The sequence below is a fragment of the Alexandromys fortis genome, unplaced genomic scaffold (assembly GCF_014885135.2).
Source record: "Alexandromys fortis isolate MF-2015 unplaced genomic scaffold, M_Fortis_MF-2015_v1.1 scaffold_206, whole genome shotgun sequence".
Classification (NCBI taxonomy): domain Eukaryota; kingdom Metazoa; phylum Chordata; class Mammalia; order Rodentia; family Cricetidae; genus Alexandromys; species Alexandromys fortis.
The window spans coordinates 105,793-177,261 of NW_026068097.1; the positions used below are offsets into that span (position 1 = coordinate 105,793).

The 71,469-nt window shown below is 42.7% G+C and overlaps 3 protein-coding genes across 6 annotated transcripts; 1 reads left to right on the plus strand and 2 right to left on the minus strand.

Moving 5' to 3' along the window:
* Window positions 1–5,206: 5,206 nt before the first annotated feature.
* Window positions 5,207–31,258, minus strand: Nsdhl (NAD(P) dependent steroid dehydrogenase-like). 3 transcript variants are annotated; one of them, XM_050123625.1, is made up of 9 exons: window positions 31,106–31,193; window positions 28,519–28,562; window positions 26,735–26,835; window positions 22,234–22,392; window positions 17,518–17,664; window positions 13,265–13,393; window positions 11,615–11,757; window positions 7,504–7,606; window positions 5,207–6,660 (listed from the first exon to the last, which is right to left on the minus strand). In XM_050123625.1, exons 3-9 carry the CDS (start codon window positions 26,789–26,791, stop codon window positions 6,328–6,330), a joined length of 1,071 nt encoding a protein of 356 aa, XP_049979582.1. In that variant the 5' UTR covers window positions 26,792–26,835; window positions 28,519–28,562; window positions 31,106–31,193; the 3' UTR covers window positions 5,207–6,327. The 3 variants fall into 3 exon arrangements, with proteins under 3 accessions (XP_049979582.1, XP_049979581.1, XP_049979584.1); XM_050123624.1 differs by lacking the exon at window positions 28,519–28,562 and having other exon boundaries at window positions 31,106–31,258; XM_050123627.1 differs by lacking the exons at window positions 13,265–13,393; window positions 28,519–28,562 and having other exon boundaries at window positions 31,106–31,258.
* Window positions 31,259–31,355: 97 nt separating this feature from the next.
* On the plus strand, window positions 31,356–36,534 carry Cetn2 (centrin 2). 2 transcript variants are annotated; one of them, XM_050123630.1, is made up of 5 exons: window positions 31,356–31,488; window positions 33,039–33,197; window positions 33,470–33,598; window positions 35,462–35,599; window positions 35,955–36,534. In XM_050123630.1, the coding sequence occupies exons 1-5, from the start codon at window positions 31,486–31,488 to the stop codon at window positions 36,042–36,044; spliced, it is 519 nt and encodes a 172-aa protein (XP_049979587.1). In that variant the 5' UTR covers window positions 31,356–31,485; the 3' UTR covers window positions 36,045–36,534. The 2 variants fall into 2 exon arrangements, with proteins under 2 accessions (XP_049979587.1, XP_049979586.1); XM_050123629.1 differs by lacking the exon at window positions 31,356–31,488 and adding an exon at window positions 31,508–31,849.
* A 29,820-nt stretch (window positions 36,535–66,354) lies between these two features.
* On the minus strand, window positions 66,355–66,999 carry LOC126489393 (melanoma-associated antigen 10-like). Its single transcript, XM_050123628.1, has one exon. The coding sequence runs from the start codon at window positions 66,997–66,999 to the stop codon at window positions 66,355–66,357; it is 645 nt and encodes a 214-aa protein (XP_049979585.1).
* Between the last annotated feature and the right edge of the window lie 4,470 nt (window positions 67,000–71,469).

Consider the following 71,469-nt stretch of genomic DNA (forward strand, 5'->3'; position numbering starts at 1 on the left):
TGGTTAAATTCTTTTCATATAATATATTTTCATCATGTTTTCACCTTCCCCCCATTCCTCCCAGATCCTTCCAAAGTTCCCTCCCCCACTGACTATATTTTTGAGTGTCTTTTGTCCTATCAGTCTTAATTAAGCAGCAGTTCATACATCTTTATTGTGAAAGGCAGACCATAAATATTTTAGGATTTGGGGGCCATAATTAATTCTCTCATTGTAGCAAAAGATGCATATATAAGTGAATAACTATGGCTGTGTACCAATAAAATGCTATAAAAGCAGTGCCAAGCAATATTTGAGCCCAGGTTCATAGTTGGCCTATCCTTGCCCTTAAGAGGAGGAATACTTAGGCTAACTTTGGCATTTCGTCTATTTGATGGGAATGTAAATTCCTTGAGGGTAAGGGCTGTATTGTTACTTCCAGTTTCCTTTGACTATACCTAATGATTTCTCTCCTTCTCTAATGAAGAACAAAGCCGGTGGTGTGTTTCTTAGTACCTGCTACAGAAAACATCTCAACAGAGTCACTGACATACAGATTGCCTTCACCTTTTTCTTTCCTTTCTATCCCTACAGAAATTTTCAGAACCCAGTGAGCTGATGTGAACCATCTTTCTGAGCATGAGCACGTGAGAGGCAAACCTGGCAAAGAGAAATCTCTACTTTGGTCGTTATCATGAGAAACCTTCCATAGTCAATGGCTAAAAAATGTTGAAGAGAGAAGCATACAGGAATGGGAGAGTCTAGTCTCCCATAGTGTTTTTCTTTCTCACAGTTTCGATCTGTGCTTATGTGTGTTACAGACATGTGCATGCAGGTGCACACTCCTGTGAGTACATGTGGAGGCCATGAGGATATCAGGTATCTTCCTTTATTGTGTATCTTCCTCAATAGATTTCTACCTTATTCTCTTGAGAGAACCTGAAGCTCATTGTTTTTTGCTAGGCTAGCAGCCAGCAAGCACCAGCAATCCTTCTACCTGTTCTCCACCCCAGGCACTAGAATAACAGGTATGTACAGCCCTGCCCAGCTTTGTATGTGGGTGCTGGAGATTTGAATACAGGTCCTGATGCTTGTACAAGCAATTACTTTTATTCACTGAGCCGTGTCCCCAGGCCCTATTTGTTCTTTTTGAACCCTTCAGGTTAGAACATTTCCAACTGAAGCCTGCTATCCTGTGGGCTTAGGAACTCTTAGCTAGATTAGACCGCCTAAATACGAATGTGAAAGGTGGGGTTTACTGGCCTTGAGAGATCCAAAGCAAGTGGTTCCCTCCTGGTTCTGAGAAGGATCTTTGGGGGCTCCCTCAGGTGGTTAATGCGGGAACTGCTGGCTTTCTTTTTGAAGGTCCTCAAGTCTTAGCACACTTTGTGGCTACCTTTCCTGGAATAAGTAAGGAATAGAAAGCCCCTGGGCTCTGAGGAGTAAGGAAGTCTATATGGGATGGGGGGCAGTTGGGCCAATGGCTATTATACGATTGAGGACATAATTAGATGGACATGCAGGAAGAAATTATGTTGGAGATGGAGTCTGAAAGAATCGGCTGCTGCTTCTCCCACCCCACCGAGAGCAGTACGATGGGCGCAGGAGAATGCTGCTGAAGAACTAACTGCACGCAAGTTGGCATAAGCTGCGCTCCTGGGGATGGAAGAGGGGAGTTGGGAGGGAAAGAGGGTCAGTATACGCCATCACACAGCAAACCTGGAACCTCTGAAGGGCAGGAGGTCGCGGCTGTTCCATGGCTTCTGTTTTGGAGTCATGGATCCCATAGTGGAATAGTTCAGAGACTTGCAGACATGGGTGCCCACTGCTCCTTAGTTTCTGTCTACTGGATCCTTCTCCAAAGCAGGTTTCCCACAGCTGCTGAGCCCCAGTTCCCTGGCCTGTAATTTATTTGGTCCCTGTCTTGTCTGACATGCTGCTGAAAGACACAGTTAAAGGGCTAAATATGGTGCTCCGAGGCTGTAGACCCCACACACATATGTTGGGACTGTGGCTCTGCACTGCCATAGCCTGGCTGGCCATTCCCTTTTGTGGTTGCTGTTGTTCCTCTAGGACGCCAAGTCAGGAAAGATGACCACCTGTGCTTACTAGACACCCACTCTGTGCTGGCAGGGAAAACTGGTTGGCTCTGCCCCTCAAAGAACTTCTGGCCTGGGGAAAGTAGGAAAAAGTAAAGGTAGGAAATACATGAAATGAGGTAAAGGTCAAGAGCCATGGGCTAGGGAAACAGAGAGGAGACAGAGAAAGCTATTCTGGGAAGGAAAGAACTGGTCACTCTAGACCTGCACACAGGGCCTGCAAATACACCGAGAGCAAGGACAAGCTGAGGAAGTGTGTGGATGGCAGGCCGTGAGTCAGTCAAGGCGCAGCTCTGCTGGAATACAGCACATGCTAGCCTGGTGGGGGACGTGGGAAGAGAGGCTGTGAGAACACAGAAGCCCGCTAAAGTACGGCTGGTAGTGAAGCGGAAACTAGAACTGTTTTAGGTCTGACACAGCAGGTATAGAGACTGGGCTGGGAGAGGGAGAGATCACTCTGCTGTCACAGCACACCTGACTTGGGTGTAGATGGTCCAGGAAGAACTAGGTCAGCAACCACAGAGGAGGAAAGAAGTTCTGAAATGGGAGCTCACCCCAACAGACATACTGGGAGCAAACTGCCTTCCTCTGGCCCCGTTTCTCCAGAGAGAAAGTATCACACAGACAGGCAGAGGCTAAGCTCCATGCTCTAGGCAGCCACTGGAGGCCATCAGTCATCAAGAGTGGAACAGGTGGGGTAGCCCCTAGGCCTTGGGCCTGTGATGAGAGCAAGTTGTGTCTTGTAGTGGCTGCGGAGAGGCTCTAGCTGCACTCAATGATCTGGGGCAGGCTACTTTAGTGGTTGAAACCATCAGCAGGGCTTGTGGGGACAGTGCCAGGCCCACCCCCAGGCTCAGTTCAGCATGGTCGGGGTGTGGCCTCGGAATGAAATTTCTTGGCAGTCGTACTTCCTCCAAATGGAAACAGGGGGTGAACGTGTCTGAGTGAGGAATGTAGGGAGAGTGGTCAGCTGGGAAGTTAGGGTCTGTCTGGAGGACATGCATGCAGATATGTTTGTGCATCAGATGCATACTTGGTGCCTATGGAAGTCAGAGCAGGCACTGGACCCCAGGAACTAGAGCTACAGACAGCTTGCGAGTCTCCCTATGGGTACTGGAAACTCAACTGGGTCCTGTATAAGAGCAACACGTGCTCTTTACCACTGGGTGATGTGGGAGTGTCATATATCAAGCTGTTGATTTCATTGGCTGAGCAATAAAAGAAACTGCTTGGCTGGCCCTCAGCTTAGAACATAGATGGGAGGAGTAAACAGAATAGAATTCTGGGCGGAAGAGGAAGTGAGGTCAGACTCTGCTCTGCTTCTGGAGAGACCGGACAGCTCTGCTGGAGCAGAGACGCCATGCTCAGCTCTCCCGGGTAGACGCGATAGCTCTGCTCTCTGAGGCACATGCAATGAAGATGGACATAGGCTAGAATCTTCCTGGTAAGCGCACCTGGGGTGCTTACAAACATTACTAGAAATGGGCTAGTCCAGGTGCGAGAATTAGCCTGTAAGGGCTAGAGTTCATGGGCCAAGCAGTTCTTAAATGAATACAGTTTGTGTGTTGTTATTTCGGGCGTGAGCTAGCCAAGCGGCCGGGGTGTTGGGGACGCAGCCCCGCCGCTTCCTATTTCAACAACTGGGCTATATTCTTACCCCAATTTTTCCTTTTTGGAATTTGCAAGTTTTCTGTTATATACTAGTTGGGTGGCCCTGCTACAATATCCATGCCAGACAGGCAGATGTATGCCTGCTGTACTTACTGCAGGAACTCAGAGCAGCACCCAGCCAGAGTGTGTGGACGGCACAAGTGAACAAAAGCCACAGCTTGAGTCTTGACTATCTCCTATAGGATGATGTGTTGAAGGCTTGGACTCCATCTTCTGCTGCAACTGGGAAGTGGTGGATCCATTAACAGGTGTGGCCTACTGGGAGGAAGTTAAGCTTTGAGGCATGAGCTTGAATGGGATAGGGCACCGCAGTTCCAAAAGCAACAGAGCCAACCAACCATAGAGTAAGTTCTTTAAAACAGTTCCTGTTTTCAAGTAGTTTTTGTCAGGTATTTGGTCACAGGGACAGAAGGAAGAATGCACTGGACAACTGAGTTTGACAAGGGACATCTTTGGTCCAACAGCTGTTAACATTTTGAGGGAGTTTGAAGGCATTTGGTTTTGTCTGTTAGCTAGGTCTATTAGCTTCTCATCTAGCAGTTCTGATCAATTACTAAGCTTTGTTCCCATCTAAGGTGCATCTTTCCTTTCTGTGCTGAATTCTGATTTCCTTCAAAGTACATCCATTAAATGTTCAGTTCTAACTCATGTGGAGCAGTCAGGAGGATTTTCTTGATCCTTGCCCTCTACTGAGTAAATTGTATGAATCACTACAGGCTGTCCAGACCTACAGAATAAAGGTTATTCCCTGCCTTCCTCTTTAGCCTGACCAATGTCCTACTGCTTCCCAAAGTAGCCTTCCACTTGTGTCCTCTACTGAACTGAAGTTACACCAGTAAGTGCAACATACACCCTTATTTCATAGATGGTTAAGAAACACAGCACTCTGCTCAAAGTGGCTGGCTAGGAGACTCATCTCTTTAGTTTGAAATGCCAATTGGTGGCTCTGCATCAGTGATTATTTCTCCCTCCTTCATGTCCAAACTCAGTGCATCACCTACTCTGCAGAAACCATGTCACTTCACGTTGTCTTACATAAGTACATAAAATGCATCAAATTTTATCATACTTCAGGGTATTATGAATGGAACTCCATTACTGCTCTAAGCCTCATGAGCAAACCTGGCATCTTATTCACATTTATATCTGAATGCCTTGGCAGCTCAGCATGGTCTCTTCCCAGGCAGAGCTAATAAGCCAGCAACACAAACTGTATGGCTTTTATACCTTTATTATAGTTTCCCCCAATTGCCTTCCTACCCTTAAACAGTGATGAAGAAGAACTTAGAATTCTTCAAGAGCCAGGTGGTGGTGGCGCATGCCTTTAATTCCAGCACTCAGGAGGCAGAGGCAGGTGAGTTCGAGGCCAACCTTGTTTACAGAGTTGAGTTCTAGGACAGGCTCCAAAGCTACACAGAGAACCTGTCTTGAAAAAACAAAAACCAAACAAACAAAAGTTCTTCAGGAATACATTTTAATGAGTTCAGAGAACAAAAACACACTGTATTAGATGGGCTGTACTCTTTGGAAGATGAATGGCCTGATATGTTCTGTGAGGTGAGCTACAACGATGTCTGTAGGCCATTCTGCAACATCTCATGAAGGAGTTTCTTGTAGTGATATTTCATTTGTATTTTAATAAATAAAGCTTGTCAGAAGGCCAGAAAAACAAAGCAGCCAGCCACTGGCTCTTACCTCTCCCTCAGTCTGAAATGGCGATTCTGCCTTCAGGACTCTCAGAATGAGACTGTGACTGAGAGCTGTCTGCTCCTGTCTTATATTCCTCTCTAAGGCTGGGATTAAAGGTGTGCACCACTAGTGCCCAGTTCCTATGGTAAACTAGTGTGACTACTGGGATTAAAGGTGTGTGTCACCACTGCCTGGTCTATAAAGCTGACCAGTGCAGCTGTTTTACTCTCTGATCTTCAGGCAGGTTTTATTTATTAAAATTCAAATGAACTATCAGTACAGTTTCTACTCAAACATCCTGGAGATGAAGAAGGCCACTCTCTCCAGCTTATTACCAACCATGGTTTTAGGAGCTGACCAACTAACATAGCACACAATGTACACATCGCACTGACAACTAAAGACTGCCAACAGTTTCTGTGGATAGAGAGATGTTTTATGGTAAAACAAGGCAGGCAGACACTGCACTCATTTTTGAAAGAAACCCTGACATCATGCAAGACAGCAGGGAACCAGAAATGGATTTATTCTTAGGGATTGGTGGCTGGGGTTACAGTCATCAACACTTCTAACTATTCTACTAGGAACATATGAAATGTATGTCTAAGTCTTACTCTGTGTCAACAATTCTGGTTTTGCTTCAGTTTTTAAGACCTCGATCAAAGTCTTGTGGTTTTCATTTTATGTTGGTATACTCAGGGGGAGGGAGAGAGAAAGACCAAAACAGTAGATTATGCATCTGCCTGCTTTAGGAAGTCCAATGCTACCCTGGAAGAGACATCTGCTCTTGTCACCAGCAAGGGGCACATAGCTCAGAAGAAACTCAATTAAGGATATTGGCTCATCAGAACAGAGAGGAAAAAATTATTGGGGAGGGCTCTGGAGCACATCACTTGTTCTTCCGCAGGTGGTGGAAACTCTGCACAGTCCTTTCCACGGCGTCATCCATGGTGACCAATGGCCGGTATCCAATGAGCTTTTTGGCTTTCTCACAACTGTAGTAGTGGAATGTGCCAGCCAATGCCACTCGCATTGGTGTAAAAGTTGGCTTGATTTGGACGAGAGGACTGACCACCAGCACCAGCAGAGATAGCAGGAAAGCAAGGTAGTAGGCCACCCAGTAAGGGATGTGGTACTTGGGGGCCTCATAATTGAGGCCTGTCAGAATGCGAGACAGGAACGTCCAGAAAGGAATTGGTTCATCGTTGGTAATGTGAAATGCCTGGTAAAGGAACACGAAATTAGAGCCCTGCACAGCTGCTGGGGTGAGCAGGCCACACATGGGTTCTAAGCTCAACTAGCTGCTGGCTCCACTTGCAATTGTTACTGTGGGAAAGCAGAGGCACACTGTCCTGCCTGTCCTGCCTCTCTGGCAAGGCACCATGTGCATTAGCAGGTCTTACATGCCTAGCTGCTGCAATGTATCACAGTCTGTCTCAGACGCTCAGAATGGGCCGTGTAAAGGGCAGAGAGTGAAGGTGATAACAAAATCTACAAAGAAGCCAGGACTAAAAGTGAAGTTTAGCTTGCACTCAGGAAGTTACAATTGGTAATTATTGCCATGGTAAAACTCAGTTTTACATCTGCATGTAACAAATGGCCAATATTCAATCTTTCAGACATATTGTTTGTTCTAAACCATGTTATAAGTGGGAAAATAGAAAATGTTCACAGGGGAGAAAAGAGCACTCAAGAGATAAGAGTGAAAAACAAGGAAGACAGTGAGCCTGAGAAATAACAGGCAAGGTGGGGTAACAGAGTAGGTCCTCTCAACTCTGATGACTTCTGAATGGCTATATGCAGATCACTTGCGAGGAGTGCAGGAGTGTCAGGTCTGAACAATATTAGTCATGTGTGGGTGGTGAGGAAGGATGGAAATCTGAAATCTGAGAAGAAAAGTGACAAGTATCTGCCTAACACAGATGTGACCAGGCTTCGAGTGAACATGGGACTCTAGAGAACAAAGCCTTTAAGTCCTGGATTTTGGCTGTCCAAAGTAATGATGCTTCATTGATGTAGAACTTCCCAGTGGGTCCTAAGGTGCTGAGAGAAGCAAGTGCCTTACCTTCCCACCCAGAGCTACATCTTGGGAGAGGTGCTCGGCTGCCAAGATATGTCCATGAACCACATTCTCCACGAAGGTGAAGTCCACCAGGTTCTCCCCATTTCTGGAGGTAGATAAGAAATATTTCAGCTGTGCCCCACAAAGACATTTGAGAGACTAACCCACTTCTTTCTTATCAGTGCCTGTCTCTGGCACACTTGTGTGATTGCAACAGGTAATGAAATATGACTATGTAGAACGACCAGGACCTTTGGAGCAGTGAGATATTGAAGGATCAACCAATGAATGGGAGACTGTGGTGTCTTGCATGCCCCGGCATGACCAGTACTAGTGTGTCTTCTTGACCTTTGATTTGAGGTACAGACCTTGAACACTTTCCAAGGATACACCAGGCCAATGGTCTTCCAGTTTTCTCTCACTGCCTCTGAAATCCCTCAAAGCCTTAGATCAGAACATCAGTGAGATTTAATAAGTACAGGAAAACAACACATGGGGATAAAGAAGAAAAAAGAAATGTAAAAGGCACCAGGTGCAGTAAGGGGTTCATGTCTTGAATCCCAGTACTTTGGAGAAATCGTCCTTCACAATAGCCACAAATAACAAAACATCTTGGGGTAACACTAACCAAAGAAGTCAAAGACCCATTCAACAAGAACTTTAAGTCTTTGAAGAAAGAAATTGAAGAAGATACCAGAAAATGGAAAGATTTCCCATGTTCTTGGATAGGTAGGATCAATATAATAAAAATGGCAATCCTACCGAAAGCAATCTATAGATTCAATGCAATCCCCATCAAAATCCCAACACAATTCTTCACAGACCTTGAGAGGACAATAATCAACTTCATATGGAAAAACAAAAAAACCCAGACTATCTAAAACAATCCTGTAAATAAAGGAACTTCCAGAGTCATCACCATCCCTGACTTCAAACTCTACTACAGAGCTACAGTAATGAAAACAGCTTGGTCTTGGAATAAAAACAGAGTGGTTGACCAATGGAATCTAATCGAAGACCCAGATATTAATCCACACACCTATGAACACCTGATTTTTGACAAAGGAGCTAAAATAATGGAAAAAAGAAAGCATCTTCAACAAATGGTGCTGGCATAACTGGATGTCAACACGTGAATGAAATTAGATCCATATCTATCACCATGCATAAAACTACAGTCCAAATGGATTAAAGACCTCAATATGAATCCGACCACACTGAACCTGATAGAAGAGAAAGTGGGAAGTAGCCTTCAGTGCATGGGCACAGGAGACCACTTCCTAAATATAACCCCAGTAGCAGACACTGAGAGCAAAAATAAATAAATGGAACCTCCTGAAACCGAGAAGCTTCAGTAAAGCAAAGGACACAGTCAATAAGACAAAAAGGCAGCCTACTGAATGGGAAAAGATCTTCACCAACCCCACATCAGACAAAGGACTGATCTCCAAAATATATAAAGAACTTAAGAAATTAGATATCAAGCTACCAAATAATCCAATTAAAAAATAGGGTATAGAACTAAACAGAGAATTATCAACAGAAGAATCTTAAATGGCTAAAAGACACTTCAGGAAATGTTCACCAGACTTAGGCATCAGGGAAATGCATATCAAAACAACGCTGAGATTCCTTTTTGCACCTGTCAGAATGGCTAAGATCAAAACCACCAATGATAGCCTATGCTGGAGAGGATGTGGAGCAAGGGGAACACTCCTTCACTGCTGGTGGGAATGCAAACTTGTATAACCACTTTGGAAATCAGTGTGGCGGTTTCTCAGGAAATTGGGAATCAACCTACCACTCTTGAGCATATACCCAGAAGATGTCCAATTATTCTACAAAGACATTTGTTCAACTATGTTCATAGCAGCATTATTTGTAATAGCCAGAACCTGGAAACAACCTAGATGCCCCTCAACCAAAGAATGGATAAAGAAAATGTAGCACATTTACACATTAGAGTACTACTCAGCGGTAAAACAAAACAAAACAATGACATCTTGAATTTTGCATGCAAATGTATTGAACTAGAAAACACTATCCTGAGTGAGGTAATCCAGACCCAAAAAGATGAATATGGTATGTACTCACTCCTAAGTGGATACTAGCTATAAATAAAGGATATAGAGCCTATAGTTCATGATCCTAGAGAAGCTATGTAACAAGGTGAACCCTAAGAAAAACATATAGATCCACCTGCAAAGTCGAAATAGACAAAATTGCCTAACAAAATTGGGAGTATGGAAACAAGGGGAGAAGAGAGGAAGGACAGGGAAGAGGAGGAGAGAAGGGAATGGAGGAGGAGAACTTGAGGGAACAGGATGGTTGAGATGGAGGAAGGACAGAGAAGAGAGCAAGGAAAGAGATAGCTTGATTTAGGCATCCAGTATGTGGTTAGCAAGACACTTGGCTCTAGAGAAATTCCCAGGAATCCACAAGGATGACCCCAGCTAAGACCCTAAGTAATAGAGGAAAGGGTGCCTGATCTTGACTTGTCCTGTAGTCAAACTGATGAATATCTTAAATATCACCATAGAATCTTCATCCAGCAACTGATGGAGACAGAGGCAGAGACCCACAGTGGAGCATTGGACTGAGCTCCCAAAGTCCAGTTGAAGAGTGGAAGGAGTGAGAATATGAGCAAGGAGGTCAAGACCATGATGGGTTCACCCACTGAAACAGTCTAGCTGAGCTAATGGGAGCTTACCAACTCCAGCTGGACAGGGAAGGGACAAGCGTAGGACCAAACTTGTCCCTCTGAATGCGGTTGACAGTTGCATGGCTGCGGCAGACTGAGGGGCCACTGGCAGTGGCACCAGGATTTATCCTTAGTGCTTGTACTGGCCTTTTGGGAACCCATTCTCTTTGGATGGATACCTTGCTCAGTCTAGATATAGTAGGGAGGGCCTGGGACCTTTCCCAAAGCAATGTGCCTTACTGTCTCTGAGGAGTGGATGGGGTGGCTTAGGAAGGAGGTAAGTGGAGGGAATGGGAGGAGGGGAGGGAGTGGGAACTTGGATTGGTATATAATGAAAAAAGTTTATTTTCTTTTTATAAATAAATAAATAAATATTTCAATCTAGGAAAAAAAAGAACTGCTTCTGAATGTTTGTGTTCCTCAATATTCTTGTTAAAGCCCTGCTCTCATGAATGGGATCAATGCCCTTATAAAAGAGGCTTGAGAGCCTATTTGTCCCTTGGGTCACATAAAGATACACAGCAAGTAAGAGGATTAGATGCTTAGCAGACACCAATTTTGCTGATAGCTGATCTTGGACTCCTCTGCTGTGGAACATTTGTCTATGCTATGGAACATTTGTTTAATGATGCAAAGATGTGTTGCATTCGTTTATGCTGCATTTGTTTAACTCTGTGAAGCTGTGATTATTTGCCTGTCTAAAACACAGGAACTGAATGGCCAAGAATAAGACAGCATGAAGGACAGGTGGGGCTGGTAGATAGAGAGAATAAACAGGAGAAAAGGGAGATCTAGGAGCCAGAGAAGGAGAGGAGGATCCAGCTACACAGTCAGCCATGGAGTAAGAGTGAAAGTAGGATATTGAGAAGAAAAAGAAAAAGCCCACTGGGTGGTGGTGGCGCAGCCTTTAATCCCAGCACTTGGGAGGCAGAGGCAGGCGGATCTCTGTGAGTTCGAGACCAGCCTGGTCTACAAGAGCTAGTTCTAGGACAGGCTCCAAAGATACAGAGAAACCCTGTCTCGGAAAAAAAAAAAAAAAAAAAAAAAGAAAGAAAGAAAAAGAAAAAGCCCAGAGGCAAAGGTAGATGGGATACTTAGTTAAGAAAAGCTAGCTAGAAACAAGTTAAGCTAAGGCCGGGCATTCATAGTCTCTGGCGTGATTATTTGGGAGATAGGTGACGGGCCCATCAAAGAGCAAAGAACAAAGAGTAAAAAATCAACCAACAATACTTTCCAGTCTCCAGATCTGTGAGCTGTGAGTTACTCGTTTGTGAAGTTATCTAAACTATAGCTTTTTGTTACTGAAGCCGGAACAGACTCAGATGCTTCTTGGCACTCTCAATTATTATCTGGTGTGCTGCATGTGTGCTCACAGTCTGAAGGGAACAGAATGACCAATAGAAGCTGCCTTACCCAATCATGAACTTCATTTTGCCCTTTCTAGCCGCATCAATTAGGATGGGGACTAACTGGGGGTCCCTTGGGCCAAAAATGCCGTGAGGACGAATGGCTGTGGTTAAGAAATTCTTCTCAGGGTCGTTGGCATCCAGTACTGCCTGAAAGAAATCAAGAGAGAAAGGGGCACTGTAAGACTTTTCCTGGCTAAGATGGTACCTTACTGTATGTGGAGACAGATGAACGACATACTCGGTGTATGTGCAGGCCACTGGGTAGCTGTCTGTCTTGGCACAACATCTCACATTATAATTCTTATCCCATCTATCTCTGAAAAATCAACAGTGAAGGAGAAAACTGGCTAATACCTGCTAGGATGAAATCAGAAAGCTCAGGTCGGGTTCAATGGCCATACACACATGCAGCCAGAAGATGTATCTTGGCTTCAATTTATGGAAAAGGCCTGAGAGTTTTAGTTAATGAGGTAGACTTGAGCCTCCAGCAAGGCTACTACCAAACCAAAAGAGCTCCTGAATTCAGTGGTGTGTACGAGGCTTCAAACATACTCTTCACCATGTGACGAACAGTCTGCTCAACGACAGACAGATAGCTCGGGAGTTAGCTTGGCCAACAGAGCACAAGGACACATACATATAAAGATTAGAGTCCTAGCCACTTTAAGCTAGTTTTCAATCGAGTATATGACAATCACAGCTTCCTGACCCCACTCCCCTCAAATGCTGCTAAGTGTCTGTGGTGCTGAGGGGAATGGCCAAGCCTTCAGACGGCCTCTGACATGGTTATCTCTATGTTTGAAAAGTTGCTATACAAATCCTAAAGAAGACTTATTATGAAGAGGGTTTCGGGTAATGTTGATCTTGAAAACAAGGTAAGTTACTGCTGGAGTCTCCTTCAGTTTTTCTGACTTCTAGTTGAGTTCACGCCAGTGACATATTGATGGCTTGAGCTCAGGCTTCCATCTCGAGATCATAAGCCAACTGAGCTGTGGGCTGGAAGCCTAGCACCTTAGGTGACAGTGTACAGGGCCTCTGAGCTAACTAGTATTATCTGGAAGCCCATGGTAGGCTTTGGTTTCCCGTAAGCCTAGCTCCATAGAACAGGAGGGCATAGCCTGGGCATAGGACTTCTTAACTAGGGGAGAACAGGCTCTGTTGTGGCCTCCATGTGACTGTGTTCTGTTCTGAGATGGAGGTGAGCTTCAGTTTCCAAGTACTGGCCTGGAGAGCAAGCCTCAGTGTGTAATGTGCTGGAAAGGCCTAGGAAACGAGTCCATAGCTGCCCAAGTAACTGTAAGGGCCCAGGGCTGTCCCAGCCTGTAGTACAGGGTTTCCAGTGTCTAGGCGACCTCAGTGCTCAGCCCACAATTACACCCTCTTTAATCAGTGTATTTTCCTGTCATCTGGTAAAAGTGCCTGTCGTATTAGATATTTTTGGAGGTAAGGAAGTAGTCCCCAGAAAATATTGAGAATAGTATTTGGCCACAGTATATCATTCTGTCCTTTTGAATTTAATTCTGCAAATGAATTTACATTTCATGTTGGGTACTTGGGTCTCAAAATACTAACTTTTCCATATTCACAGACATTTTTTCTTATGAATGGAGACACTTGAGGTATCTGTTCATTTAATTGGCTTTGAAGTACATACTTTCTCCTGCAAGATCTTGGTCTCTGTGTAGTAGTCAATGGGCTTCATGGCATAAGGGAGGTCCTCAGTTCCATTTTTTATGTCCGTACCCTCAAAGACGACACTAGCACTGCTGGTTAAAACCAGTTTCTGGCAGAGAAACATTTAAAGGAAAACAAAAGTCAGGAAGTTTTGCTATTCCAATTGCCTAAGTGTCATATATGAGCGAGCCCCATCCACAAGGCACTTCCAAGTTACTTGCTGGAGTACATTTTCTTTTTAAGTCTTCTAAGAAAACCTTTGTAGCCATAGGGACTTTAGACACATTATGGTATTACAATTTAAAAGTAACGGATCTCATTTTTCCCATCCTATCATATCTAAGGGAGAAAACAAAACTAACACTATTCATGATAGATCTCTATGGGAGAGTGCCTTCATGGAGGGAAGGATGGACTACCAACCAGTAGGGAAATTTCTGCCTGCAAAATTCCACTGGATACTCTGATACCAATCTTGCCATGTAAACACAAGCATATGCATATGCACATAACTTAAGGCATGCTTTGCTAGTAGAGACAAGCACCTAGCACGTGTAAGGTTCAATTCACAGCAGCAGGATAAAAGGCAGGCAGGCAGGCAGGCAGGCTATATATGTTCTCTTTTGCAGATCCCCAGATTGCATCGTTCTGGTTAAGAGCGGTTCATCTGATACTGACATCATTGGTTCTGTTAGTTATATTTTTTACTGCTTTTATTCTATATCATTCTATAAATCCTAGCTACAGTGGTAAACAAACACCAATTTATAATGTTTTAAAAAAACAAGACACCAAACTAATCGCATTGGTCCAGTGTTTCTCAACCTTCCTAATGCTGTGACCCTTTAATATACAGTTCCTCATGTGGTGACCACAACCATAAAATTATCTCATTGCTACTTCATAACTTTAATTTTGCTACTATTACTAATTGTAACATAAACATGATATACAGGATATCTAATATGTCATATATGTCCTATATTAGATATCCTGTATATCGCATTTCTACATCTTTCGGTTATTTGATTCCCAAAGGGGTTGTGGCCCACGTGTTGAGAAGTACTGCCATAGTAGATGATAGAAATAAAAAGATACAATACATATCAAGTTGAGACAGGAACAAACCTCTCCCCGCTGTATTGAGGCTGAGCAAAGTATCCCTCCATAATTGACTCCCCATGGGAAGCCTTACCCTTTCTGAGGAGTGGATGGGTGATTGGGTGGAGGGGGTGGTGGTGAGGGAGGGAGAACTGTTGTTGGTATGTAAAACGAAGAAAAAACTTTTAAATAAAGAATATACAATGCCTACATGGAGTGGGTAAGCCTACAGAAAATATTAAGAGTTCAGCAAACTAGCTGAATTCAAAATCAATATAAGGAAATTAGAAGCTGGAGAGATGGCTTAGTGGTTAAGAGTGTTTAGTGCTCTTGAAGAAAACCCGAGTTGGGTTCTCAGCACCTATATTATATGACTCACAACCACCTGTAACTCCAGTTCCAAGGGGATTTGATGCCTTTGGTTTGGCCTCTGAAAGTTCTGTACACACACACACACACACACACACACACACACTCACATTCTCTCTCTCTCTCTCTCTCACACACACACACACACACACTCACACAAATAAATATCAAACAAAACTCCCTAAAACCACTATAAATCTATCTATCTATTTCTATACCTATCTATGAAAATTTGCTGTATTCCTAAACATTACCAGTAACTGAAAATGTAGTATAAGTTGGTGATTAACAAATGATGGGGTTCACAGGAATAAGTATAATAAAAGATGCATAAAACCTCTGTGAAGTACAGTACAATTATCACTGAGTGGCATTACAGATTGGGGGATGTTTCATCATAAATAGGAACAGTCAATGTTAGAAAGACATCAGATCTTTTTAAAATTATCCAGAACATAAATGCAACTGCAGTAACAATCCCAGGCAGCTTCATCAAGGAACTTGACAAGCTGATTCTACAGTGGAGGGGAAAACTTGAACAAAAGGCTCAGAGTAGCTAAGGGATCTTCGAAGAAGTTGGTCAGATACTGATATGTATGCTAAGGTAGAGCTTATACCCATGAGATCAGACAGAGGTCAGTGTAGTAGACAGAAAACCTGGGAACAAATTCAGGCAGAACAGGATGCTCAAAGGATGATGCAGGCAGGATATATGTGCACAAAGTTTGGATTAAGCCATCAGCATGCTGAACTAATTATTTGAAAAAAAATTGATCATGATCCTGTTGCATATATCATAGATTCCTGGTTAATTAAATTTAAATATACAAAGTAACACTTTAAATATTTGAGATAAAACACATTAAAGACTTTTGGTTTTTGTGCTGGAAATCAGTTTCTCTTTGGCCTTACACACTAAGCTATCTACCCCCTTAGAGGACAAACAAGATATATATATTTCTCAAAATGCATAAAGTTTCAGAAAGACATGTTCAGCATGACATGATATTAGTGTTCCAAAGTTCTACAACATGCTGTTAGTGCATGGAACTAATAGGAATAACAAGTGCAGGTTTAGAACCACTGTCCCACATGGGCAAAGAAGGGGCAGTGGCAATGAGGAAGGGGCATAGGTGGCTTCAGTCATGCTAGTAGTAAGCACTATGCCCTCTGTTTTGTTCCATTTCACAGCAGCGGGGCCTTCACAGAACTCCAGCTACATACACATCCTGGAGTGGAGAGTCTGGAACGTGGCAGCAGAGGGCCTGCTTTGAATCCCACCTCTTTTATTTACTACCGGAGACTCTGCTTAGCCCCTGGCTACCTAAGGAAAAGAAAAGTAGGTGACAAATACAGTAGGGCAAAGCTCTTGTCAAGTACAAAGCATAACTGAGTATGACAGTTGGTTCTGATGGGTTTGGAATCACCTAGAAAGTACACAGCTGGGCATGCCTGAAGGGGTTTAGCTTATGGAAGGAAATCCGCCCTGAATGGGATCATGGGCTGAGGTCCTGAACAGGAAGTTAATTGAATACTGTCATTCATTTCTCTCTACTTCCTGCTTACAGATGTAATACGATTAGCCAATGGGAATTTTAACTGATGGGAATACAAAAGAGCTCCCTTCTCACCTACTCATATTGGACCCATTGATTACTGGGAACTGGCCAAAGGTCTCCAGGAAGATAACTGGAAGAAGAGCCCCTACTCTCTGTACCCTTTTCTCAGTTTCACAGATCTCTAACAGTGTTGCAAGCTGATACAAGGCCAAAATTTGTATGCTTTTTGGCCTAAGTCAGCATAGGTTTCTATCACGTAAAAGCAGTAGTGCCCCCCCCTTTTAAATAAAAGCAGTTTGATAAACGATGTGAGGAATTGTTTAAAGGGTTCAGCACAAAATTAACTTATGATCCAGGAATCCCACCTCTGGGTAGCTACCCAAAAGAATCAAAAGTGAGGACTAAGACAGGCATTTGTAGTCTCTGTTCATGGAAGTATAATTCATAGTAGCCCCAAAGCAAAAGCAACACAAACGTCTACTGATGGCTATTTATTCTCTTTCATGTGCATGGAAGTGTGTGTACGTATGGAGGTCAGAGGTCTATGGTGGAGGTCTTCCTCAGTCTCTCCATCCATAAATGGGGAGTATTAGTCTTGAAAAATGAAGGAAATTCTGATGCACTACAATGTAGATAAACCTTACAAACATTGTGGTAAGTACAATAAGCATACCACAAAAGGATAAAACCTGTTTGAATGCACTTATAGTAAGAGACAGAAGTGGAGAATAGTGGCTGCCAGGAGCCAGGGAGGGGCAGAAGACTGCAGAACTTCTGTCTACTGCACGGATAGAGAAGACAGTGATAACAGATAATGAAGTGAATATAGCTAACATCACTGAATGCATACTTGTAAAAGGGTTACAGTGGTTACAAAGTATATTGAAAACATTATGTACACGTTGTTTCAACAGAGAAAACAAGCAACATCAAAATTTCATACCTCTTGAAGCAAAAATGAATAAGCCTTAGTGTATCTGAACACTCAGATGGTCTATCTGTATTGGAAGAGTATAACCTCAACTGGCTGGCCCTCTGTGACATCAACTGGCGCCCAGGGCTTAATTTTTAGTATCTTCTTAACATGAAAGAGGCAACCCTGGATGAGCCCAGGAACAGGGTTCAAGGGAACGACTCCACCTCCCCTCCCTCTAAGAAAGCAAGCCCATGCTCCAGATACTAGTCACCACAGCATTTCCCTTACCTGAACCCCAGCCTCTTTGCAGGTTTCAATGACATTCTTGGTGCCAATGAAATTCACTCTATAAAAGAGTTCCTTGTTGTTACCGGATGGTGGGGGTGACGCACAGTGGAAAACTGTGCTTACACCTTTCAGAGCTGGGTACAGGTCCTGGAAAAGCACACAAGACAAAAGAATCATTCCAGCTTAGGGCAGGTCAACAACCTTCTCACGTTCTCGCATCTGTGGCCTGTAGGCCTTTTGGATTTTTATAATCCTGTAAGCAACACAGAAACATATGCTTTGTAAAAGACTCAAACTACACAGGAGTATGTGGGATAAAACCATGTTTTCTTTGAACTGCCCCTTTAATTACCTTGTCCAGAATAAAAAGGGAGTATGAGAAGTCAGACACCGCAGTGACTGGAAGAGGCATACAGTGACTCAGTTTCACTTACTAGAAGGAACCTTGTAAGACAATCAGGCAGCTGCAGATCTGGGCGTAAACACACTAAACGAACCAGGAAGGCCTTTTCATATTGTGAAGTAAAGAGGCTCTCCAAGCCTGCTGGAGGCTTCAAAGACTTAAGAACCAACACACAGAGACTCCTACTGGCCAATGAGGAGGCTATTTGCTCAGCAGTTAGAATAAGAGTGGTTAGTGAAAGTGGAGAATAGAGATTAATTGATTAATTCGAGCAAAAAAGATCTGAGGGGCTAAATGAACAGAATGACAAAATGCCACCAGTGTGCCAAATCTCCAAATTCATGGTTATCACCAGAAGAAAGAAAAATCACTAGATGCCATAAAATCCTTTGTCACTATACACAAACATAATAGTTCTGGGAAACCATTTGAGAGTAAGGAGTCACCTTCTAGGCCCAAATAACTATCAAATGATGAACAGTAGGCACACTCCAACACACAGGATATTCTTTTCAAAATTAAATTTTATATTGTTGTGTGTGTGTGCGTGTGTGGATACCAGAAGACAACGTAGGATATCTCCCCCCTCCCTTTTTGAGACAGGGTCTCACTATGTAATCAGTCTGGCTGGCCTGGAACTTACTATGTAGATCAGGCTGTCCTCAAATTCACGAGATCCGTCTGTCTCCACTTCTCACATTTTAAAAGACACCTTGTAGTTTCAGTAGGCTGACTAGCCAACAAGCTCCTGAAATTTACCCATCTCCACTTCTCTAATACTTGGCTCATTGGCTTGCATGACCATGCATAGCTTGGGATTGTTTGTGTGCTCGGAATATTTGAACTCTTGCTTTAATACCAAGTGCTTTTACTCACTAAGCTATCTCCTTATCTCCTAGCTACTCTTAAGTTTGTTACTCCATATTTAAGCCTTCCTAACCATTCTGACAATATCCTTTATATGTGTTTTTATTTGGGGGTTTAGGGTCCAAATGTGGACCACTCATATGTGAACCTTGAGTCCTTTTCATTTCTGTTAATCTGGAGCAATCCCCTGAGTTTTGCTTTCCCGTAATATTTCACAGGACCAGGGAGGTTAATTTATTGACTTTTGCTCGATTTGCATTTGTTTGTTCATTCACGATTATATTCACTTAATAGTTTTGGCAATTTCCAGATTCCCTTTATGGTTTTGTCTAACTTGTGCAAGTGGCTACCAGAATTCAGGTAAGTACATTTACTGACTGCACAGGATGAGGGTGTAAATGAGTGGTATGGAGCTTCCCCACCCACCCTGTGCACTAGCCTCCAGTCTCACGACATAAGCAAAACTGAAGCATAGAAATAAGGAAAGTGAAACGGAAGCCCGGCAAGGTCTGGCAGGTCAGATTCTTCTTGGCTGCTCTGTGTAGCATTCCTTCCTCCTAGATATGGAGATGGATCCCTTCTGACACTGGGTGGGGAAAAGCACATAAGACCCATCTTTAGGAAGATGAATTGTAGTTCCTATAGCCTGCATTACAGAAGGAACTGTGAACTAGGAAATGTGGATGAATATTTATATCTCTGCTGTATCTATTCTTTCTCTCTTCTCTCTCATGTGTGTGTATACATGCACAGGGGTTTGTAGCCATGAAGCACCAGGATGGGGGGACCTGAACCACACCAAGTCTTTAGTTTTATAGAAATAAATGAAATTGGATGTGGTGCCTCATATGTGCAATCCCAGCATTTGGGAGCTGGAAGCAGAAGGATTGGTGTGAATAGGAAGCCAGTATGCTCAACATAGTAATAAGTTCCAAGCCAGCCTAGACTACAAAGCAAGACCCTGTCTCAAAACATACATCCTATCAAAGTCTAAATTTTATAGTAATAGACATAATCAAAGTAAAACTATTAAGGTATTTATTGGTTTTGTACTCAGTCTTCGAAATTCAACTTGTATTTTAAAGTGTCTTTCAGTGCAGACTTGTCTTAACTGAATGCTAGATGGGCATATGTGCCCAGTGCCTGCCTCACTGGACAGTGTACCAGTTCACAGGAAACAGCAGGTGGCAGAGACATGCTGATGTCCCGAAGATGCAATTAGCAACATCCAGACTCTAGGAAATGCTGTTCGATGATGAACAAGCTAAGCACCACTAAGTCAACACACATACTACAGCATCTTGGCAATTTAGAAATCAAATAGTCTCAACTGTGTTTAACTCTTTATTTGAAAAAACAAATATAGATGTCTTATGAAGTAGTTAATGAATGACTGACATTAAGGAGCATTATTATTATTAATGGTGTCTCTGAGATTGACAATTATGTAATGCTTTCCATAAAAATGAGTTTTATGTTTTAGAGATAAAAACTGAAATGTTTACACATGGACTGATAGATATGTTGAAGATTGGCTTCAAAGTAACTGGGACACACCGAGAAGATGGCAGCAAACTGCTTGATGTGCAAGTATAAGGGTCTGAGTCGGAGCCCTAGGATCCATGTTAAAAAAAAAAAAACAATAACACAACAACAAACCAAATCAACTAAAACCAAAACCAAACATCTGGTTGCTTGGAAGGCAGAACCAGGACCTAAATAGAGTGCACTGAAAGGGGGTCCTGCTGCTGGCAGCACTGGGAGGCTGAGGCAAAAGGATTATTTTTAAATGTTCCCCTGCCATGTTCTTACCTGCATCATGTCCACCTTTCTTTCCTTAGCTCAGAATTCAGAACCCACTGTTGGAGCTTTGCCTTACTCCTCTGACCCTTTATCCCATTTGTCTGACAAATGCCTGCTCTGGTCCAGTGCACCTTGTCCCCAGTCCCTGCCTGCACTGGAGATGCTGAGTGTGACTAGAGAATCAGATACAGGTGTGGGCAGGCTTTTAGAGTGCTGGGGCTACAACCTGAAGGAGAATTTGCTCAGACAAAAGGACAATATCCTTCAAACTCTTGGTGAAGAAACCCTAAGAACAAAGCAGGTTTCTCTAAGAGGCGGGGGTTCTAATCAGGACACTGCATAATTTTCTCCCCAAGGTTCCTGCCTGTCCCACTAACTTCGCACTTCCCCCCACAACCACATAAACTTCTTCTCTGAATTCAATCTCAGTTGTTCTCGCCTTCTTGCCCTGTGCACAGCCCCTCTCTCGCCCACCGGGGACTGTCTCTCTGGAGAACCCTGGATGACATGTGACTTGAAGAGAATGGTGCAGGCAGATGAAAATTATGCAGGACAACAAAGGGGCTATGGAGCCAAAGCTGGTGAGAAAACAGTAAAGACAGTGACAGTAGAAATGGCCACAGTTGCTCCTGCTGCAGTGGTAGAGAGCAGGACCAGGAAGGAAGAGGTAAAACAGTGCCCAACATGCCGTGTCTCCCATAGAGAGAATGTACTTATTTGGGAGGACAGGTCTGGGCTAGGGATTTACAATGGGAGTAGAGGAGTAGAGCATTAACTGCAAAGGAGAAGAGACAAACCAGCAAGGCTATCTTCTTAAGCATCCAATTCAACAAGAGTACCAGAAATGCTGATGCGGGCATCATCAGCAAGGAGCTGAAACCACTGTGGAAGTCACTTGTGAAGGAGAAGAAATGATTATGGATGGCTGCCATAAACAGACCCAACAGCTTTGCTGAGCAACTTTGCTGATGTAGGAGGGTCATCTGTCTATGTGTTACTTTCATTGGTTAATAAAGAGACTGCCTTGGCCTTTTAATGGGTAGAAAATTAGGTGGGTGGAGTAGACAGAACAGAATGCTGGGAAGAAGGCAATGAGGCAGACGACCCAGGCAGATGCTAGCTCTCCTCTCTAAGATGGACGCAGGTTAAGATCCTTCCCAGTAAGCCAGCACCTTGTGGTGCTACACAGATTATTAGAAATGGGTTAATCAAGATGTAAGAATTAGCCAGTAAGAGGATAGAGCTAATGGGCGAAGCAGTGTTTAAAAGAATACAGTTTCCGTGTAATTATTTTGGGTAAAGCTAGCCAGTGGCCAAGAGCTGGGAGGCAGGAAGCAGCCCGCAGCTCTTACTACACTTTGCAAAACCTAAAATATTCAAAAAATCTGGCCACCTATGAACTTTGCAGAACAGAGAAAATGGAACAACTGAAGTGAATGGGCAGGGCTGGGATGAGAGTGGGAAGTGAACATGTACAAGATTTCCTTTGGAAGTGAACATGTTCTGGAAGTCAATAATGGCGAATGATTGCTGAAATATATATAATATAGATTTTCAAACTATAGTTTTCTTGGCCTTTGAGCACTTGGTTTTGCCTTTGGGGGGTCCTACAGGAGATTAGTGAAGCAGAGTGGGTCCCTTACCTGTTGGCTGCAAAGATCGCCTATAAAGAACTGCACCTGGGGGTTATCAAACCCTTGGCGGATATCGAATACATTGACAGCATAGCCTCGTGCCAGCAACTGCTCCACCATGTGCTGCCCCAGGAACCCAGAGCCTCCAATCACCGTGCACTTCTTGGCCTGGGGAAAGAGGGAATGGCAAGAGGACCAGAAGTGTGAAGACTAACATGATAAAGGTCAGACTTATGTGCCAGGAGCCATTGCAATGGCATATACATGTGTCTGTCTGAAACTGCCTAAGCTCAGGGAAAAGCTTAGTATAGCTGTGTTTGATCAGCAGTGTCACCTGTTCTCCTGGGTTTAACAAGAAGGAGAGAGAAAACAAATGACTCTAGGCTAGACTGGTAGATTTGATGACATAATCCACACCTTATATTTAGTGGAAGGGAATTAAAAGTCCTATGATCACACCAGACAATCTAAACAAGCAAAAAGCCAAAGGCTGTGCCTTCTTGTTCCTGATTGGTAATCCCTTGCCAGAAAAAAAAAAATCTAGCCATTTCAGAGTTTCTAATGAAAGCATCCGTTTCCAAACTCAAAGGACAGTGATTTTCTCTGCCTCCATGCCCATAAGGGAGGGTGGATCTTGTGGCTCTGGGATGACCACTTAACCCCTTCTGGCCTCAGCCCATGTATTAAGTGCTATGCTACTAGGATCTCCATGTAGAACCAGGGAGCCATTTATCACTCAGACCCAGGGCTTTGCCATGCTGTCTCGGAACTCAGAGGAATGGATGACTCAGCATTGGGATGTGGTATTTAGATTCCAGCTTCCCCAGTGCATCCAATTTCTTGGCTAAATTCAGACTCTGGGAAGTGGGGTAATGGAAGGATAGTATACCACTTGTAGGTGTATAAGTATTAGAACTCCAGGATATCAATGCAAATGTTTGCTGGCATCTGCTCAATAATCTGGAGACCTTATCAGTAACCTTTTCTCACTGCTGTAAGAAAATATCTGTCAGATGCAGCTTAAGGAAAGAAGGATTTATTTTGGCTCATGGTTTAAGGGATACAGGCCATCATGGTGATAAGACATGATAGCAGGAGAGGCAGGTGGCCATACTGCATTTCTGGTCAGAAGAGAGGAAGGTACACACACACACACACACACACACACACACACACACACACTGGCGCTTGGCTGACTTTTTCCTATCACCTTTTCACTGAGTCTGGGATTCTAGCACATGGGATGCTGTCAGCAACATTTAGGGCAGGTCTTCCCTCATCAGTTACACATATCTGGAAACAACCTCACATCCTCAGAGGCTTGTCTTCTAGGCATCTACAAATTTAGTTCTCTTGACAATGAAGATTACCCACCACACTACCACTGTCCCTAAGCTGTACCTGGGCTTCCCTAAGATGACAGACCCAATTTTCTTAGCTTGTATGGAGTCAGTCAGTGTTGGCTATGTGAATAGTCAAGATCAAAAAGAACTCTGTTCCTTATTATAAAGTAAAGCAACCAACCTCCCCTCTTTTAAATAATCTTAAAATGATTTATCTTTATTTTACATGTATGGGTATACACTACCTGCACGTATGCTTGTGCATCGTATGCAAGCAGTGCCTGTGAAGGCCACAAGAGGGCGTAAAATACTCTGAACTGGAGTTACAGGTGGTTGTCAGCCAATATATGGATGGTGGGAAATGAACCTGGATCTGGAAGAACATCAGTTGCTCTTAACCTTCCCTCTTGTACCTTAAACATGGACATAAAAAAGCTATGTGACATACTCAGGACTTGTCAGGGCCAGGTACCATCTGCAGATTTCTCTCTCTTACTGTGGATGTCCATTCTAAAATGGCTCTCATATCTGTAGACATGATCAGCCTCATCAATGCCCATCAACTGCCTCTCTGGCAATCTTTCCCTTCCATCTCTTTCTACCTCAGTTTCACAGGCAAATTGTATGCACTTAGAACCACTCTGATTTTTCTGGCCAGTCCTCAGAGCTCCCTGCTGATGCTCTCCAGCACCTCTAGGTTCAGAGATCACATAAGGCTCAGAGTCCAACTGTTTTACAAAAAGTCAATTTAGGGACTGGTGAGATGGCTTAGTGGTTAAGAGGGTTTGCTATGCAAAGATATGGTAAGTTCAAATCCCTAGCACCAATGTGAAAAGTCAGGCATGGCTGTACATGCCTGCAAGCCCAGATTTAAGGGACAGGTGGATTCGGAGAACTTGCTGACCAGCCATATTAGGCAAAACGACAACCTTCTAGTTTACAGAGTACAGTAGTTTGAGTAAGAATGTCCCCCATAATCTTGGCATTTGAATATCTTGTTCCCAGTTGGTGATGCTGTGTGGATAGACTTATGAAATATGGCCTTTCTGAAAATATGTCACGAGGGGTGGGCTTTATTTAAAGTTTCAGTCTCCTGTCATTCCCAGAACTCTCTCTTTGCTTCATGCTTACAGTTCAAAATGTGAGTGTTCAGTTTGCTGCTCCAGCCACCACGTCTGCCTACTGCCATGGTGGTGATGGACCCTTCTCTCTCTGGAATCATACACCCAAATAAACCCTTTATTCGATGAGTTGCCTATGTCATGGCATTTTATTACAGCAATAGAAAAATAATTATTATGGCAATAGACTGTCTAAAAGAAATAGGCGAAGAGCAATAAAGATACCCCGTGTCAGCAGGGCGGTGGTGGCGCACGCCTTTAATTCCAACACTAGGGAGGCAGAGGCAGGCGGATCTCTGTGTGATGTGGGATTCCCCTCTGTATGCTGTGAATACCATTGGTTAATAAAGAAACTGGCTTGGCCCTGATACGGTAGAACAGAGTTAGGCAGGGAAAATTAAACTGAGTGCTAGGAGAGGGAAGGCAGAGTCAAGGGAGAAGCCATGGAGCCGCCACTGGAGACAGACTCTCTGGAACTTTGCTGGAAGGCCACGACCTTGTGGTGATGCACAGATTAATGGAAATGAGTTAAATTAAGATGTAAAAGCTAGCCAATAAGAAGTTAAAGCTAGCTGGGCAGTGGTGGTGCACACCTTTAATCCTAGCACTCGGGAAGCAGAGGCAGGTGGATCTCTGTGAGTTCGAGGCCAGCCTGGTCTACAAGAGCTAGTTCCAGGACAGGCTCTAAAGCTACGAGAAACCCTGTCTTGGAAAAAAAAAAAAGTTAAAGCTAATAGGCCAAGCAGTGATTTAATTAATACAGTTTCTGTGTGATTTTTTTTCAGGAGTCTGGGTGGCCAGGAAACAAACAAGCTACTTCCTTACAACATCTGTGCATGAACCACACAAGTATAGGCATGTATATATATGCATACACACACATACACACACACACTCTCTCTCTCTCAACAAACCCTCATAATTTTGTATTTGTTTACGTATTTAAGCATTTATTTATTTGTTGAAATGGGGTCTCTCTAAGTATCCCTGGCTGTCCTGAATTCCTTATGTAGACCAGGTTGGCCTTGAACCTATAGAGATCTATCTGCTTCTGCCTCCCAAATCCTGGGATTAAAGGTATATGTCATCATACCTAGCTCTCATTTCTAGATTTTAAATGTGATTAATCAGTAAATCTATTCGTGAACAGGATGACATGGATTCCCTCCTTATACTGACATATTACACTGATATTATTCCTGGGACAACTGAGCCAACAGCTAGTCAATAGATTTTTATAGTGATGGAAATCAAACTTGCCTCTGTTCAGAGATGTCAAACATGCAAAGGTAAATGTCTTTAATCCTATGTCTAAGGCTATGTGAGGAGGCCATGTGAAATAATCAATAACTTTTTGTGACCATAGCAGACAAAAAAAGAGAATAAATACTGATAAAAATGAACTTTCAGATGGGAAACAAGTACTGAGAATGGACCAAATGGATAAATAAGCCTCTTGGAGATGATAGTGTTAGGATAGGAGAGGAATGGACTTGGGTGGGTGTACAGCTCAGTGATGGAGCATATCTGTTAGGCTATGTTTTATTTCTAGCACCACAAAATAATTTAATTCAACTGTAATATAATCTCAAGAGCATGGCTGGGGCCCCTGGGTTTTCTCCAATATTTTTGGTTTTACTTTTTCTTCAACAGGATAATGTATGTTTTTTTTCAGAGCAGTCCTACCTAGAATAAACATATAAGACAAAAGTATTCTTCCTTAGTAGTTTATATTTACACATTTATTTCTTTGAAAGTCACTCCATGGAAAAAAAGGGCTCATTCCAAAGCATTAAAGAAGGTTCAAGAACCAGGTGGTGGTTGCACACACCTTTAGTCCCAGCACTTGGGAGGCAGAGGCAGATGGATCTCTGGGAGTTCAAGGACAGTCTGGTCTAAATGAAGGAAAGAAAAAAAAAGAAAAGAAAAGAAGGAAAGAAGTGTGATGTATCAGGAGTGAAGTACATCACTATAAGCTTGAAGACCTGGCCTATGTAAAGAATCACCACCACAGCCTGGCCTCCCCTACTCTTTTAAAGTACTTACTTTGGAAATGTCTTTTGTCGAACGTGTCTCTTTTGATTCACCAACTGCTTGTTCCATTATGGCTCAAACTATAGTCTTGTTTGCAAAATCAACTCTTCTTCCTAAAGACATAATTAGAGAAAGACATTAATAGTAATGAAGCAAAGCATCTCCAGCTATTATCACGAGTGTTCATAAATAGCTGAGCCATAGCTATACCCACTGGCCAAAGTACCCTGTGCTAGAGTCTGCTCTCTCGGGGTATGGTAGGCCCTGAAATTTACAGAGCACTGGATTAAAGGTAGGAAAGGAAAGCAGATAAATATGACTCCTTCACTAACTCAAACCAAAAATCTTTGGGCTGTGGTTGGAGAATGGTGGCGACCAAGCATTTCACAATGGTAGACAAGAGTAACCAAATACGATGATGCTACCAAACAGAAAAGTGCAGCCCAGGTGAAGGCCTCATCACATACTCCCCTCTTCTTTCACCCACAATATCAACTTGCAAACACGAGGTATTTACTGATGCAATATGTGTAAATGGCAAAATGTACCAGAAATAAGAGTCTATCTATGAAAGAAGATGCAGAGAATGCCAATGGGGAAAGAAATGTCAGGCAGTCAGCACTGACTGGGTCTTGAGATGGCTCCAATCCAATTTCCACACTTTCAAATGGTAGGTGCCATCATATTTCCCCAGAGGACTTGATTTTAGGACTGTACTGATTTTGTGGGCATATCAAAGACCCAAATATCCTTGAAATTGATTATTACAACCCTCAATGTTTGATGGGTCATTTACAGAGAGGTTTTACAAACTCATAATGGAAGTTATTAGTTGTCATTATTAATTTTGTCAAACTGACAGGATTTAGAACCCTCTCTAGGAAGACTTCTGGCCTGCCTGTGAGGACATTTCCAGAGAAGTTGAGCTGAGGTGCGAAGACCTCCACTGAATGTGGGTGGCACTATCCGTGGACTGGGATCCTGGACTAAATAAAAGTGTGAAAGCAACAGAGATGTGGCTCAGTGGTCAAGAGTACCAGCTGCTCTTGTGGAAGAACTGTGCTTGGTTCCCAGCACCCACATGGTGGCTTACAACTGTCCTAGTGTGTTGGAATCTGACACCCTATTCTGTCCTCTGTTAGCACTAGGTATACACGTGGTGCACACACACACACAATGCTTATACACGTAAAATAAAATTTAAAAATCTTAATTATTTTTAATTTAAAAAAGCAAGAAAGTGAGTTGAGCATCAGCATCTGTTCCTCTCTGCTTCCTGACCGCAGATGCAACATGACCTGCCACCTTACACTCCTGACATCATGACTGCCTCACCATGATGGACTGTATTCTCATACCATACTAAACCTCTGCCTTCCATAGGTTGCTTTTCCCCAGGTATTTTCTCGCAGCAACAAGAAAAGTAACTAATGCATCAGTTCAGTATATTTCAGAACTTGCCTTCTCCTGGGTCTCTGTGCATACATCTAATGACGATGGATAGCCAACCTGTAGCTCTGTGGTTACCCCATCCCTCTCTTTATTGCACACTTATCGGGACCTGACATCTACGCACCTCAAATAGACATGGCTCACATGGCTCTACATAAGTAAGACAGAAGCTGCTTGAGTTGCAAGATCACGGCACAAATCAATCAGTGGAGTTAGTGGGCACCCAAGCCTCAGACATAGTTAGGCCTCATCATCACTCCCCTCAGGCTTAGCACCCTGTACAGGACCAGGTCTGATGATGCAATGGGAAGACAAGGACTCCCGCAATGCTAACACTTACTCACCCAATGGATACGTTATCTTGAGAAAATACTGCAAAGCAGAGGTCCTGTAAAAAAAAGAAGAAGAAGAAGAAGAAGAAGAAGAAGAAGAAGAAGAAGAAGAAGAAGAAGAAGAAGAAGAAGAAGAAGTAGTAGTAGTAGTAAGGCCTCTCCCTACAGAATTCAAAGACGACATGGCACAGGGTGAAAGCGCTTAGGAGGGCATTTGTTTCCAGAGGTCTCAGGTGAGCCATCCAACTGGACTCTGTCTTTTCACAGGCCACATGTCCCTCACTTCCTCATATCGCTTGATTACTTTTCGGTCACAGAAGGCACCCAGCTTTAAATTTGCAATGGGCCACCCAGCAGTCCCTCACCACATCCAAGCCGAGCTTCTATTGCTCCTTTCTTATCTCCTTTCTGGGCCAAGGTGAGTTCTCCCTTATTCTTCAAGGCTGGTCTCAACTTCCTCACCATCTGTTCTCAATGCTCTCCTCCTGGGTTCAAGCACCATCTGGTAAATTACCTGTTGCTGTTGTTTTCGGGGCTGCATCTGGGAAAGAGTCATCTTTCCTGCCTACCTCAGATTGCTATGGGGCTCAAAGGAGCCCACAGGACCGAGTGTCACAAATTTTCAAACACCAGCCACTGTTAGGTAGAAACCAGTGAAAACACAGTTCATGCCTTCAAAGAAATCAACTTGTGTGGAAAACAAAAAGCTTCAAAGAATGACAAAGCTGTGTTTGGGTCCTAAGGAGGACAAGCGGACAGAACCAATGTAGGCTGCTTGGTCACATGAAGTAACCTGACAGAAGAAACGAGAGACTGTTCACCTTTTAGCAGTCAGGAAGCAAGAGAGGTAAGAACCCCACAATCCACTTCCAGGCCATGACCCTAATGCCTTAACAGTTTCCCAGCAGATCCCATTTTGTACAGGTTCCACTACCTTCCAATAGCACCATGGGTGGGGACCAAGTCCTCAATACAGGGACTTCTAAGGAATATTTAAGAATCACTTTTTGCAAAGAGTATGGAGGGACACGAAGTCAAGAAGGTCAGCAGGGGTAAAACTGCAGGAGGCTTCAGTGGGCTTTACTCTTTAAACTGAAGTTTATAAGCAGGGGACTGATCTGACCAGAGCTGGTCACAGCAAATTAACCTGGTGGAGCATGTTTGTATGTTGGTAGAGGGGTATATAGGTAAATTATGGGAAATTAAGAAACTACTTACCAACTTGCTGATAGACTAAGTTTCACTGAATACCTAACACATATTCCTCCCTGCTCCAGGTACTAGAGTGCCAGCAGCGAACAAAAAATAGAGCAAGATGAGGGGCTCGTATACAAAATGAGTAAGTCACTTACTTTAATGAGAAGGCGACAAGGGCCAAAGAACTGGAGTGGGGAGGAGAGATGCAGGGCCAGGTGAAGCGAAAGTTCAGGGTGGGAGGTGCATGGCTCTGGAAGGAGTAGACAGTGATATGATCGAAATATATTGCCAAGCTGGGCACAAAGGAGCACACCTTTAATCCCAGCACTCAGGAGGCAGAGGCAGGCGGATCTCTGTGAGTTTGGCCAGCCTGGTCCACAGAGCGAGTTCTAGGACAGCCAGAGCTACATATACACATATGTGACAAAAATTCTCAAAGAATTACTTAAATATCATATGTTTTAAAAAGTTCATGACACTGCGTATGGTCAATGCAGGAGAGTGTATCGGCCACAAAACCAGCACTGGGTATGATGGGAGGAGTTGCATGCCAGGCTTCGCATGCTTTGGTGAGAACTCCAGTTTGTACTGCTAAGGAAGGGCTAAGGTTACAGGAAGGACAGACCTGATGGAACCCAGGGGCTGGACATGGGGGAATGCTGCTGGAGGGAACAGAGGAGGCAAATATGACACAAAATTTCTGAATCTGGATCATGGCACCAAGGAAACAGGACAAAGGGCCTACGTTACTACTACAGAGAAAGTCTCTGGTCTTTCTCAGTTTGAGAGACCGATGTCATGTTCTCAATGTCCCTAAACATTCTATGCCTTGAGGGGAAGCAGTTGTGCCAGCTGAGGCACACTGCTGTAGCCAACACTGGATCTCCATTAGTCCCGGTATAGTTCCAGGGAACTCCACCCCCCCCCCTTGCACACATTCCTCTTTGTTCCCTATGCATGCCAACATTTCCAAAATTCCTGCAACTTTGCTTTCAAGAGAGTCACATTCAGCAATGCTCCTTCCCATGTGGCTTGAATGTGTCTGCACGGTTATCGGGGCACATTTTGATAACTTTTCTAGATCCACAAAGTCCCCAGATCATCATCCTGAGAGCTAAAGTGGTTTTTGTAGAGCTAAATTCACAGAGTCTCGTCCAGATTCAGTTTCTGAGCCCCAGCCCCGTGCACTGCTGACACAACGCTCGGCATGCCCACTCCCCTTTCTAGGCCTCAGCTGCCCCATTCAGTCACCCCTCCAACGCGTTATTCCAAATCTTTCCTGGCCCCTCTGATGCTGAATCCCCAACTCAGGTTTTAGAATGTCCCACCCATCCTCCCGCACTCCCGCCCAGCTCTGTCGCCCACACGCAGTGGCCTCCAAGGACAAGGCCACAACTCTTACCAGGTTTAAACACTCTTGCGGTCGACTTCAGCTTGCTAGCAACCTGCAACCAGCGGACTTCAACCCAATACCAGTCACCCTTTTCTAGGGAGAGGTATGAGCCCACGATCAGCCGAGCTTCCTTCACCATGTTGATTGGCTGCGTTCGGCTCCGGCGCAGCCAATTGACACTCGCAGCGTGATATTGCCCAATGAGGCCAGTCCTTGTCGCCGCTGCAGTGCCCTTTAACCTTGGGGCGGGCTTTACCAGGTTAGCGCCACCCGCTTTGTCGGCAAACCAATGGACATCGGGCCGCGCGCGCGCGGAGCAGTGGGAAAGGCGCGGAGGCCGCTAGTACGCCGTTGCCTTAACAACCGGTTGCGGAGGCGTCCATTCGGTGATGGTAAGTGCTGGACGTTCGTTGGACCCTGCGCGGCGCCCCCGAGCCCTTCCTAGGCCTCTTTGCGGCCCCGAGCCTTTCCTGCAGGGTTTATGCACTAGTTCTTTTTTGGAGCTCTGTGCCGGAAGGGTAGGAGAGAAAGTAAAGCCGCCTGCAGCTAGCCTGCCTGCGCTTAGCCATTGCTCCCTCCCCACCTCCAGTCACCTTCAGCTTTCCCTTACCTGCCTCCCGGCCTCCGCTGGTTTTCCTGGAACCGCGGGTGACCAGTCGGTTGCAAGGAACACTCAGGCTTCCCGCAGACTCTGACCTCAGTCAGACTCAGGCCTCCCGCCCGCTGCTATCTGGCTAAAGTTTATGCATGGTGGTAAGACGTTTACTATGTTCTGATGGTTGCAAACGTATTAAGGCTTCCAGGAGATGCTTGAGCTTCGCAGACAAGGCACGCAAGTGCCAAATGGATTGGTTCGTATCACTTTGTACTGGCATAATATTTATCTCAGTAACTTTACGTTTGGCCAGATTTAGGCATAATGAATCGGAGGAGCACAGTTCGTGGGAACTAGCCCCACAAGTAGATGTTTAACAAGTAGATGATCCCCGGATTCAGGGATAGTTGATATCTGTTAGATATCCAAATTGGTTTTTCAGCTAGTTCTCTTTCACGAAGAAGAATAAGGGATTTCCTGGCTTCTAAAATCAATAGTTTAAAAAAGAGTCAGAGGTTCATGGAAAGATTAATTGTTCTTTCTAGCAAACTTTGTTCTTTCTCGATTTATTAGGCAGATCTTTAGAATAGGTTGGTACAAACTGTTTTTCCATTCATTACTGCTGTCTGAGTTAGCAGTGGAATTAAAACACGGAGGGACCGTTTTCATCTTTGGTAATGAAAACTGAAGCCACACCGTGTTGTGACAGTGTATTCATAATAAAATGATACGCGTGTTCCTGACGAACAGGTATGGTCTCACGTTTGCTGTTTATTAGCTTTGGAAAAGAAGGAGAAAATTCAAGCATGTTAAACCTTTAGGTAAAACAGTACATTCATTCAAAGAGTTTTTTAATGTTGCTTTTTTATATTTGAAAAATTTTGATTTAAGAAATGTTGTGGTAGAAGACAATCATTTAATTAGAGTATTGCTGATTTTCTATTTTTACAATGTGGTGGCAAAAACGAAAATATATTTATTAAAACAGTTTTAAATTGAGAGAGTTTTTTCACAGAGGATTTTTTTTTTAGAGTTGGAGTTAATTTTAGTTTAGTTTTTACACTTGTTTGTGTGGGGGGAAAAGGGAGCATGGCTTAGCTTGAACATGGATGGAGGCCAGAGAACAACTTGGAAGAGTTGTTTCGTTCCCACCATGTGGGTCCTGGGTTCCCACTTAGGTTGTCTAGCTTGACTGCAAGACATCTCACCAGTTTATGAAAGTTTGTATAATGTCATCCGTACATTACTCAGAATGGAACAGAAATGGAAAAGATGTATGTCTAGACCTGTCATAAATAAAATATGGACTTGTAATATAGTGCTTCTGTGTTTGTATAATGTTTGAAGGCCTCTAATTTTAAGAAGACAAACATGGCATCCAATAGTCAGAGAAAAAGAATGAGCCCTAAGCCTGAACTGACTGAAGAACAGAAACAGGAAATCCGGGAAGCTTTTGATCTCTTTGATGCTGATGGAACTGGAACTATAGACGTCAAGGAACTAAAGGCAAGCTGCACAAATACTTGCTTTGCCACCTTCTCTTTCCCTGTTGCTTGTCTTTTATTTGTCACCTTCTCCCTTCTCCTTATAAAAAGTAATGGAAAAAGGTACCCTGTGTATATTTTACCTGAAACAATGATCTAATTGATAAAGTTGATTGCAAATATAAATAAAATCAGCATTACAGTGTTACCTAATTATTTTTCATCATTTTATCAGGTGCAACAGTCAGTTTTGCTTCTACATCATTTGTTTAGATTGTACTCTTTTCATTGTAGGTTGCAATGAGGGCCCTGGGCTTTGAACCCAAGAAAGAAGAAATCAAGAAGATGATAAGTGAAATTGATAAGGAAGGGACAGGAAAAATGAACTTTAGTGACTTTTTGACAGTGATGACTCAGAAAATGGTAAGTTAGTTGGGATAATGCACATATTTTCCATCCATAATAGTAGATATATAGGATTCTAGGTATAAATAGAATATTCAATAAAATCTATACCATTCACATGGTTGAGGATTGTGTTTTTAATTAATTAACTAATTTTACATATCAACCATAGTTTCTCCTCCCTCTTCTCTTTCTGTTCCCTCCCCTACCTCCCCCATCCTCTCCTCTGTGTCCATTCAGAAGTGGGAGGATTGTATTTTTAATTAGAGAATCCCTAAGTTTCATTTGGCTTTCTTTATGGTCACAGCATTACAGAAATCATTTTACCCTGTTTCATATGATAATCACAAGCAGTAAAATCTGTTAACAGAGATTTTCAAATGCTTCTCATTTCTATTTTTTATTTTAATGGTATTAAAAATTAAATTAGCATACAATAAATCAGGTATTATGGCATTTTCAGACAAATGCTTCTCAGTTTGACAATTCAGTATATACAATTAGAGGCACAAGAATTTTGAGCTTTAGAAATGATAGGCTGTTTTGGTACTTCTAAGGTTGCTTTAATCCATCCCTAGTTTCTCAGATCCTTTAGCAGTCCAAAGACTTGAGAGCACATGAACACGTCACCGGAACCGACCAGTTTTACTCTTTCAGTGGCCTCCTGGCTTGTTGGTGTGTCATGATCACCTTCTCTTAGTATACCTGGAGAAAGGTAACCCCTTTCAGGTTCCTCAAAGTGTTTCCCAGGGCACAGGCCATACCTCTTTAATTAATCTAAGAGTTGTGTTGCTTTGAAATCACCATATCTACAGTGTGTGTGTGTGTGTGTGTGTGTGTGTGTGTGTGTGTGTGTATGTGTGTGTATGTGTACTGATTTAAGAATTCAGGAAGCTTGGTATTCTGCAACCATCTGGCAAGTCGAATTCACACTCAAGATTAGCTCCTAGATTGCTCTTCCTAGGGATTTTCTCCAGTTGTAACTCCTGGCAAGAACCTTCCTGAAATATTCAAGGTTTGAATGCTTTTGGAAATTTTGCTCTCTTTCTGTTGGAGCACTTGGGGCCTCAGTAATTCTTTAAAGTCCATTGTGCAAAATGTCTCTCTCTTCCTCTGCCTTTTCAGTGTATCTCTGTCTTCTGTTAGTATAAGCAGTGTATTTTTTTTTAATTATAACCCTACTCACTGCTTCTGGATTTTACAAATGAATCTAGAATATCCTTGGTTTGTACAGTGTTTTAGATACAATTACATTTCCTTTGTAACCCTTGAGTTTGTGTTAAGTTTACTGGTTTTCTCTTCCTTTTCTACAATGGGTCATCCTTGTTTTTCTGTGACTGAGGACATGTATTACAGTGGCTATTACCAAGCCCATGTGATGATGTGGAATGGGGCCAGGGAATTAATCTACAACTCCCCCCCCCCCCCCGGCTTTAGAACTGGGGAAAGTTGTGAACAAGACAAAGCACAAGAGGGGCAATCGGTATCAATCCCTACTAATACCCAGCACTGGGTATTGGAAAGATGAGCCCCAGCTTACTTCAGAAGCCCTAGTCTTCTACCTGTGAAAACTGTCCAGCTGCACCATGAGTCTGTCCTCTCTAAATGATTCATTGACCCCTCAAACCAGTCTTTATGTACATTTAGCAGGACTTCTTGGATTTTCAACGGAGCTGGCATCTTTTCCTACTGGATTCCGAGCTGATTAGGAAATAGACGATGGGCTAGAAAGTAGACAGGGAGTACATTCTACTGTGACCAGAGAGCTTGGCTTCCTGGCTCCTAACATGACTCAAGTCAGGTTATTGGAGACAAAAGGATGACCAAGAAGTGACAGGGCTGCAGGATATGAGTAACTATGTGTTTTATGTTCTACTAAAGTCTGAGAAAGACACCAAAGAAGAAATCCTGAAAGCTTTCAAGCTCTTCGATGATGATGAGACTGGGAAAATATCATTCAAAAATCTGAAACGTGTGGCCAAGGAGTTAGGCGAGAACTTGACTGATGAGGAGCTGCAGGTGAGTAATGCCTTGGTCTCTCTGGAGCCCGCTGGCTTTCCCAGGTTCTATTTTCTCTACTAGGACAACTTGGAAGGGAAGCTAGTATCCTTTATGCTTCTGTTGATAATTTAATGCCCATGGACCCTGCTTCTGGAATACACATGTGCAGTTGAACGTACTCTTTTGGGTTTCAGACTAGGGTAAATTTCTAGCTCCTTTTCAAGAGATGCATTTGACAGTGTGTGTATGTGGCACGCTCCCATTAGATGGACCATAGTCATCTTTCCTCACAGCATTATTTGAAATTTCTTATCTAATCACTTTTCAGTTTAGTTTGTGACTTGTTCTAAGATTAACCCTTACTGCCATACAGGAAATGATTGATGAAGCTGATCGAGATGGAGATGGCGAGGTCAATGAGCAAGAGTTCCTGCGCATCATGAAGAAGACCAGTCTCTATTAAGATCAGTGCTTCTTTTTCTACTGCAAGCACATGTGACTAGATTTAGTGCCTGCCATTTTGTGAAATATGGCTTTTGAGAACCCCCCTCCCCCAACCTCTGGGGTAACTAGCCGTGACCTTGAATCTATTTTTGACTTTTGGAAGTTTCTTTGATATTAAGTTCTTTGTACCTTTACCTGCTGATTGATTCAACAGGGCAACACAAGAGCACATAGTGGGGAAAAGGGTCTGAGAGTGAGTGTAGCCACCCCGCCTTCTATTACTTCACACTGCTCATGCATTCCACATAGCTGCAAACAAACCATGGCTTCTTAGATGTCCATGTACCCATGTTACCATAAGCAGTGGTTGTTCTAAAACTGTTCTAGTTTTTAGTAGACACCAGAGTGTAGTTTTTCCTCTCATAAAACCTAATGAATGCTTGCTGTGGCATTTGGATGTATGTCAATGTATTTGTTTTGTTTTAAAAATAAAACCTTTCTTAATTTAAGCTCTCATTCTTTAAAGGATGAATATTTTTATCTTTAACTGTAAGTTCATCGTGTAAACAATTGTGTTGAGGGCAGCCTGGTAGATATATAAAATTTGCCATCAGCCCATGTACAAAAAAGGAAATAATTCTTTGCTACTTTTCTGCCATGAATGGTTTCTTGCTTTCAAAAATTGTGAGTTTTTATAACTGGTAGAATTTCCAGTTGACCTAACCTTAAACGATGCTCTACAAGTGGTTCTGGCAAACTCTAAAGCTTATAGAGTCTTTGGGTAATTTGTGCTTGGACAAAATAGAGAGGGATAGACAGGAGGTAAGGTTCAGGCGATCTTGTGAGTTTGTTTGCTTATAGCATCTCACAGAATCCTGGGGTTGGGTTGAGAAGGAAAGGGGGGTACCCTCTAAGCCTACACAGAATTGCCTATGAGGTGAAGCTCAAGTATGTGGCATTAAAGTCAACTCATGTTCCCCATGAGAGTGGGGAACAAGACGGGTTAAAAGGAAATGGAAAATGAACAATGACTGAATTATTGATCCTCACATGAGAAGAGAATGGGTTTTTAAACTTGTGTGGGCATTCTAGTCCTCTGAGAAATATGTGTGTGTTTTCTAAATATCCATATATATGTATTCCATATATATTCATTATATATATATACTTATATACATACATACATATACAAAACTAAAAATAACAAGAGTCAGGCAGGTAATCATACTTGTAATCCCAGTACATAGATGGTTTCCATGAGTTCAAGGCATGCTGGGGCTACACAATGAATTTGAGGTCTTTCTGGGTCACAAAGTCTGACCCTGTCTCAAAGAAGCAAAACAAAACAACAGCAGCAAAGCCCCACACAACTAGATCAGTTTGAATCAGATCATCAATGGATATATATATGCATTCAAAAAATCTTTAGATTTATTTATGTGTTTGAGTATTTTGCCAGCATGTATGTCTGCATGCTATGTGTATGCCTGGTGCCTGCAACATCAGAAGAGGGCATAAGATCCTCTGTAACTGGAGTTAGGGACAGTTGTGAGCCACCATATAGGTTCTGGGTACTAGAAATAGAACCCAGGTCTTATGCAAGAGTAGCAAGGTTCTCTTATTCACTAAGGAATCTCTCTGTCCCTCTCTCTGCTCTCTCTCTGCTCTCTCTCTCTCTCTCTCTCTCTCTCTCTCTCTCTCTCTCTGTCTTTCTCTCTCTCTCTCTCTCTCTCTCTTTAATAATAAAAGGAAGGAGACAAAGAACCACGAGTAACCTCAGACTTAGGTAGTAACATGGGTTCTCTTACTGGATGAACAATTGAGACAAGCTGCCTCTCTTGGTGCCTCAGATTCCTTTTTGTACAATGGAGAGAATGATTGAACTGAGAATTTCTGGGGGTCAACTGAAAAATTCTTAACAGGACCTACTTTCTGGTGTTCGAGAATAATCTCATCCCTTTGTGGTGGTATGTCCTTTGGAGCAGCTCCATGAAACTTATGATCATTGTCCCCAAAGTCAGTTGACAACATTTTTTAGGAGGATGTGGCTTTTATCTTTTGATTATTGTTTTCTAATAAGAGGTCTATGACCTGATAAGACAAAGGGTTGGAAAGACTGGCCCTTCCTCCCATTTTACTATGAAGTATAGCCCTACAAAATCAATTTATGTTTAATGAGCAAGTAAAAGTTCTTTATATTTAGTGGAATCACAGTTATATTTTAAAATAGATCTACTTTGTGAAATAGTGGAATCAAGCTAATTACCCTGAAAACATTTCTTCCTGCTTAATGTTCCCAACTATGAAATCAAATCTCTTTAGAATCTCTTGATGAAGGTGTTAGGGCAGCTAGTTGCATATCATCTCCAGTTACATAAGCAAATAGAAGGAAGTCACCATGTCCTGCAGTGCAGCCATTATGTGATTCTCGGTGCAGGAAACAGGGTGAGTCATCCAAAGAGGGAGGTGGGGCTGAGCCAAGCAGCTGTGTGAAGGACAGGAGCCACGTGAGTTCAGTTCATGTGGAGCCAGGCAAGGGACACTGTAGGAATTGGGTATGTATGGTAAGCAGGGAACTAAGTGTGGCAAAAAGATAGATGGAATGGGTCCTAGAGACAACTGAGGATGGTTCCTGCGTGATTGTACACTCAGGAGGCGAGGGAAAGGCACAGTCATTCATGTTGGTAGATGTGTAGCTTGTCTGTTCATAGAAGCAGTGGAAGCAAGGGGAAGAATGGATCAGAGATGTATTAGAAAATAGGAAGGGGTCAGATAGTGGAGGAACCAAGGTGAGTTGAGTTCATGAGAACCGAACACATGATGTATGGAGGTGGTAGGAAGAGAGGGAAAATGGAGCAGAGAAATTTGGGCTGAATGGTATTGAAGACAGTAGTAATGAATTGGTGTGAGCTTTGTTCAGTGCTGTCTCGGGTGTAGTGGGAATTTGATGTGGGAGTGATTTCTTATTAATAAAGAAACTGCCTAGGCCCCTTGATAGGCCAACCCTTAGGTGGGTGGAGTAAACAGAACAGAATGCTGGGAGAAAGAAGCTGAATCAGAGTCGCCATGATTCTCCCACTCCAGACAGACGCAGGTTAAGATCTCTCTGGTAAGCCACCTTGTGGGCTACACAGATTATTAGAAATGGGTTAGATTAATATGTAAGAGCTAGCCAGTAAGAGGCTACAGATAACGGGCCAGGCAATGTTTAAAAGAATACAGTTTCTGTGTAATTATTTCGGGCATAAGCTAGCCATGCGTGCGGCCAGGTGCCGGGGACGCAGCCCCTCCACTCTTATCACTACAGGAATTGGGAATTGGGAAGGAGCAGAGATGAGCTTTGGAAAGAGGAGTGGAGAAGAGGCCCATTCATATTGGGTTAGTGGGCCTCCTGAATAATGTAAGGCATAGTAAGTGCTCATGAAAGAACAGTTCAGTGGATGAATCTTTTTTTTTCTCTTTCTAACTTGTTAGAAAAGCTGGATTCTGAAGACACACTGGCACTGAGTTCAGAATCTATCTGAGAAAGCTGTTAAAGGCGAGAGGTAGTTGAATTGCAGTCCTTGCAAGACATGGAAACACATGGGCAGGACCCTGGAGGAGGAGGGCTCCGTGTAGACTGGCTTCTCTAGGTATCATGAAGCGCCTTTACCCTCTACTGGATCCTACATTGTTTGGGGACTATTGTGCTTCAGTCCCATATGGACACTTTCTGCCTTTTCTCCTTCCTCCTGCTACAGTTTCTTTGCTGCCTCGAATAATGAGAGATAACATGTTATTTACCGTGTTCCTTGGTAAACTTCCTCTTTGGGAAGCCTAGTAGTTAGACCATGTGTTTAGAACCAGGCCACATAACTACCAGCTCCTGGGCATCTCCACTACTGTGTGGTGATTTACTCCTTTGGCTTTTTGAGGGGCCCACCACCCAGCTCGCAAAGAAATCATACACAGAGGCTTATTCTTAGTTATGTATGCCTGACCTTAACTTGTTTCCTGACAGCTTTTCTTAACTTAAATTTTCCAGACTACCTTTTGCCTCTGGGCTTTTATCTTTCTCTGTTGCTGTACACCTTTCTTTACTTCTTTCTCCGTGGCTTGCTGTGTAGCTAGGTGGCTGACCCCTGGAGTCCTCTTCTTCCTGTTCTCTTGCTCCTTCTCTTCCTCATTTTGCCTTCTATTTATACTGTGCTTGCTAGCACCGCCTATCCTTGCTCCTGCCTCGCTATTGGCTGTTCAGTGCTTTATTAAACCATCAGGTGTTTTAGACAGGCAAAGAATCACAGCTTCATGGAGTTAAACAAATGCAGGATAAACAAAAGCAAAACACCTTAAAATAATATTCGCCAGCACTCCACCATCTACTTGGAAGAACTTCTCTGAGGTTTAATGGCTTCTGGGAGTGCTGACCTTGCAGACACTGGTAAGTGCAAGAATCTCTGGCTCTCCTTCAGTTCTTCTCTTGAGCCTCCTCCTGCTTTAACCACACTGCAGACCGGGACTGCTCATCTTGGTTTCATTTTTGTTAGGCTTTCAGATAGTAAAATTTTGGCAGCAGGATCAAAGGAAGTAATAGGATCAAAACCACAGCTGAATAGCAGTTGTGCCTTAGTTACTAGCTCACAGAGAACATGCAGTTTTTAGTCCACTAGAAACAGAGGCATCCATCAGTTTGAATTGCTTGCTGCTCTGATGGCATTTGCTCATGAAGCCAAGACTACCTCCCCTGGACCAGTCTAGGACATGCCCTTTTTGAGCCTTCCACTGTGATTGGCAGCTTACAATAAGTTGCTGCCTCTTCCACATTGATTCTCATCACCTGTTTTGTTTGCTGTTCGATTCCTATGCTGGACTTTGCTAGAGTATTTTGCACCTTCCACTATAGCCAAAGTAATCTGCCTGCACTGATTGTGGTTAGAAAGCTGTGCTGCCAATCTAGTGGGCCATCCAATCTAGTGTGTCATTCTAGAACATATTCTCTCTCTCTCTCTCTCTCTCTCTCTCTCTCTCTCTCTCTCTCTCTGTGTGTGTGTGTGTGTATGTGTATAGTGTATACACCCCCACCTGAAGGTGTCTGTGCTTATAGAGGCCAGTAAAGGGCTTCAGATCTCCTGGAAGTGAAGTTATAAAGCCATTGTGAACCATCCAACATGAGTGCAGGGATTTGAACTTGTGACCTCCACAAGGATTCATACTCAGGATTCTCCTCAAGAGAAGCAAATGCTCTTAATTATTGAGCCATCTCTCCAGCCCTGCCTAAACTCTTAGGAGAGCTCTGGCCTCATGGCTAAGAATATCCCTGTCAGCCTTTGAGGAATCTAGAAGGAAGCCTCCTCTTATGTTTTGCCACTGAGGGGTCTTCTGTCCTCCCCTTAACCACTGTTTTCTTTGCTCTGACCATCACCAAGGCTTACTCTATAGAAGTCATTTTGAGCTACCCCTCCATTTTGATTTCTTTTCTTAAAAATATTTAATGTGTGTATATACTTTGCCACCATGCATGTATGTACACCATGTGAATGCTTGGAACCTTCAGAAGATGTAGAAGCTCCTGATAGTGGAGTTAAGGAATGTTGTGAGCTGCCATGTGGGTTATGGGGACCAAACCTGGGTCCTCTGCAAAAAAACAAACAAACAAAACCCAGTAAGTGCTTTTAACTGTTGAGCCATTTCTCCAGCCTCCATCTTTTAATTTTCTTTTAAAAATTTGAAATTACATTTGTTTATGTGGGTGTATATTCCATAGCACTCTCCCGTTTCCCTAAATTCAGATTCTCAGTCCTTAATGAAGTGTGTTCAGAGGACAATCAGCACGAGTGGGTTATCTCCTACCATGTGGACCCCAGGGATTGAATTCAGTTCATCAAGCTTGGTGACAAGCATCTGTTCCACTGAGCCACCTCTTCTTCCTCCCTCCCCTTTTAATTTCTGAAGCCACCTCTCAATCCAAACAGAGATTGTTATGCCGTTCAGCTACCTGGTCTCTTGATTTTGTCTTTCAGAGAGAGAGAGACCTTGTTCTTGTGTTATCTTGTTCTGCAAAGGAGTGTAGCCTTTAGTTTTGGTCCTATTTGCTTCAAATTGCAACTTTTCTACTCAGCATCTGTGGTCTTAGAGGGCTAGGCTACGATATCTTTAGTCTTGCTTTGCATGTCTAGAAAATGGGTGTGCTGTGGGAACAAAGGGAGATGCCAAACCCAGGCTCCTACACAGCATATTTTGCCAAAAAACTGGTGGCAGCAGTGTGTGTAGGCCTCATATACAGCCTTCCACAGATCAGTGCGGTCCTTTCTGCCATTGAGGGACTCTCCACTGGCCTGTTTTCCCATTTCCCTGAATTCTGATTCTCAGTCCTTAATAAGCGTCTATGCCAGCTCGTTTCTGTATACATACTCATGTCTCTGCCATTGCCCTGGTTAAAATATTATCCCCATCTTTCTTCCTAAACCTATATCTTTCATTTCATTTTGTGAAGGTCTCCTCTCCTTCCAGAAAAGCTTTTTTTGGGGGGTGGGAGTGGGGGATTTTCCAGCTGGAATTAATGCAAGACAGCAGTCTTGCAAATATGTTCTTGCCACTAGATGGAGTATCAGGACAGAGGCCCTGAGGCAGTGGCATTTGGAGTTCAGCATTGGTTTTAGCTGGAGCTCCTTGATGCCCAACCACCGTGGAACATGATGTAGAGGATGCCAGGAGAGAGACGAGGTGGAATCCTGGTGGGGCTGGGGACACCGCAAAAGACTAGCAGGCATGGGTTTTGTTGAAGTGGTAGTTTATTTGAGCGGGTACCCTATAAAGTCTAATTAAAAGAATACAATGACAGGTTTGCAATCAGAATTGTTTACCTGCTACATGGCTTATTGAGAGTCCCCAGCTACACTGAACACCCCTCCAGGGAGGGCACAGATGTGTCTTTGAGTTCTTCACAGTCATTCTCTGTGTCTGTTGCAATGTTCCAGCTGTAGTCAGACTTATTTACTGCTTGCGGGTCATAAAGCAAAGAATTACTAAGTCATTAAAAATTTCTAGCCTTCCATGACTGTTTTTTCTCCAATTATTCTTTATTACAGGCTGAGTTGTGTTCCCTCAGTATTAATGTTGTAACTCCTGGTACCTCGGAATGCAACCTCATTGATATCTTTTATGTTGGTAGTCAAGATGAGGTCGTGAGGGTGGGCCCATATCCAGCGTTACTGATTCACTTATAGAATGGGAACATTGGGACACGCAGGGAAATGAAAGTGTAGAATAGGATCCTCTGAATAAGATAGCTGCCACCTTCATCTGATCCCCTGTACTTAACTTGCAAGAACCCATCATGATCAGGCTTATGGACTATCGATGTCCCCTTATTGAAGGGGTGGGCATCTGAGAGCTATTGGACCCACACTTGAGACTCCAGCAGCTCTCTTTGGTTCTATGTGTATGATTCTGCCCTAATTCCATGCAGCTTCAGTATCTGGGAAGGTGCTAGAGTATAATAGGCTGTGGAGGGTTAACAGCGAGGCTCTATTTGTACAGCTATAAAGAAGCCATCATCCATGCTGGGTGAAGACTTTCCAGAGCCTCTGCATTGGGGTCACCCACAGTCCTGCCAATAGCACTTCACCCAGTGCTTTTTTGTTCTCCACATTGAACTTTGGTGGAATTGTATTTTGACTTGTCTTTGGGACCTCATAAGGAGGGGTAGATATTGTTTATGCCTTCGTAGGGAAAAATTTTGTAACATGTAAGAGACCCAGAGGGAAGGATGGTTGGAATGCCCATGGAGAGAGACTAGATCCCTTAGAAGAAACCAGCCCTATTAACAATTCAAATTTTGAGTTCCTGTGAAAACAAAAACAAAACTGATTTCTTTTGCTGAAACCTCTCAATTGATGGTATTTTGTTGCGAGACTGCTAGCAAAACACATTATCTTTCTCTTACTGAAGTGCTTCTGGAGCTGCTCTGCCAGAAGTGTATATAATACCTGCCACCAAGGAAACAAAACTTGAACCTGGAAACTTTTCTCAAGAACTCTTTGCCCTATGGATGCTGCCACTGGCCTCTTCTGGAGAGATCCATGAGTCTTGCCTTTTACTCAATGTGTAGTCTGAGCGTATATATAGGCAATTGGGTAGGTCATGTCCTTTTGAGATGAGATAGTTGATGTGGGAAAATACTGATCAACCCTCATACAAATAAATTCGAAAGGTAGATCAGCAATCACAAAATGCCTGGGAAAGATGAAAGCCAGGGCGGCTTAGCAGAGCTTCAGTGAGGCCTTGGTATTGGGCTTGCTGTTTTGAACTGCAATAAGCAGTTAAAGAGAGATGCTTTCTGAAGGAACCTAGTTAAGCTGGCTGTGGCGATGCTGTAACACCAGCACTAGAGAGGCTGAGGCAGGAGGATCAGAGGTCCAAGTTAGCTTTGGCTGCAGAGCACTTTGAGGCCATCCTGAGCTATATGAAACCCTTTCTCATTAAACAAAACCCCCAATCAGTCCTCCTACAAGAAAGAATGCAAATACCTGTTAGAGCAGATAAACAGTCTTGTGAGAGACATTGTTAGCGGTATCAGTGAAATGTTGAGCTTTTGTGCCTGGTTCCACTGCTGTTGCTTTGACCTGCAGCAAGTTACCCAAGGACTCAGGACCTCATTCGTTTCATCTGTCTACAAGGAGTATGTTAGTATAACCCACTGCAGTATCAGCTGTAAGGACAGGAGAGATGGTTTAGTGGTTAAGAGCACTGGCTGCTCATCCAGAGGTCCTGAGTTCAATTCCCAGCAACCACATGGTGGCTCACAACCATCTATAATAGGATCTGATGCCCTCTTCTGGCCTGCAGGTGTACATGTAGAGCATGTATACATAAAATATAAACAGATAAAAAATAATCTTTAAAAAAGGAGAAGAGCAGTTGTGAGAATTATAATTAAGACAGTACACTTAAAGGGCTTAGAAAGGCCTTGCACATGACAGTAATTTAATAAATATTGTCCAATTAACACAACAAAAGTTTGCAGTTTTCACTACGGAATTCAGGAATTGCGTCGTGGACCCCATTGTTGCAATTAAGAGGTTAACCTGGCTAGTTTTATGTCAACTTGACACAAGCTAAAGTCCTCTGAGAGAAGGGAACCTTAACTGAGAGAATGCCTCCATAAAATCTGGCTGTAGGGTGTTGTCTTAATTAGTGATCAGTGCGGGAGGACCCAGACCATGGTGGGTGGCGCTATCCCTGGGCTGGTGGTCCTGGTTTCTATAAGAAAGCAGGTTTAGCAAGCCAAGGGAAGCAAGCCAGTAAGCATCACCCCTCCATGGCCTCTGCATCAGCTCCTGCCTTCAGGATCCTGCCCTGTGTGCATTTCTGTCCTGACTTCCTTCAGTGATGGACAGCAATGTGAAAGTGTAAGCTGAAGAAACCCTTTCCTCCCCCACTTTTCTTGGTCATGGTGTCTCATCACAGCAGTAGTAACCCTAACTAAGAGGGTTATACCTTTAGAACGGGCTTCTAATCCAGGTTACATAGATGTCGGGATTCCATGAATTATTCTGAGGAAGTTCCTAATCTTCTAACATTACATGCTCAGTAGGTGCACTGTTTGTGTAAGATTTGTTCAAAGACTTCCAGTAGTCCAAAATCAGAATTAGAATTAGGCACAGCATGAAATATGTAAACCCACAGCACTATGCTACAGTGGCATGTGTCCACTTGTATCTGTGTATGTTTGTATATATGTATGTATATGTGTACATGTGCATGAGTGTGTATACATGTATGTGTAGGAGTGTGCAGAAGACATCAGGTTTTGATATTCTTCACCCACAAAGGAATTTTGAGTCTCACAGGTTTGCTAACCTGCCTTTGCTTTCCCACAATGCAATCTAGCCCCGATTCCATGTCATGTCTGAGGACCCAGGATGATTGTTTTCTGACTGCTCTGGACCCTGGGACCACCATGCCTTTGTCTTTGTCTTGGTCTACTTAGAGCCTTTGTGACCTAACAGCTTCACTCTTTGCATGACTTTTCTGCTATTTTCCTTCCCTCTTCTTTGCCATTTTTGGCCTGAAGATTAATCTCGTTGAAGGAAAATCGCCAACCAGAGGATTTCTTTTCCTCTGAGAAATTGCTGTTTCCTTCCCTCACACTGACTAAAAGGTATTTTACTGATCTACAGCATTTTTGAAAGCTTCAATTCATTCTCAGCTTTAGTCTTCCCCAAATTAATTATTGATTAGGATCCATATCATTGCATGCACAAGTGTGTATTTCCTCCCATAGATATCTTCTCTTCTTTTACAATTTGATTAATTCATCTCTTCATTCACTCAGCAGACTCCAGACTTTTTAACCCAGGCCTGCAGTGAAAAAAACAAAACTTCATGGTATTTGTATTCTAGTGAAGGAGACAGAAAACCAGCTCAAGAAAAATAAAAGAGGAAACAAAGATAAAAATGAATGAAGAAAGGATGACCAGGAAAGGAAGACCTAGCCAAGGAGATGACATTTGAGCAAAAGCCTAAAATCTTACATAGACTTGTGGAAAAGGTGTCCAGTCTGAGAGGACAACAAGTACAAAGGTCCTAAGACAGCAGTAGTTTTGGCACAGTGGGGAACTCTGAATAATCCCATGTGGTTGCATCTGAAGAAAGTAGGGGATGGGGTCAGAGCTAGTAGGCTCTGTAGGTAGAGGTGATGCTCTTTGGGTGATGGAGGGTAGTCTTGTGGCTCTAAGCAGTATAGTCAGATGCTAGACATTGGTAAGTCATTCTTTTTCTTTCTAGTTTGACTTACATATTTTGTCCATTTAATGTTTCTCATTTGGAATTATTGATTTGTATGCATGTGTAGTATATGCCTGTGTGCACATGTGTTTGTGTGGATGTGCTTGCCAACGTGTGTATGTATGAAAGCTAGAGATTGTTGTTGGAATGTCTTTGTTAACTGCTTTCCAACTTAACTAAATTTTTTTCCCACTGAGTCTGAAGCTCACAATTTCGAATAGAAAAGCTAGCCAGAGAGTTCCAGGGTTTATACTAGGGTTACAGGTAGTATCACTATGCTTGCCTTTTTTTTTTTTTTTTTTGAGAAGACAGTGTTCCTCTGCCTCCTGAGTACTGGGGTTAAAGGTATGCACTACCATACCTGGGGATTGAACTCAGGTTCTCATGGTCGCTCAGCAAGCACTTTATCCAGTGAACCGTCTCCAAAGTCCCTTATTTAGAACTTTTTTATTGCTTACAACAGGAACATTCACTTTTTCTTGCATTTAGATTTGAACTGTGACATAGGCTGTTCTTGGATTTTGAGTCTCAAACTACATATCAGCTCTCCTGGGCCTTCAGCTGATTCAACCGGTAGGATTTGAGACTTTTCAGTTTCCAGAGGACTAATACATATGCATATTTTATAATACATAATGTGCATACATATATATGTAGCATAAAATATATGCTATGTAAATATATTTGTAAATTATTCCTGTTTACCCTAAGATGCTATTTCTGGAGAACCTTGACTAACACAGCCAGCAGAGGGCAATCTTTTATCAAGCTAGGCTTGCTTCCTATGTTTATATGGTTGGAGAATTTTCTTAAAAATGGAAAATAATTTTTTAATTTTTTTACATATAATGTATTTTGATAATTTTTCCCCTCACACAACTCCTTCTAGATACTGCTTACCTAGCCACTCAGCATCATGTTCTCTCTTTTTTTTTTTTTTTTTTTTTTTTTTGGTTTTTCGAGACAGGGTTTCTCTGTGGTTTTGGAGCCTGTCCTGGAACTAGCTCTTGTAGACCAGGCTGGTCTCGAACTCACAGAGATCCGCCTGCCTCTGCCTCCCAAGTGCTGGGATTAAAGGCGTGCGCCACCACCGCCCGGCTCTCTCTCTTTCTTAAAAAAAAACCAATATAAAACAAATAAGACAAAAATTACCTAATTATAGCAAAACATAAAATACATGAAAAACACGGAGTCCATTTTGTGTTGGCCAAGTACTTCTGGATATGGAGCATGTCCTGGAGTGTGATTGATATACTCAAGTGTAGTGATAGTTCATTTGTATTTTAATAAATAAAGCTTGGCTGAAAATCAAAGAGTAAAGCAGCCACACTGGTCAGTTTTACAGCCTAGGCAGTGGTGCCACACACTTGTAATCCCAGTAGTCATACCAGTTGCCCCAGAAACCAGGTGGTAGTGGTGCATGCCTTTAATCCCAGGACTAGGGAAGATTATAAGACGGGAAGAGACAGCTCTCAGACACAGTCTCATTCTGAGATTCCTGGAGGCAGGATCTGTTGAAAGGAGCAGCAGGCTGCTTTCTGCCACCTTGGCTCCCGGCTAGCTTTACCCGAAATGATTACACGGAAACTGTATTCTTTTAAACACTGCTTGGCCCATTAGCTCTAGCCTCTTACGGGCTAACTCTCACATCTTGATTAACCCATTTCTAATATTCTGTGTAGCACCACGAGGTAGTAGCTTACCAGGAAAGATCTTAACCTGCGTCCATCTTGGAGAGGAAAGCTATGGCAACTGCTTCGCTTCCCTTCTTCCCAGCATTCTGTTCTGTCTACTCCACCCACCTAATTTTCTGTCCTATCAAAGGGCCAAGGCAATTTCTTTATTAACCAATGAAATCAACACAAAACAGAAGACTCTCCCATATCAAGGATCACCATTTCAGACTGAGATAGAGGTAAGAGCCCATAGCTGGCTGCTTTGCTTTTCTGACCTTTAGGTTGAACCCCAATATCTGTCTCTGGATTTTTATTAATTGTGCTACACTCAAGTGTCAGTCCATTGAATAAAACAGATTTTTCCTCTCTCTGCTTGGTCAGGGGTGGAAATTTGTGCCTACTTCTCCTTTTCCATGCTGGGATTCTGTCTGGCTTGAATTGGTGCAGGCCATGTGCATGTCAAGTCCCTGTGAGTTCGTATGTGCACCAGCCCTAGCTGTGTCAGGACAATGGTATTACCTTGGAGTCATCCACCACCTCAGGCTCTTACAATCTGCTGTCTCCTCTTCCTCAGAGATCCCTGAGCCTTGAGTGGAGAGGGATGTGAGACACCTCATTTAGAGCTGAGTGCTCCAAAGTCGCCCATGCTCTGCGTAATGTCTAGCTGTAAATCTCGGTGTTAAATAGCATCTATGGAAGGGTGAAGTTTCTTAGATGAGGGTTGAGCAATTAACTTATCTTTTGGTATAGCAATATGTCATTATCAATTAGTTTGCTAATTGCTATGTTGCTTTAGCACAATATTAGTATTGGGTTTTCCCTTAGGCCCATGACCGATGTAGTCTCAGGAGAACAATCTTTTTAATTCTTTTTTTTTTTTATTTGATGATGAAGGCAACACCCAAGAAAGAGAGTAACATTGACATAATGTGAGACCGATATGAGGTCAGTCTAGAGCTGCAGTGAGTGAGGCATTCATTGTGTGCTGCCTGAGACATAGCAAACTGCAGCTTCTAAAACAACACTCTCCAACACAGTTTCCCTTCCCGAGATTCAAAGGCCATCTTACAACTAGTGGAATAAGTTTTAGATCAAAACTTCAGAAGTCCAATGTCTTTAATACCAATAAAATGGTTGAAATACAGACAGAAACCAACAAGACTGACAATGGACAAGTGTGTATTATGCATGATCTGGCTTTTATATACGTAGACCAAGGTCTAAAAGGACCCCTGCTTTTAACCATTGTTTTCCTTTGTATGGCAGGGGGTGAAGCTTAGGGGTAGCCATAGTTGATTTTTTACTTTCTCTTTTTTTTTTTAATTTTCTTTCTGACATTAAATTTCTTTCTTTCTCTTTTTGGTGGATGCTTTTTCTTTCCAGTTTCCATAAGTCTAACAAACTGGTTCTGATATAACTATAGACTAATGATTAAATATGCAGACTTGTGAGCAGCTTCTTAATTCCACTCCATTTTTATTGAGGGAACATTCTGTGCCTCACACTTTTCATTCTTAGAGGGACAACACAAATCTATTTCGTATAATTGTTAAGATAGGGCAAAGAGCAAATATATGTAAACCTTTCCATCAAAGACTGTAACACAGCAAGTACTTAACTAGTCACATACCTAAGACATAAATATATTCATATACACATATAATATATATGAACATGTGAATGCCCACAGAGACCAGGGTAGGTGTCAAATTCCCTGCCTGGAGCTGAAGTTATTGGTGGTTGTGAACCATTAGATGGTGGTGCCTCTCTGACAGGTATACTTCCAAGTGTATAGCCAAAATAATCAAGAGCAGGTTTTCAAAGAGATTTGGACATACATGTTCCTAGCACATTACTCACACTAAAGTTTCAAGCACTTCAAGCATCTGTTGATGGATGAGTAAATAGCATACAATCTATAGAAGGCTATGTAGCCACTGAAGGAGACAGACTTCCGGGAACCTTATCGGCAAACCACAAACCTCATGGTAAAATATAAAATAATAGAAATGGGCTAATTTAAAATGTAAGAGTTAATTAATGAGAATCTTGAGCTAATAGGCTGAGCAGTGTTTTAATTAATATAGTTTCTGTGTGATTATTTTGGGTTTGGGCAGCCGGAAAACAAGTGAACAGCCTCCCACTACAGAATCGTACTCCATGTTGGACACCAGATGTAGATAGATGCTATAAAGTAGTCCCACATTAGTTCAGAATTGAGTATGATAAATGGTTCTTTATTTAGAATAGACTCACAGATCACAGTTCTCTGTATGAGTGGGGAACAGGAATTACATCCAGCAGCTGAGAGAGAGGGCCTACAAGCTTTACAGCTGCATTTATAGTATAAGAGACCATGCCCAGGTAGGCTGGTATCTTAAAGGCTATCTTAAGTGGCTAAAGGAGTTCCCACCTCAGAAAGTAATGAGAGATTACCAGTGACTATGGGAAAGGGAAGTGAATTACTATTTAATGGGTATTAAGTTTTTGTTGGAAATGACAATATTTTGGGTAAATACACTGGCGATGATTACATGATATTGTGAATATATTTAGTGTCAATGAATTTTATACTCAATAATTAAAATAATAGACATTCCAGAATATCATTCCAGAATACAAATAAAAATATTCTTACCATAAGTGGTATTAGGCTATTAGATCTAGTTGTAGCCCTTGACAAAGTGGGGAGAAGTGGGCTCTGAGAGCTAAGGAGAGGCAACACCCAATTTTGTGGATGGTATGCTTAGGTGAAAGAGCAAACACTGTGGAAGTTCTAGTAGCTTTGATATGCTACAAAAACATGTGGATCCTCTGTCGTTCTGTTATGGAAAACAGTTAGCACAAGAATTGGATTTATCTTGCCTTTTTTCTGAAACTTTGGTGCTAACACAGTATCTGGTATGCTGTGAGTACTATATACATATTTGTTGGATGATTAAATGAATAAATAAATTAATATCTGTAACTTCATAATCTACTTAAATAATTCTTTAGCCTATCATTTTGGGCACTTTTGTCAATTACTTGATGTACATTTAGAAGCATGAGCCTGGATTTTAAATATTTGCTTGTAATTAGCATGACGACAGTATATTAGTTGGGCTAGTTTCTGTATCTCAGGGAGCTGATTCAATAAAGGATTATTTTGTAGCTGTGCTGTGTCCTAAAGCTAATTGAGGAGGATTGGGTGCAGGTTGAGATTTTTTTCCATGGAAACTATCAGGGACCCAACTTTCTCTTGTCTGGTAGTTCCAATGGCTCATAGGTATCCAGAGATCTTCCTTTTTGTACCTGGCAGGCAAGTGAGAGGAGCCAGACCCAAAGGTGTCATACAGCCTCTTCTTGTCTGTATCACATTGGATGGTATATGGCCACATGATTACCCAAGGGAATCTTAATGAGATTCCTGGAAATGTGGTGTGGCTACATGGAAAGGAAAGAAAGGGTGTGGCGTCTGGTGAACACACTGTATGTGTGTATGTAATGTGTAATGAGGGAAACTGTAGATGTTATGAAGTACTCCTAGGGAAGCTGTGTGGTGGGAATGCTAAGAGAAATATCATGGGTCAAATGTCCCACAGCCTCAGTGTTTAAGAAATAGGAAAAGAAACAGCAGAGACAGGAGGTTAAAGATAGACAAAGTGACCGAAGGAAAGCCAAGTGGAAGGCCACAAGGCTGAGAGGACACAGTGTGAAGGCTGGGATTTTCTCTTTGGATTTAGTAGCATAGAGCATATATATCTATATATCTCTGTATGTCTGTATATAAGAGAATATTTTTGAGAATTTGACTGTAAAATGATGGAAGGACATAGTGGCCAGGCAAGGTGATACTCAGGATGGGAGTAGAAAAAAATGGGAGAGACTTGTGAATGTTTGAATATTACAGCGAAAGAAGCATTGTACATAACAACTGATATAGGCCCAGGGACAAGTAAACAGACTGTTTGCCAAACAATCCCTAATTTTCTTCTGTGGGCATCCCAGGAGGATCTTCTCACATTGATACCTCATTGGAGTAATCTCTCTGCCTACTGATGCCTGAAGCTAGTGAAAGACAATCCATTGGCCCTGCAAGTGTGCTGATACAGGAACTTAGGCTCATCAAACCTGCCCTCTGTAGTTCAGTTTTCTCCTTTCTAAAATGGCACTTTTACAAGTTATACATATTTTTAAAATTGATCTACTTATTTTATATTCTGGTCGCAGCCTCTCCCCTCATCATCCTCCCCTCCAAGTCTCTCTCCTCCATTCCCCCCCTTCCACCCCCAACCCCCTCCTCTTCTGTCCCTCCTCTTCCATTTCCATCCCGGAAAGGGCGGGTCTCTTATGAGTATCAGCAAGATGTGGCATATCAAGTTGTAGTAAGACTAAGCACCTCCCCATGTGTTAAGGCTGGGCACATGTGTTAAGTATGAGGAGTAGGGTCACAAAAGCCAGTAAAAGAGTCAGAGATGGCCCCTGTTCCCACTGTGGGAGTCCCATAAGAGGACCAAGCTACACAGCTGTCACATATATGCAGAGGGCCTAGGTCAGTCCCATGCAGCCTCCCTGGTTGTCCCTTGAGTCTTGGCGAGCCCTTATGAGCCCAGGTTAGTTGATTGTGTGAGCCTTCCCATGGTGTCCTTGACCCCTTTGGGTCCTACATTCCTTTCCCCTCCTCTTCTGCAGGATTACTGAACTTCACCTAATATTTGGCTGTGGATCTCTGCATCTGCCTCCATCAGTTTCTGGATGATGCATTTCTGATGACAACTGGGCCAGGTACCAATCTGGTCACAGGAGAGGACCAGTTCAGGCCACTTATCCACTATTGCTAGGAATCTAAGCTGGGGTCCTTTCTATAGACCCCTGGGAGATTCCTTTATGCCAGGCTTCCACCCAACCCTAAAATGCCCTCCAGCACTCTTCCCTTAGTCCATTCACGACATTTCTTCTATTTCCCCTTCCCAGGGAGTTATGGGTGTCCCCCATGAACTCCCTTTGTTACTTAGTCTCTCTGGGTCTGTGGATTGCAACACAGTTATCCTTTATTCTACAGCTAATATCCACTTAGGAGTGAGTGTACACCATGTGTGTCTATTGGTCTGGGTTACCTGACTAAGGATTTTCAATAGTTCCATCCATTTGCTTTCAATTTTCCTGGTGTCCTTGTTTTTAATGAGTAATGGAGTTATATATAATTTGTGAGACTGACTGCAAATCAAAAATATCAGTCCCCCATTTTTAGGAAGTTCCTGCTATAGTAGATTTTCATATGGCTTTTAAAAATGTGTTTAAGTGTTACTTATCCCTCTTCTTAAAAAAAATAGATGTTGGGAAGATGGTTCGGTGGGTGAAGTGCTTGCTGTATAAGCATGAGGTTCTGAGTTTGGGTCCTCGGAACTCACATAAAAATCTGGGTATGGCAGTGTGTACCTACAACTCCAGAACTGGATGGGGGAAGTAGAGACAGTTGGATTTCTCAGAGCTCGTTGGCCAGCTAACAATGATAATTGGTGGGCTCCAGGTTCAATATGAGATCCTGACTCAAAATATAATGTAGGAAGTAATAAGAAATGTGGTAGGAGCTGTGGGCTGCGTTCCTGCCGCCCAGCTCCTGGCTGCCTGGCTAGCTTATGCCCCAAAATAACAACACACAAACTGTATTCATATAAACACTGCTTGGCCCATTATATTAATGTGTGTAGCACCACGAGGCATGCTTACCAGGAAGATTCTAGCCTACGTCTATCCTGGGTCGGAGCTTCATCGCATCTGCCTTGGAGAGCAGAGGCATGGCGTCTCTCTGAGGCGTCTTACCTCACTTCCTCTTCCTCCCAGCATTCTGTTCTGTTTACTCTGCCTACCTAATTTTCTGTCCTATCAAGGGCCAAGGCAGTTTCTTTATTTAACCAATGACCTTCCTCCATCAAAGAAAGACACTTGATTTTGATCTCTGGGCTCTATACACTTGCATACACATGAACATGTATTTTTGTTGCAAGAACACAGACACAAAAACAACCAAAACAAAATTATTAAGTATTTCAAGTCTGTTGTGGCATTTTGATCTATTTTTCCAATGCTTTTTGGAGCAGGAAGCCCTAGGACATGGTCTTGCCTGCATACGTGACCCTTTCAAAGAGGGGTAGCACACTCTCTTGCTCTGTCTCTTGGGTGGTCAGAGCCAGAGCAAGGAGCTGTTGATCCTCATCTCCCCTGGGCAGAATGGTAGGGCACAGCAGCTGGATCGCTGCAGTGTCTAACCTGTTCTGTATCAGTAAGGGTTTATTCTCACTTTATACCTAAATTCTTGAAACCCTTTAACCCAGATTCTTGTGGGTACACATAATCAGTGACAGCTGAGTCTTAAAACCAAGTGTGCAGAGGTCATGTGTGACTGCCTAGACAACACAATCATGAAACCAGCCTAGGTTCTAGTCAGCTCCCCTCTCTTGAAATTGGACAGGTGGATACTGTATGATTTGTGTTTGCTGGATAACCGAGTTGATTCCCAAAATTCAGTGTCTTATACTTCTAGGCATCTGTTGAGCACATTTAGACTTTTTTGATTAGTTTTCACCTCAGCCCCTACTCAAGAGTCCCTCACCCAGTGTGTATTCCCCCTCCCCTCTCAGTTGGCTTGGCCTTGGGTTCTCTTAAATATTCAGAATCAAGGGTAAATGTCAGTCTCCAGGGGCTCAGACTCATAGTTGAGCTCACATTTATGCCTTAAAACTACAGCACTTTTGTTCTTTGGTAGCCTGGGAAATTCCCCGTGTTCCCTAGCAACAAGACCCATTTGGAGTTGTTGCTAGGGAAACCCTAGGATTTCCATAGTTACTGAGAGCTCATGCAGCATCTCTTTTCCTATAGCTGAACATATCTGTTGTCAGCAGATGAGGGGGGAGGGAGCTGATTTGCTGCTACCAAAGTGGGCAGGGCTGGGTTCACTTCATCTTGACTCCCATAGAGGTGCAAACAGGTGAGCAGGGCCAGGGCCACACTGCAAGGTTTATAAATTAGTAGTGTTACCCTCATCACATAGAAACATCCAAACAATGAGTTATCAATTTGGAGTGATATGGTCTGCTGGGTTCCCATGGTCCCAGGTGTCCCAGCACAGAATCACCAAATGTGAGTGCATTATATCAACTTACCTGTATTCCCTTTCACACTGAGCAGGCACCAAACCTTCTCTTTCCTGTCTGGGGAAAGACAAAAACATTTATGAGTGCATGGAATAAAAAATGTACATTTTGAAAGGAAATCAATATTTAAATTTTTTATTTTAAAAGTTATTAATTTTACATACCAGCCCCAATTCCCCCTCCCTTTCCTTCTCCTACCCCCACCTCCCTCCATCCCACCACTAATCCACTCCTCAGAGGAGATAAGACTTCCCTTGGGGAGTCAGCAAAGTATGGTATACTAAGTTGAGGCAGGATCAAGCCCTTCCCCCACTGTATCAAGGCCGAGCAAGGTATCCTGTCATAGGGAACAGGTACCAAAAAGCCAGTTTATGTACCCAAGATAAGTTCTGGTCCCACTGCCCTTCTCACCACAACAGCTGTCACCTACATTTAGAGGGCTTAGTTAGGTCCCATGCAGGTTCTCCAACTATCAGTCCAGAATCTGTGAGCTCCCACTAGCTTGGGTCAGCTGTCTATGTAGTTTTCCCAATCATGATCTTGACCCCCCTTGCTTGTATGATCACTCCTCCATGTCTTCAACTGAACTCCAGGAGCTCAGCCCAGTGCCTGGCTGTGGACCATTGCATCTGCTTCCATCAGTTACTAGATGTAGGTTCTATGATGACAATTAGGGTAGTCACTAATCTGATTATAGAAGAAGGTCAATTCTGGCACCCTCTCCACTATTGCTAGAGGAGTTTTAGCTGGGGTCACCCTTGTGGATTCCTGGGATTTTCCCTAGCGCACCAGGTTTTTTCCTAACCCTATAATGGTTCCTGCTATCAAAACATCTCTTTATTTGCTCTCTCTCTCTCTCTCTCTCTCTCTCTCTCTCTCTCTCTCTCTCTCTCTCTTCTCTCTCTGTCCCTCCTCCAACTCAGTCATCTTGAACCCTCATTTTCCCATCCCCCATCTCCTCCCTTCTACTCCTTTTCCCAGTTTAGCCAGAAAGAAGATCTTAACTATTTCCCCTTCCTGGGGTCTTCCATGTGTGTTCCTCTTAGGGTCCTCCTTGTAACCTAGCTTCTCTGGGGTTGTGGACTGTAGCCTGCTTATCCTTTGCTTTATTCCTAATATCCACTTATGAGTGAGTACATACTGTGTTTGTCTTTCTGAGTGTGGGTTACCTCACTCAGGTTGTTTTTTCCTAGGTCCGTCCATTTGGCTGCAAATTTCAAGCTGTCATTGTTTCTTTTATTTTTAAACCACAGAGTAATACTCCATTCTGTAAATGAACCACATTTTCTTTATCTGTTCTTTGGTTGAGGAGTATCTAGGTTGTTTCCAGGTTCGGGATATTACAAATAATTCTACTATAAACATAGTTGAACAAAAGTCCTTGTGGTATGATTGAGCTTCCTTTGGGTATATGCCCAGGAGAGGTAATGCTGTGTCTTGAGGTAGATTGGTTCTCAATTTTCTGACACACCAACATACTGATTTACAAAGTGGCTGTGCAAGTTTGAATTCTCACCAGCAATGGATGAGTGTTCCTCTTACTCCACATCCTCTCCAGCATAGGTTATCATTGGTGTTTTTGATCTTAGCCATTCTGACAGGTGTAAGATGGTGTCTCAGAGTTGTTTTGATTTTCATTTTCCTGATGGCTAAGGATGTTGAGCAATTCCTTAAATGTCTTGGCCATTTGAGATTCTTCTGTTGAGAAGTCTCTGTTTAGGTCTGTACCCCATTTTTAAATTGGATTGCTTGTTCTTTTGATATCAAGTTTCTTGAGTTCTTTGTATATTTTGGAGATCAGCCCTCTGTCAGATGTGGGATTGGTGAAGCTCTTTTTCGGTACTGTAGACTGCCTTTTTGTCTTATTGACTGTGTCCTTTGCTTTGCAGAAGCTTCTCGGTTTCAGGAGGTCCCATTTGTTTATTGTTGCTCTCAGTGTCTGTGCTACTGGGGTTATATTTAGGAAGTGGTCTCCTGTGCCCATGCATTCAAGGCTACTGTTGAAATAAAATTTTAATTGAAATAGAACTTCAAAAATATTTTTCTTACAGCATGAATTTGTCATAAAGCATATGTACCTCTTTGTTAATGCATCAAATAATAAAATAGAGTGGCAGGTCTAATTACTGTAATTTCGAAGTGTTGACAAGTTTAAAGAATATTTGGAGAGAGTTGCTGCTGTGATCTGAGCATACCAAGGATTTCTCTTGGTGACAGAGCCATGGTTATTATTATCTTGTAACAGGCTGTTTGCACCCTTTATCTGTGAAGCTAAACTTCAGTTAGAGGTTGGTAAAAGCAAAAAGTACTCTTCCAAACTTGATTCTATAGAGTCTTGAAGTTTTATGGAGATTGTGAATTTTGGGCTTGAGTGCAGAATCATGTGTGAATGAGTCAGTTCATGCCCATGGTCTGCAAGTGAGTGACTCAGCAAGAAGGGAGGGTCTTGTTGCTCCATTCCTGTTACTTTTTTCAAGTGTTGAGTTATTTAAACAAATAATGCTGGAAACGATTGAATATCCATAATTCAAAGAACCATGCTGGAGTCTCACTACACACCATGTATATTAATTAACTCAAAATGAATCAAAAACCTAAATTATGGTACTGAAATATTGTAACATTAGAGCCTGCTTGTTGGGGTTTATGTCCTTCCCAGTTACCCACAGATGGCAAGCCCCAAAGAAAAATCACACAGAGAGTCTGCATTAGGTTATAAACTCATTGGCCCATTAGCTCAGTCTTCTTATTAGCTCTTGTAGCTTATATTAACCCATTATTCTTATCTATGTTAGCCACATGGCTTGGTACCTTTCTCATCCAGGTAGATTACATCTTGCTTCTTTGGTGGTCTGGGCTGGACTGGAGGAATGGGCTTCCTCTTTCCTAGAATTCTCCTGTTTTCATTGCCCCGCCTCTACTTCCTGTCTGGTTGACCAGCCTATACTTCCTGCCTGGTCAATCAGTGTTTATTTAAAACATGATTGACAGAATACAGACAATTCTCCCGCACCAAACTATAAAAGATGTGGAACAACTGGGAGAAAAGAGCTCCATGACATTGGATATGATAACTTTTTTGAATAGCAAATCAAAAAATACACACAACCAAAGAACAAATAGATAACTAAAGCTACTTCTAAAATAAAACATACCTACAGAAACAATCAACAGAGTAAAAATACAGCCTATGAAATGAGAGGAAGTATTTGTAGTTAATATATTTGATAAAAAATCTGTTACCCAACTATTCACAAATAATTTTTACATCTTGACAACAACAAAAATGTTTTATGTTAAAGTAGATAGACGAGGGGCTATAGAGATGTGGTTAAAAGTACACATTGCTCTTTTACAAGATCTGAGTTTGTTTCAAAACATCCTTATAGTTGCTCACAGCCATTTGTTACTAGCCCCAGGTCATCTGAAACCTTCTTTTGGTCCCTCATTGCGCATGGTGCACTTACATGGAGGCAAAACATGCAAACACGTAAATTAAAATAGACAAATGATTTAAGTAGCTATTTCTCCAAAGAATATATACCATAAGGTTTTGTTCAGCCACAAAGAAGAATGAAATTATGTTATTTGCAGGAAAATTGATGAGACTGGAGATAATCATACTGAGTGAAATAAGTCAAATTCAGGCATATATTAAGTTCTTTTTCTCATTTGTTGATCTTTAATGTTATATAGATACATAAAGCCATTTAATTACATATGTGACATGAAAGCATAGGGAGACAGAAAGAAGGAAAGGAAGGAGGGAGAGGAGAGAAAGGGAAAGCTATGGGGAGTGAATGTGGTCAAAGTATAGATATACTTGAAATGATCTTTATGAAACCCAGAATTATGCACAATGCGTTTATGTCAATAAAGTATATATGGGGCTGATAAGATTGCTCAGTGAGTAAAGACACTCACCTCCCTGCCTGACAACCAGACAGGTAGACCCTTAGCCCCACATGGTGGAGGGAGAGAACTAACTCTAGTATGGTGTCTTCTGATCCACATGTGTACCCCCGCCCACACATCAGGATGATAAAAAGTTAAAGTAAATGTGTAAAAAATAAATACACAGTGGCCAGAGAAATGCTCAACACCACCAGCCAATCAAAACCACTATGAAGTTCCACTTTATAGCCATTAGAATGGCACCACTCAAAAAGTAGAAAATAGAAAGTGTTGCTGAGAATGGAGAGAAGCCCTTTGCACTGCTCCTGCTGTTCTGAAAAGCTGAAATCGCCATGGAAGATACAATTATCCAATTCTATTTATGTATATGTATTCAAAAGATTTGAATTCAGATCACAGTGACATTTTTCACACCCTTGTTCTGTATTATTCACAATAGTCAAGAGGTAGAAAACACGAGCCAAATGTTCTTCAGCAGATGAAGGTCTGAACAAAATATGATGGCTACAGATGAAAAAATATTATTTGGTCATGTATAACAAAATTACAACATGGATTAAGATATTCCTCTAAGTGAAACAAACTACCAAACTGTAATCCAGATGATAAATTTCAAGTTATTTGTATTTTACCATGATTAAAGATGAAGAGACAGACATGAGGCAAAAAAGCAAGCAGTCTTTTGGCTTGGAAATACCTTGTTTTCTTCAATGGAGCATCACAGGGTATATAAAGAAGCAAGGAAAGCAAAACTGTGAAGTAGATTTGTTGGGATGTTTGTGGTGCATGTAAAGTGCATCCAAAGCATGCTATATATTAGGATATTAATATCTGGCAAACATATCAAAGTCCTGGTGGCAAGTGTTGCATTGGGGCATTTTGCCCAATGGTCAGTGTTACTAACAATCCACATGGAGTTATCATGTTGATCATATCTTCTTTGGAAACCTCAGGGTTGTTGTTAGGAGGTAGAAATCTCTGTTTGTTATATATTATGTTTTTATTAACAAATTTAAATATCATATTCACCAAATATTCAATAAGTTTGAGGACCTTTATCTATTAAATCTATCTGAGCTACACAATCCTAGGCTTAATCTTGAAAATATAGCTAAGTTTGGTAACAACAACCAGGTCATCATGTTATCCTGTAGCTATATTAGTTAAATAGACCTCTCAGGTCCTGTTTTATCTTATAAGTATTTTTTATCTACAGGCATAATTATATCCTTAAGCATTATAGGAGCAGTTAGACTGCAGTTTTTATTTATAGACCATAGATGTATGTTGACAACTATTTTTTAATTGTTTTTTTTTCTGAGACAGGGTTTCTCTGTAGCTTTGGAGCCTGTCCTGGAACTAGCTCTTGTAGACCAGGCTGGTCTCGAACTCACAGAGATCCACCTGCCTCTGCCTCCCGAGTTCTTGGATTAAAGGTGTGCACTACCACCACCCAGTTCGCTGTTGACAACTTTTAAGAATGTTTGGACTTTTCTATGAAATTCTGAATAGCTAAGAGTTTCAGTCCTACCATTCTATAGAACCCTGCAACCCAGAGGGCTGTAATATGATTATTAATTATTAGCCTATATTTTAATTAAACATTATTTTTAAAAATAAGTTTGACAGGGACTTCAGTCCTCCTCTCTCCTTTAAAGAGCATGACACCATTTCTAATCTAAATATGCAGTGAGGAATCACTAGCTTTTGAAGAATCATCAGCTTTTTTGAAAAAATGAAGAAAACCAACCGAATTAACCTAATATGGTCAAAAATCCAACATATTTTATGTTTTGTTTTTCAAATTCAGTATTTGCAGGTTGGAGAAACCAACACAAATATAGTTTATACTCCCTCTGGCCTTCTACAACTTTCTCTATACCCTCAGGTCAGGCTTTTTGTATCTCTGCTCCTCTGGTTTAGCCAGACATTTTTGTTTTAGATAAATTTCTCTTTCCCTTTTATTTCATTATTTTAGTATCCTTTTGTTTTCTAGACTACATGAAAACTTTCACCAAAGTCTTTCTTGTGGTTACTTTCAGTAGTCTAGAATATTGTATCGGTACGACACCTTAAACAAGAGTAGAAATACGTATGTATATGCATATGTGTATATTATAGCAAAACAATTTTAAACCAACTTCCCTAAATGATGACAATATTTATAACCCACTGAATCTGAATGACCAGAACCCATATATTTTTCTTTCCTGTGGAAATAAAAGCACATTTTCCCCCAAACATAATATATTTTTTGACTTTTATTCTAAAGCCGAGACATCTTAAAGTATATAGGCTGGTTTAATTCAGAAGTTTCTTGGGTAGGAAAGGGTTAAGGTGGAAAAGTAGCTATGGCAAGGACCTTGGTATAGGGAGGTGTTATCAAAAGGCTGTAATTGGAGCTGGAGTGATGGCTCAGTGGTTAAGAGCACTGGCCTCTACCCCAGACTCCCCACTTGTTTGAGGACTAGGTCCAGAAGGGTGGAACTCATTGCCTGCCCCATGATATTAATTTTCAGGAACCCCAAAGAGGACGAACAGAACAGAAACATACACATGAAAACAAACCCACTTGTATTCGAAAAAGAAACTGAAAAGATACAGACAGTGTGTCTGTTCATGCTTGGGCTCCACCAAGACGACTGAAACCTTCGGTCAGTTACTGCCATAATCAGATTGGAGTTTCCCAACTCCAACAGGTGGGAACCTTCCCATTTCCAGCAGAAGGGTGCTCTGAGCGTTCTCAGACTCTCCAACCAGGAGGAATTGACAGCACATCTGCCCTTCCTCAGTAGGTCTTCAGTTTGTGTCTGGTCACCAGACCAGCACCAGTATTTTTCTTCATCTAGTCACCGAACCAGAGCAAAGACAAAACTCACTCAGACTCACCGATTGGCGGAGAACAGATAATGCTTCACTAATGAGCTGGTGAGGTCCCCAGTGCTCCCGCACAATGCACTAAGTATAGGGTCTGAGGAAACGCTGAAGGAAGACCCCAGACTCAAATAGTAAAAGCAAAGAGCATTTATTTTACCAGCATGCATGTGGGGTCATTCACCTGTACAAAATGGCAATGACCCTGAGATGAGTGTGCAGGCTCCTTGTAAGCACAGTTAAGGGGCGTTCCAGTGACAGTTAGGTCATCTCAAATATGATTGGTTGAACAATTAGCAATTATATTAGTATATTTCTAATTGGCTGAGGCCGAGTTTGGTCACTTTTGGGCACAACTGCACAAGCTTGGGCAAGTACTTGAGACACTGCAAGACTTAGACCTTACGTGTTTGTTCTCTGCCTCGACCCTGAATATAAGAGCAATGTGGATGAATAGCCCTTTGTTGGGAGAAACACCTGCTTTGCCCTTCTTAGAGAACTGAAACCTAAAATCAATTTAACCCCTTCACTATGCCACCATTTCTCCCTAGGTGATTTATTATTTAATTTGTCTAGATCCTTCCCTAACTGGTGCAACTGAAACTTCTAGAATTTAAGTATCATGTCCAAGTTAGGGTTTCTATTGCTGCAATAAAATACCATGGCCAAATACAACTTGGGGAGGAAAGAATTTATTTGATTTATATTTCCATATCATTGTTCAACATTGGAGGAAGTCAGGACAGGAATGCACACAGGGCAGGATCCTGGAGGCAGGAGCTAATGTAGAGGCCATGGAGGGGTGCTGTTTATTGGCTTGTTCCTCGTGGCTTGCTCAGTCTGCTTTTTTATAGAACCCAGGACCACCAGCCCAGAGATGGCACCACCTGCAATGTGTTGTGCCCTCCCCCATCAATCACTAATTAAGAAAATGCCTTACAGACTTGCCTGCAGCCTGATCTTATGGAGGTATTTTCTTGAGACTCTCGTCTCTGATGACTTTAGTTTGTGTCAAGCTGACATAAAATTATACTGTGATGTTAATAGTTTTATTTATTTACTATTCTTATTTTAATTAAAAATTCTCATGTACAATATTTGATCATGTTCCTTCCTCTCCTCTAACTTCTGCCAAGTCTCCCCTTCCTGTCCCAACTTTTTTTCTCTCTCAAAAACCCACAAAACACAAAAACAGAAATCAAAGCAAACAAGCAAAAGATCAATAAGAAAAAAACAACACCAGCAGCAGCAGCAGCAACAACAAAACCCATAGCATTTGTGTGTGTGTTGGCCAGCTATTCCTGGCAATAGAGCTTCCCTGGAGTGTGACTGATACCCAGTGACACTCCACTGGAGAAGACAGATTTGCCCTTGGCTGGCGAGTATCAATTGCAAACAGCTTCTCTCTTAGGGGTGAGACTCTGTGTCCACTTTCCCCTCTCAGTGCTGGGATCCCATCTGGCTCTGTGATGTTAACATTGATTTTCAACAAGCCAGCATCAGTAGGAAACAAGCCTCTGGGCATACCTGTAGGGGTTTATCTAGATGACTAGTCTGGGTGTACCTGTAAGGGGTTTATCTAGATGACTAGCCTCTGGGCATACCTGTAAGGGGTTTATGTAGATGACTAGTCTCTGGACATACCTGTAAGGGGTTTATCTAGATGACTAGTCTCTGGGCATACCTGTAAGGGGTTTATCTAGATGACTAGTCTCTGGGCATACCTGACTGATTGTCTTAAGTTAATTGATGTGAGAAGACAAAACCTAAATGTGAGAAGCTCCATTTCCTGGCCTGGGCTGAGATTCTGAGTGAAAGGTTGCTGAATATAGACATTATCTTTCTTTTCTTTGTGGCTGCGGATGCAACTTGAAAAGCTGTCTCAAGCTCCTCTTTCCAGGAATTTCCCACAATGATGAGCTTTATCCGAAAAAGGTGAGCCAAAACAATCATGTTCTCAAGTTAGTCTTGTCAGTTCCTGAATGCTCTTTCATTTGGATCACTGGGGAACTTATAAAAAGGACTTCATTTTGCTCATTGTTTTAGAGGCCGAATGTCCAAGAAGAGAAACAGCTTTCATAAAGGCCTCATGGCAGCACTACTACAGCGGGAGTGGCGTGGGGAACGAGGGGCAGACCAGGAATCCAGAGAGAGATTCAGGGGCCAGCTTGAGGGGCATCTTGTTGGAGGGAGGGCTGCTAGTTAGTTTCTAGCTGCTCAGCCCCAAAATAATTACACAGAAACTATATTAATTAAATCACTGCTTGGACCATTAGCATTGCTTCTAATTTGCTAACTATTACATGTTAATTTAACCCATCTCCATTAATCTGTATATTACCATGAGGTCGTGGCCTACTAGCAAAGTTTCAGCACGTCTCCAGCAGCGGATCCATGGAGTTCCTCTGTGTCTTCCTCCTCCCAGCATTCCATTTAGTTCTCCCCACCTACCTCTGTTCCCCTACAGCTCTGCTATAGGCCCAAAGCACTTCCTTTATTAACCAATGTTAATCACAGCACACAGAGGGGAATCCCACATCAGCATCTGACACCTTGGGCCTCCTAATGCACTGGCACTGACATGCACAGATTCACATAATTACAATAAAATAAAAAGTAAACCCCCAACAAACCCCAAAAGGAACTGTTCTGAAAATGGAAAAGGGACTGCTCAGAATGGAAAAATTGAGTTCTTAGGCCTACGTCACAGCATGAAATCATTCTTTTGGTCTAAGAGGACACCTCATTTCTTCTTGATATGGCTGCTGTTAATGGGCTTGACAATTTGTGGGTAAGGGCAGCTCCAGCTTTTCCTAGTATTACCCCATGAACACAGGACATTGCAAACAACAGGTCCTCAACAAAAAAGTAGGGTGACATTTATTTGTATTGTAATTTTATTAAAAATAACTTGCAAATATAAAGCATCACACATAGAAATTAATCAGATCCAGAGTCTATACATCATAGTGAACTTCTCTACAATTCTGAAGCTGTGGAGCTTCATGCTGGGTGGTTGACATATTAGGATGTAATCCCTCATACAATTTCTACTCATGTAACTTAATTTTACAGAGGAACAGATTTTGTTGAAGGGGAAAATAAAAATTAACAATTTCTTTCATTTTTCTCTGCTTATTGACATTGGATATATTATAAAATTCCTTCACATTTCAAATTAAATTCCTATTCCAAAGTTATTACAGACCACAAAATAAGATGGAGGGTTTTGTTATATAAAATAGCAAAAGATGGGTAGGCATGGGGCACAGATCTTTAAATCTGGCACTCAGGAGAAAGAGATAGGTGGATCTGCCTCTTGGTCTACATAGAGAATTCCAGACCACCTAGGGCTACATAGTGTGATCCCACTACAGAAAGCAATACATGTGTCATTAATGCCATTTATAGACTTAGATTCTGAAGTTCATTAAATCTTTCGATTAAACAAAACAAAATTTAAAAATACTAAAAAAAGGTTCCAAGTTACCCTTATAAAACAGGAAAAAGATGTTATTCATGTACTTTCACTAGCTGTCTTTACTACTTAAAACAGTGACTGTCACCCTCAAACACAGTGAAGACTCATATGAGACTTCATCCAGAAAGATTTTGAATGTGGCACTAGAACTTATATTGGACATGCAGTAGCCATTGGTGGTGTCAATGCTAAGCAAAATTCCCTGTTTTCTCAAAGCCTCTAAATACAGGGACTGGAAAGGTATGGAGCCACTTAGATTATCCTGCTGACCTGAGCCAAAAACTCTAAGACATCCACACTTCTGGTTTCAGCATGGGCCCTTGGACCCAATAGGAACTCACAGTAAGGAGGATCACTGTCAGGAACTGGAATGTATTCCAGGTACCCTTCCTGTACAAAATTTTCAGTGAAAAGCTTCTTGGCATTCCCGGCTATATAGTGATTTTCTATGGGAGTTACTCCCATCATATTTAGTGCTCATCAGATCACATTCTCACCGACCCGATTTCCATACATGCAGATGACACCTAGGACAGTTATTAGGAGGCCTGTTTTGGGCATGCCTTGGACATTAGTAAGCATCCCATCATAAGTGATTCCCAGGGCAATGACAAAGGCATAGGTGTGGATAACAGGGTCCATTTCTATCACATCAATGCCAAATACAAGCTTCAAACCCTCAGAGGCCTCATTAAATATCCTATTGTAGTGCTGCTCATCGTCCCCAATAATATTTTCTATAATTTCTGCCTTGTTGGTCAGCTCCTTCAATCTATACTTAAGGAGCAGGAACTGCACCAAATCAGCCACCTTTGCACTCAGTGCATGGTACAATACCAGCTCCCCTCTTTGGTTGCCAGAGGCCTCATCAAATGGGGATATTGGAATGGAGGCCATGACAGTGGGAGGAGATAAGGCTCGCTGAGGACTCTGGGGAGAATCTGGTATCCCACCATCAGGCATCTTCCTGGGGAGGGCTGGGCTAGTGGAATCGGAGGAGCTGTTGTTATTGGACTCCTCTCCCTCAGCCACAGAGAGATCAGAATTCATCTGGCCCTGTTCTTCTTTTTGGGCCTGAGATTCTCCCTGAAAGTTGCAATACTGCTTCTTTTGACCATGAGACATGATGACGTTCTTGAAGCTAGCAAGCAGGAGGATGGGTACAGACTCAGACCTGGGGCAAGAAGAGAGCGATGCAAGAATACTTTGGTGACTGTTACAACCTGAAACCTTTCCGAATGGCCTGTTGACTTTTTCTCTTGGGTGGTACTGTATGGCCACAGGGGAGCCTGTATTTCTGTCAGTCCTATTACTTAGGATACTGAAGGAAGAAGTAAGAAGTGTCTTCAGAGCACAGCCAGGTTACAGAGCTTGACACTCCAGTGGGACAAGGAAATGTGGAGTCCCTGTGTTCTGGGAAGAATGGGACCCTTGGTACCTCACGTTCACTCCTGATTCTGTGTGGCCTTCCCCTACATCTGACCTGAAGACACTACCCCAGAACAAGAGTTGCACACTGTGAGACTACTTGGTGCCCGGCCCTAATCGGAAAGGAGAGCTGGACTCTGGGTAGCTTCTCCACTGTCTCATATGGTACCCTCTGTAGTCACTCTTTGCATTGTCAGGGTCTGGACCCCAACCCTCTTCTGCCTGAGGCCAACTTCTTGCAATGGAGGTCCACAACTCTGGGATGGGACAAGGCAGCCAGGGAACCTTACATCCAGTCAAACTTTCCCAGGGTGACAGAAAGTGGTAACACACTTCACTAGGGTCTGTGTGTGTCATGAAGGAAAGCCTGTTTCATATTTACCTTGATAAATTGCAAGGTCTGAACTGCTTCCCCTGATGAGCTTAATGAGCTTCTTTAATGTGACACTGTATTTCTGTGAAAAGAGAAAGGAAGTGAGCAGAAGAAATCCACCTATAGTCTCCAGGTTTTCCCATAGCCAATAGAAGCTCTAGGTCCCACGTGTTTAGGTGATGGAATGCTCTCAGTCCTCACCTTGAGTTCTGACACGACTGTTGATATGGGGTTCCCTAAGTCCACCAGAAGTTTATTTATCTGTTGAAATATGAAGCGGCGGCGGGGCTGCGTCCCCAACACCCCGGCCGCTTGGCTAGCTCATGCCCGAAATAACAACACACAAACTGTATTCATTTAAAGAACTGCTTGGCCCATACTCTAGCCCTTATAGGCTAATTCTCGCACCTGGACTAGCCCATTTCTAATAATGTGTGTAAGCACCCCAAGGTGCGCTTACCAGGAAGATTCTAGCCTATGTCCATCTTCATCGTGTGTGCCTCAGAGAGCAGAGCTATCGCGTCTACCCGGGAGAGCTGAGCATGGTGTCTCTTCGGGAGCAGAGCAGAGTCTGACCTCACTTCCTCTTCCGCCCAGAATTCTATTCTGTTTATTCCTCCCACCAATGCTTTAACCTATGAGGCCAAGCAGTGTGTTTATTACTTAACCAATGAAATCAACAGATTGATATATGACACTCCCACATCATTTATCTGATGTGTCCTTTCTGATATCTCCACAGCAATTCTGCAGAACAGGCCTCACTTTCCCCTGACACCTTATAGGCTAAAGTGAAGGCAGAACTGACAAGAGGGTGGAGGCAACCATGCACTTCCAAGTGCGAGCACCCCACTGTCATCCCATAATACCCAGGCCATTCCCTCTGCTGAGGCAGCATTCTTTCGAGTAAGCCTCCTAAATTCTCTCAGACCTGGATGCAGAAGTCAGAAATCATCTGGTTATTAGTGCCTATCTGGGCTCAGGGCAGGGGTATAGCTGGTCCCCATCCAAGGTATTCTCAGTCTTTCCTAAATATTTATCTTGACTTCCATCAGTGCCTGGGACCCTTACTCTGCTGACCTCAGGTCCTACTTCTACCTACAAACCCTCTCCCCTCTCAGACCAACATGTGGAAACTAGGCATTACTTTACTGGTCACCTCAAATGGGGCCTCCTTGCGCTTCTGAGGCATCCTTTGTTGTATTAGAATTCTCTCCTTCATAATCTGGTCCTTCTTCCCTATGACCATGACATTTCCTTCATTTCTGATACCCAAGAAATAAGCTTGGGAACTCCACATGTGGCCATAGATCCCGAGCCTCCCAGAGTTAACAGCAAGGAAATAATGGGATATTTTGGTGGCTCTTTATCATCCCTCAGTCTTCCCTATGACTCCCAGACTATTCTGGACCTCAACATCTGGTGATCTCGGTCTGCTGCCCCCAGATCAAGGCTCACTGATTTCAGGGGACTTCTCAGACAGAAGGAGGGGTGGGGGAAAGGGAATTTGGAGTCCAAGTGTCTCCCCTTTAAAGTCTGCTTCCTTATGGTGCTGGGCTGGCAACAGAGTCAAGGATGAAACCATCCTTGGAGGTTACCTGTTTTTGGACTGGAGCTTCCTGAATCTGTCCCTGGGATCTTATTGTGATCCCTCGCAGAGCTATGCAGACCTCAGAATAGGACTGTGAGTGGCAAAATCTACTCAAGTGAAGGATTAAGGGGCCAGCCGCTGTATGGTGCAGAGCTGAAAATAGAAGCATGGTCAGATCATTCTTGGGGGTATTAACATCAGGGGAAAACTTCTAAATTCATCTCCAGGGTCTCACCATGTTCTCTAACAGAGTCCTTTCATCTCAGGGGACCTCAGAACATGGTTACAAATTCCAGAGTCCATTGTGGCAAAAAGAAGAAGTAGAAGAGCTCACTCCAGCAAGTTGTCACCGTGTGGTATAGGGGAAATAAAAGTGGCAGGAATGGATTGTTTGAGGCTCTGCTATCAGGACTGGGGCTTCTCCATTCTACCTTCAGAGTCTCTTAGAATCCTGCTACAGATCCCTAAGTCCTCTTTGCTGTATGGACCATAGAATGTGGCTCTGAATCCTAAAGTCTACTAAGGCAGAGAGAGGGTGTTGATTCTCATTTGAGCAAAGCTCACCCCTATTATGGTTCAGGACAGATAAAGAGCTTACCATAACTTCACAGAGCCTGGCTCTCAAAAAAAAAAATGTTTCCTAAATTCAGTGTAATCTCAGTACTTAGGAGGCCCACCTGATCTACACAGAATTTCAGGATAGCTTTGGCTACATAGTAGGGACCATCTCAAAACAAAGTGAAATAAAACAACCAAAAATAAAAAGACCCTGTCTCAAAAACTCAAAACAATATAAAAGATAAGGTCTCTGATTGTACTGGTATATATCACATGCCCATAACTAAAAACAGAAACAAACCCCAAAATAACAAAAAAGACAAAAAGATAACAAGTCTGATTCTGGGAGTCTCTACTGAGGAGAAAGTGGGAAGCGAAGGTTACCAATGGATTATAAGGGAGGGGTATGTCCCTCTGTCTGGGGCTTTGTCAGTCTCAGAGTCTTAACACGTCTCTTCACATGTGCTGGCTCTCTCTCTCTCTCTCTCTCTCTCTCTCTCTCTCTCTCTCGCACACACTTTCTTTTATTTTGGTTTTTCAAGACAATGGTTTCTTTGTGTAACCCTGGCTTTCCCGGAACTCACTTTGTAGACCAAGTTTGTTAAACTGAGTGGTGGTGGTGCACACCTTTAATCCCAGCACTTCGGAGGAAGGGGCAGGTGGATCTCTGTGAGGTCAAGGCCAGCTTGGTCTACAGAGTGAGTTCCAGGACAGGCTCCAAATCTCCATAGAGAAACCCTATCTTGAAAAAAAAAAAAGGATGGCAGTGGTGGTACATGCCTATAATCGCTGTAATCTCAATATTAAGGAGGCTGGGGAAGATGGCACTTTGTTATTTATTTATTTATTTATTTATTTATTTATCTATCTATCTATCTATCTATCTATCTATCTATTTATTTATTTATTTATTTATTTATTTATTTATTTAGGTTTTGCGAGACATGGTTTCTCTGTAACTTTGGAGCCTGTCCTGGAACTAGCTCTTGTAGACCAGGCTGGCCTCAAACTCACAGAGATCTGCCTGCCTCTGCCTCCCAAGTGCTGGGATTAAAGGCGTGCGCCACCACGGCCTGGCTCAGATGGTACTTCAAAGGTGACTTAGTCTACACAGCAAATTTTGGGACAGTCTGGGCTACGTAGAAAGTAAACCTAAGTAAACCAAACCAAAACAAACCAGGGACTAGAGAGTTGGATCATCAGAGCACTTGCTGTTCTTGCAGAGTACCAGAGTTTGGTTCCCAGCACCCACTTTGGGTGGTTCACCACCCCTGGTAACTTGAACTCTGGAGGATTCGTTGCCCACTTCTGTTCTAGACTTTACTTGTTCACATACTGCAAACACACACATATACATAAATAAAAGTAAAACAAACCCAACAAACAAAACAAAAGGACAAAATTAACTGCTTTGGGAGTCTGCTGAAGAAGGAGGGACTGGGGTGAGGTTTCCGAAGTTTTATGTGAGAGGCCTTCTCTCGGGGTGCCATGTCCTGCCTCAGAGTTTTAACTTATTCCCTCAGAGAGCTTAGGTATTTTTCACCCGGCCACCCTCCATGGTTCTGAATCCCAGATTCCACTGAGGTAAACTTCCTCCAGGTGCCAGACTGATCAAAAGGTACCAAGCCTGCATTAAATGCTAACC

Coding starts and splice junctions, on each gene's coding strand:
- Nsdhl (XM_050123624.1), bottom strand. CDS start 26,791: ATGGAACAAGCAGTTGGTGAATCAAAAGAGACACGTTCGACAAAAGAC. Junction 17,665..22,233: donor GCGATCTTTGCAGCCAACAG/GTAAGGGACCCA, acceptor GTGCTTTTCCAG/GACCTGTACCCAGCTCTGAA. Junction 6,661..7,503: donor ATGTAGCTCTGGGTGGGAAG/GTAAGGCACTTG, acceptor TTCCTTTACCAG/GCATTTCACATTACCAACGA.
- Cetn2 (XM_050123629.1), top strand. Junction 33,198..33,469: donor TAGACGTCAAGGAACTAAAG/GCAAGCTGCACA, acceptor TTTTCATTGTAG/GTTGCAATGAGGGCCCTGGG. Junction 33,599..35,461: donor CAGTGATGACTCAGAAAATG/GTAAGTTAGTTG, acceptor GTTCTACTAAAG/TCTGAGAAAGACACCAAAGA.
- LOC126489393 (XM_050123628.1), bottom strand. CDS start 66,999: ATGTCTCATGGTCAAAAGAAGCAGTATTGCAACTTTCAGGGAGAATCT.